This window comes from Cyprinus carpio, chromosome B19 (assembly GCF_018340385.1).
Source record: "Cyprinus carpio isolate SPL01 chromosome B19, ASM1834038v1, whole genome shotgun sequence".
NCBI classification, from domain to species: domain Eukaryota; kingdom Metazoa; phylum Chordata; class Actinopteri; order Cypriniformes; family Cyprinidae; genus Cyprinus; species Cyprinus carpio.
In genome coordinates this window covers 6175234-6247322 of record NC_056615.1, presented here as the reverse complement: position 1 = coordinate 6247322, position 72089 = coordinate 6175234, and the positions used below count along the sequence as shown (strand labels likewise).

The following is a 72089-nucleotide window of genomic DNA, read 5'->3' as shown; positions in this document are numbered from 1 at the left end:
ATATCTCACACTGGCCCCATATACTCATGTTGAAGTTAAAGGTATTAGAAGGTGCATACCTTGCTGGCACAAGTCAGCTTCCTGTGTCTTTTTGAGCCAATCAGATACTTTAGTATTTCCTTGAGATGAAGAGGCTAATGGGGAACCAGGCATCTCTGACTCAACCAGTGATACTGAGCTCTGATAACGTGGCACACTTTCGAGAAGAGGAAACACAATGGGACAACAGCAGATCAAAATACAGATGTGGAAAACTTTAAGGCAGCGAAAATGTAACAAAAACAAACAAAAAAAGTTACATAAAGATGGTCTAAAGCAGGGGTGTCAAACTGAATTCCCGGCCCTCCAGGAATTGAGTTTGACACCCCTGTCTAAAGCAATCACATTTAAGATTGCATTCTGCAAGTGAACAGCACATTATTGTTCATCCCAAAGAGGCACAAAATCACTTTCACATGCTTTTACATCAACTGTTCCCTCTTGGTGCAATGACCTTCCCAACTCAATCCCAGCAGCTCCTTAGCTATCTTCAAGAGTCAGCTAAAAACACATCTCTTCCATCTTTATTTGGCCCTCTAACCTCTCAGCACTTTCTATTCTAATTCTATTCTTATATTCTTTTAGACTGCACACTCTATTTCATTTAACTAAAATGCATGTTGTCTTTAAAAAAGAAACTAACAACTACAGCTTCTCTAGTTTTTGTATTCTATGTGTTTTCATTTAAAAAAAAAAAAACCACTAGTTATGTCTAATCTTTTTCTATTCTAACGTGTTTCTTTTACACATGCATAAACACTACTGGCTACGTTCACGTACTGCGTACTCTGCTAACTGAGACTTATTGGCACTCCTGCGCATTATTGCTCTTTTGTGTGAGTTTGATGCGTCCATTGCCCTTCATTTGTAAGTCTCTTTGGATAAAAGCATCTGCTTAAGACCAAATGTAATTTCATGTAATTGTAAGATGAACACAAATGCCCACCATCATCTGTTTCTCTTGTGCAAGACCTCGCCATGCCAGGCAAAGTGCTGCTGGTTCCTGTCGAGAGGGCTTGAAGGACCCCGTGGTGCAGGTTTATAGCCAAATTCCTATTGAAAGTCACCTATGGGCAATCAATATGGTCAGGCCAGATGTAGAATATATCGTCACTCTTTGCCTGGAAGGAGAAAACAAGTCAACACACCCACAAACAAATCTTTACAATAAGAGTTTTTCACAAGCAAATTTATTGTGCTACGATTTAATTCTATTCATGCATTTAATTCTATTCAATTCTATGCATTGAGCAGTGTTGCCAGTCACAGATATGTCGTTTATCTTTTGAATGCAATGGCCAATCAAAAGTGTTTGTTATTCAGATAGTGGCCCTGTTAGTCTGTTAAAGCCCCTGGTGTTTGATAAATGATGCATGTCCAAGACTTTTTTGCAACATGCCATATTGCTTCCTTTTGAAAAACATTTACCATTAATTTGCTGGTGCAAAATGCATGGGAATTTTATCATCATTATTGGGGTATAATTATGTCATTATGTTGGGAGACAAGATTTTCTTTATTAAACACCTTAACAGTTTGACTTTTTTTAATGCATTACAATGGAGGTGATTATTTGTGGCGTTTGTTAGGAAACAGATGATCCTTGTTAATTGGCAGCCTCCTGTCCACTAATCTATCACTTAAACCAAATAAATTCAAAATCTACTATATTTGGAAATAAGAATCAGATATTTGGAAATAAGAGAAATCAGAGAATTTTGCAACACATTGAATTTATATGCAAACAATGATTCTATTTCATAAAAAAGAAGAGCAGGGTCAAATAATGAATATTTAAATCAAAAACTTAAACTCTGATAAGCTGGTATATTTGTTTTGGCTAGTAAAAGTTCTGAATGGCTGGTAAATTAATTTAGTAGCCAAACCGGCTGATGGAGAAGAAAAAAATCCTGACAAAGAAAATCATACCGAATTTATGTGCAAGCAAATATTACAAAACACTTGTCATTTAAACTGTGATAGTCAAAACAAAAACAGTACATTTTTGTTAAAAGACTGAGGCAGTGTATTTCTTGAAGAACAGAATTAATGTACTGTTTTACTGGTTTGAGAACAGCCTGGCCAGTTGAACACTCTTGATTTATTGCTGAGGTCAGATTTGACTCAGACTCCGCTACTGTACTGATTTACAATATCAAACACTACTACTATAACATTCTCAGTAGGGCCCTATGATTTCCATGATGCGGAAAACGCGGGGACTGAATTGCGAATCCAGTCCATAAAAAACGGAAAATTCAACAGTTTAACGCAGAATGTCACAGAATGTCAAATTTTGAATTAATGAATCAAAAGTAGGTCATTACACATCAAATCACGATATGGACTAATATCTGTAACTATTAAGCCGCACCAACAAGAGTCTATTTTAAAATATGCATCCTGCCATGTTTCTGCGCCTCTACTGTCAATGAATGTTGCAGGACCGCTTCGCGGTTCCATGTAATACACAGATACTGAAAGCAATGGCGTTGACGCTCACGGGATGATTTTAGCGTCTGCTTGTTCTCACTAAACTGAGGAGCGTAAATAAATGAACCTCGCCAGAACTGCTCGGAGGAGTCACTTATGAGAATTTAACCGTGTTGACGTTCAGTAAAAACTAAGCGTCATATCCCATACAAAGAACTGTAACGCTATTCCCGCGCAACCCGTTCAAAAATAAAGTCCCGGTTTGATTTGAAGTCTATTGTTCAGTAGAAATGTTACATCTACTAAGAATATACTTACTACTAAGAATAGGCTATGAAACAAACATTTTTTAAGCAAGATAAACAATCACACCAAACATTTACTTCCATGGTTTCATTTTTATAGTAAATCCCCTGTATGTGGCCCAAAAAAAAAATAAAGTGTGCTTACTTTTCAATAATTAAAAGATAAGTGAAAGTAGTTATGCCTTCATTTGATAACCAGAAAAATTGAAATACACAACACAGAATTTCTGAGAAAAAAAAAGGCCAATTTAAAAAAAAATAAAAAAAATAATAATAATAATAATAATAATAGTAATAATAATAATAATCAACATAATTTGGTTTATGCATGCATATAATTTAGACATGCTAAAACACAGAATCTTCGGTAACAATAAAAAATATGGGGTGAGAAAAAAATAAAACATTCATAGGGCGCGCTCTAAAACGGATTTCTGTTAAACTTATAATTGATGTGAAAATGTCAGATTTCATGGTTTTTTTGATTAATCACCACTTTAATTTAACTTAATTCAAAGGCGTTGAGAGAAATTATCCCTTATGCGCTAGCACTCAGAAAAAGCTGGAACGCACTAAAACAATTGAATTTTTTGCAAAAAAATTAAAAACAATGATTTTCATAGGGCCCTACATTCTCAATTTATAGAGATACACAGACACCCATGTGAGAAAGTGGTAAAGCTGTGGACTCGCCCAGCATAAATGGGACGAACACGCAATGCGGCTTCGAGTTCTCTTGTTCACAGACATGACGCAAGATAAAAATCTAAGATCCGGAACTTGCCTCCTGACAAATCTGGGGGATGATGTGAGAAGTTACACTTACAAGCAAAAGCTGCACTGGAATCAGATATTTTTATTACTCCAAAAAAGTGATGCTAATTTTTACTTTCATCCTGTTGGGTGCTTTTAATATCTGGAGAATCCCTTATCGCAATAAAAAAAAAATCTCTAAGGGACAACATTGCATTTAGGACAGGTCAATAGGTGAGGAGTTCAGGGTGGTCAATTCTTTTCCACAGATCATGTTCTTCATGCAAACTCACCTTTTGTGCAAGCCTGTGGAGAGAGATACTTGCGCTTTTTCAGGAGGCAATCCTCACAAAAATGCCTGGACACAGTGTTATTGGTCATACTCGTTCACTGCAACAGATGGAGAACATTCTTGATCTGATATTACTTCCCAATCCCTGGAGTTCTATATTGGGAGAAGAAGAAGAAGAAGTGTTATGAATCAAATCATTTAATTTGATTTTAAGAGAAATTACAAACAACTCAGATGTTAGGAGCCAGAACAAAAAGAAATACTGAGAGCTGTTCACCGACCTGTCGGGTGTGGGCATTGAAGATCCAGATGCTGCAATTACGAGGTGTGTGGGTTTAACAGCAGAAGCCGAGCGTTGATTTATCCAGAGCACTCCAATGATTGGCTGCTACCCAGAGGATTTCCGAAGTCCGCCATTGTTGTGGTCACGGTATGCGTTTGAGAAGTCAGTTTATTCCAGGTTGGATACTTCCATCAAATAACAACTGCTCAAGGATGCATTACCACAAACATACACATTAGTGGAAATGTGGTGGAAAGCATCTTCGAAAAAAAACCAGAAGCGTCAGAATGAAGAAGAGATCAGAAAAAAATATAAAATAATAATCATAATAATATAATAATAATCAATAATATATATAATAATAAAAATAAAACATGAGAATACAGACGCACCTCTTTTTAAATGATATGTGTATATAAAAATATTGCATATCTTAAGGAAAAAAAATCTCACTTAATAATTTCTTAACTAGTGGTCAAAAAATGCAATGAACAACAAAACATGTAAAGGATGGTAAAAAAAAAGATTTTGAAACTTTATGCTAGAATGCCGGCAAGTTAGAAACAAATCTCAAAAATAAATCACGGTTAGTTTAAATGAAAATGAACTGTGTAACCACTAACTTAGTGTTCGGCTGTCTCCACTCGGTGACCTCTGGACCACCTGAATTTGAGCAGATTGTGTTACCAAAAGGGTTACGGAAGAAGAAAAATAATTCGACGCGTTGTGTTTCATGCTTTATATTCAACCTTTCAGATTATTTGAAAACTCGTTTGGTGCTACAAAGCAACAATGGACACACTTACCTGCTGAGTTTCACCAGTAACTGCTATTATAAAGCTTTCGGTTTGCAACATTCGTATTCACACATGAAACTTGAAATAGCCTTTCTGAAAGCACAACGAGCATTGTGATACGTACGATCAAATACCACTCGAGATTGGATTCTAACATGCTCAATAAATTCATTTAACTGAATATATATTAAAAAATAATATAAAAACAAACAAAACAACAAAAACAAGATGTGACTTGGACTGACTGGTCGTCATGAGTGTGTTGGTTGAATGTGAATCAGACCAGCTCCATGAGTTCAGGTCTTTAAGAGTTTCACTGCACATCACACACACAAAAGTAAAAAAAGTGAAAAAACAAAACGAGTTTTACTGTCCATATGGCCATGTCATTAGGAAACAAACCCCTAATACACGGCAGCAGTATGTTCGTCTAAAATACACCACATAAAATCAACTAAATCATTTGATCAACCCACAGCTAGAGCCGACTTGACAGCGACCAGACTATTATAATCTAGAATTCAGCACATGACTATAAGCATCTATCTGAGTTAAACTGTTGGGGTCGAACTAATTGCTTGTTGATAAAATATAACAGAGGTTAGTTAGCACTCGTTTAACCAGAGTGACACACAGAACTCTTTCAAATGTTACCAAAGCTAAAATTATGAGCGGTGCATTGGGCTTACAGTAATCATTCATTATGAACAAATCAGTCCAATTAATTTATGTAAACGTTTCACAAAATACCTGCCTTGTGTTTGTCGTAATATCAATACATGTATGACAAAATCCGAAGCGAAAACACATATCCCGATGCTCCACGACTCATGAAATATAGAACGACTGAAACATGATTTTGTGCACAGATTAGGTGACTCTTAACCTCACACCAGCCGGACACCGTTTCACGAGCTCATCGCTTCACTGCTCACGCGCTCTTAAACGAATCACGGTCAATGACGTCACAGAGGTGTGTTCACGCCTGCACTCCCGAGATTAGATTGAAGCATTAGTATGAAACATTGTTTTCAACGATTCAAAACTTCCTTATCTTTTAGTTTGAGCTAGTATCTCTGGGTTGTAGGAAAACAGAACAGATCTACTCTACAATTCCCGTATTATTTACTGTTGCGATCTTAAGATTTATATTAGATATATATATATATATATATATCATATATATATATATATCAGAAACTCTTCATCAAAAGCAACTTAAATTAGTGTTCTCATGTAGCTTGATCAGCTGGTTATGGGCGTTTCGTGTTTAGGCCCCCCCCCAAATCTCTTGGTTGTGTTTTTCCAGATTTTTTAAAACAGCAGAGATCGCTGGTAACTCAGTTTGTACTGTTTTGTACTGTACGTCAAACTTACTTTGATTACTTACAAAGAGAGATGCTGCTATCCCACTGCTAATGAACTGCAGCGTAACATAAAAAAGTACACATAGCCTATTACACTTCTCACAAGCAGGATACTATCTGTGATAGTGCATAAGTTTAAATTAAACTCTAAAATACAGTGTTTATTATTACGCAAAGTGCTCTCATCTAACTCCAAATGTAAAAACATCTTTTAAACATTAATAAAAAATAACCTGAACCACATAATCTTTTATATTTATTTTATCTTTATTTATTCTATGTTAATTTTACCTGTCCCGGCTCTCTACACTTACACCATAAAATATATGGCACCATTACTAGCGAAGCTTCATGTCCTTTCGGCATATAAAAGTATACGCTGGTATATGGATTTATTCTGTAGTTCATATTCGGCTAATACTTCCACATTCTATCTGGAATAAATCTGAAACAGCAATTTCCTTTCAAAAAAACTACAATAAGATAAAAATATATAATAATAGTGCTTTAATACTTTTTTTTACACATACTTTTGCTGGTTAACTAACTACAAGCAATATTTATGTGTCTGTGACTTAACTGATAAAGTTGTAAAGGCCCCTCCGTATTGATAATCACCGTATTAGGGCCCTGATACAGGCCCTTCATTCTGTTGATTTATAAGCTAACTTTTCCTCATGGGGCCCAAACCCATCGCCACGTAAGGGACACGGATTTTGGATATTGCCATGTTTGTGTTGGACATGTCTGGGTTATACCTGAACCAACACAAGCACACACACATCACCGTATGTAACTCCTACCAAATGAAACTTAATTTTTTAGATGTAGACCACATCTAGGACCCCTACTTACTAAAAAATGTTACTGGGCAAGCTTAATTACTTAACTTTATCTTTTGCATACGCAGTTTTCTCAGTCCTGTACCAAAAACTCCCATGACGTCTTTCAATTCCGATTGTTTTTCCGTTTCAATAAGTGCATCTTCTGTCAAAAAACACATAAAAGATTGGTTAAATGTGCCAAACTATTGTATATTTGTGACAAACAAAAAAAACATCACTATATGTGCACATTTTTTTCTTTTTGTTGAAATAATAATAATAAAAAAAAAGTCAAAGTTTGTAATTATTTTTTTTTTTTTTTTAGAATGTAAACTGGATAAATGATGGACCAAACATATCTGAAAAACAATTGTGTTTTAAATGTGTGTTTTTTTGTTCTCAGGGAAAAAAAAAAATTATAAACAGGAAAAAACATAGGGGTACAGGATGGGAACATTGAGTCCCAGCGAATGTTATTTGTGTGAGGAAGGAAATGCCTGAAACAAATTCATTAAAAGATTTGTAAAGCATTGTAAGTACAGATTTGTCAGGAGAAGGGAGAAGCACTAAGAATATTCTGAAAATTAGCAGCTCAAATGTCTTCATTTAAGAATGTATTCTCTCAGTTCATCCTTTGCTCAGGGACCATTTCTGGCCCAGGTGCAGTGATTCGTTTATAGAATCATCTTTGCGATGATAAATGCGATTCCATTCATAAACATTTGCACTTTGTTCTCATAAATCACATCAATCCTTATAACGTTGATTTTAACTATTGTAAACTTAAGCTATGAATTTTCAATATACTTGACCCTAAAGGTATAAGAGGAAAAAAATATCTTCCATATGTGTTCTTGTTTTTTTATTGATAACCATGACATGAGCAAGAGCTGTTCTTCCTAATATCAGCACATTTTGCAAATGCAGTCAAAATAAGTTTATATTAAAGGACATTTCAAAAAAACAAGGATTCACTGGACCATATCATATAAACATCACTTGTGTCCATTCCTGAGGGATGAATCAGCAGACATTTTGGGGAGGCCCCTCGCTAAACGAATCCTGGAAAAAATGGCAATTCCAGCCACTTTCCTCATTTAGCCAATGCCTGCTATAACCTCTAGCCCTAGAGACCTGGTGGGGCAACTGAGATAGGATGCTACCTATCTCTTCCAAGGGGAGCCTTTTTCGGCTGATGGTTGCTTTTTATATTTGTATCAAGGAGACAACACTGCGGTACAGCCACCTCAAACAAAAATGCTGATGAGAGGCGTACACATACAACCTGGACATCCCTATTTCCTATTCATGTCTTTAACCCTTTGCAAACCTCCAGCTACTCTTCATTGTCCTAAAGTACTGGATGTTGAAAATATATGAGGAAATATGAGGAAGTGGGCTGCAAATATTGATAGCACCCACATTAACTCTCTATCAGCATGCCCATTCCTTTCCAGTTATAGGGAAGCATATCTCAAATATTCTATATACTGGTATGAGGGCAACAGATGAGGACCGATTGAGTCCTGAGTGCTCTGTCAGCATCCTGAAGCGGGCGTATTCTGGCCCCAACGGGAAGAATTACAATCACTTTGATCTCTAACCAAGAAGGGGCAATCAGATAAGAGAGTGTTTATAACTAATGACCCTGAGCTGCCCTTTAACCCATTCACTGGGTCCATTATTCACTGCAGTAGTAAGACTAATAGAAATCTGTTCCTGTAGAAAAGAGCCAGAAAGGAGTCGGAGCTTCCTCACACTCACAGCAACCAGATGAACACACAAAGCATGTTATGTAATTAACTTGTAATTAACAGCATCATGGTGAAATTGCCTTTCGGAAATGCTTTTAATTGATTGGACTCGCCACAACGACATTTCACAACACATCAACACACACCACACCCACACACACACAAACACCAGTGGATTCCTGAAGATACTCTGATGCTTGCAGATACATTACTCCTTGAAAGGGTAACTTTATGGGAATAAGCACCATACAAATAAAACTGACATCCTGACGTGATGAACATGAAAAATGATGAATTGAAAACACCAGAGTGAAACTTCAAGGTAAATTCAGGCACACTATTATTTGAATTATAATGAATTAATGTACTTACTGAAATAAAGGACATGATTACTTGGTATATTGTACATTAAGCACCTTAATTGCGTCACACTTATAAAAGACATTTCGTTACAAAATGTTCATGTTGTTATTCACGGAGTAAACAATATTTTTAAACTGGTAACAGGTATTTGAATTACACTGTTAAAGATATAGATGTACTGTTGAGTAGAAATTTTCCCAAAAGTGTTCATGTCACTCCTAAGTGGTTACCTGATGAAAATGAGTTGGATCTTATACGTAATGGTACCGTGGTTTGTGCGTTTCATAAGCGGACCTAAACTTCCTGTTCTGTCGCTCCTCTTCCCATTTCTGTATTGAAAACCTCATGGGGAGCAGAACAATAAGGGCCGAATTTCATCTGAGAGCGCTGCTTATTTGTTTTTCTATATACAGATTAAATGTACCCCAAGAAATTACATTTAGTTTGTATTCAACGTGTCAACGCTGTTTTACAATGAAAACAACAACGATGCTAGCGTATTTCATCTACAGCCTATAAGACTGTGTTGTTGGCAGGCGGTGTTCACTGTTGTTACTCATGTAGGATCACCTAAAAAAAATTTCTTGAAAGATTTATTGTTAAAAAAACTCAGAAGGCACAGAATTGTTTGAAATGACATCTCAGGGTTAAGAGTTTTTGCCAAGTTCTTACATAGCTCTTTGAAAGATTAGTTGACCTACAGCAGACCGACATAACATAAGACATACAGCACAGCAAAAGACGAACAGAAAACAGAAAGTATACGCAAGGAGCAAACTTAATGGATGACAGAGAGTAATCACACCAGGGTAGGCGCCCTTTTTTGGGTGACAAAAATGTTTTATGAGGCCACCACTAACTTTCTACAGTTTTATTTCAGTTGTTACAGGAAGATGCTGTATCACAGATACCAGCAAAAATGCCTCATTTTAAAATATAAAAAAAAAAAGAGAAGACCCAACAAAGAATCACCTGACAATAACTTTTGATTTTTTTTTTTTTTCTGTGTGCTCTCTCAGACGAACATGGATTCATTGCTTCCAATTCCGTAACGTACTTTGGAAACACTGCTTAAAACTATGTCTTCTTTGTTTGTGCTGCGTAGCCGAATTGAGCTTGTTTCATCACGTGTAAGGAACTTTACAAAAGGCTATTATAACTGATTCTAAAAGGCAATAAACAACTAAAATAATGGATCCAAATAATGGCACTATTCTTGGTGTTTGTTATGCTGCTTTTACAGCCGAACTGGACTTTTGGTCGATATTGAATCAGGGTTGTACATTTTACACATTTTCTTCTGATATTTAATCTTACTTGACAAGTAAAGGTACAACTTAAAGACAAACCAAAATAGGAAGTGTCCGCAACTTTCGTTATTAAAGCCTGAAATGAAAACCTAATTACCGAGATTGCACATGTGGAAAAAGATGCAGATGGAATTTCATATCATATCCTATCATATATATGGGAGGGAACAAAACACATTAAAAATCAGGCTTTGTTAACGTAAAAATACCATTTCCCCAAAACACTAGACTGGTGATTTTGTTAAGCAGCGGTTTGATTGGACTGAACTTGTCTCCACGTTTCCAATGTTTGCTCGCATCTCTAAACTGCAACGCATACAAGACATTACTGCCATGCCTGAGACGGTCTAGACTGCATATAAAAACCTTATGTGCAATCAAAATTATACAAATGTGTTCCAAATTGTTGTTAGTTAAAAGTAAAAGTTAGACATGCATATCCCAGTAACATCTCCCCATGAAAAAGAAGGGTGGTCGGGCGACGAAAGAAAGGGTCTACCGGGGCCGCTGCAAGGAGAGAGCCGAGTAGAACCTCCCTGTGCAGTAAACTAAGTCCACTTACAGTAGTATATGGTTTGGTTTTGTGTTAATGCAGCGGTTCTCAGCAGTATCTCCTTTAGTTTGGGTTCTATGCCACCATTCAGACCAGGAAAAGACCTCCTCAGTAAGTCCCCCCCGATTTCCATCAAAAGTCTTCTATACAGAAGGACTTGATCTAGAGCTGATTGCTGTGATGTCCTCGGCACGGATGCGTCAGCCTAGTTTAACACAACACACAGTTAAGAACGCACATGTTAAATATAAGTCAGTCCCAATGAAAGCGCGACAATAGGGACACACTTCAGAACACACATTTCTCGCCTACTTGACCAATTGGTTAACATGCTATTAGCCCGGCACCACCGGGTTAAGGAAATAAACAATATTTTGCCAGCCTCGGACATCTCCAGTACAGTTGATCCCACCCATTCAAACGCATTCCGTGGGAGACGTCCACAGCAGTGCTATTGTGGTCATTTCTATTTAATTGTGCAATTAAAAAAAGTCCAAAAAATGAATTAGAAGAAACCTGTTGTTCACGTGGTTGGTCGCTGCTCTCAGGCTCGGAAAACTAACCTGCTTTTAGAAATTCAATGTGTTAACCCCCCAACAAACACCACTATGAAGTCTAGTCAACTTTAGGACTTGTCGTTTCAACACACCCTTTTATCTCTTTTATCCCGTTTAATGAAAATCAGCATTTTGCCCTGTAGCGATTCACTCTGTATTTTCTTTAACGTTCACTGGTTTGAGAAAGGAATCACCACATATAAAGCAACTGAACCCACTAGACTGGGCTCAACTCTGAAAAGGGAGAAGATTTACCTATTACTATAATAGCCCTGGTAGTGAGATTCCTCTGTCAAAATTCAGCGTATTCACAAGCGCTGGAAAGAGTTAGATATGGCATCCACGTGTTCACGCAGAATGTGGTGGACTCTCATGGATATGGAAAAGCACACAGGGGAGTTTCCTCAGATGAGTGGGAAAGAACTTGTTTGCAAACCGCACGTATCACCAAACGCCTCAGTTTGCCCTAAAGCTACCCTGTTCGTCCACCCAATAACACCTGGGACAAAACCAGCTCACACCTGAATATTGTTAAAGATTGCAAAGGTTTCCTCGCTGGTTGGCATCAGTCTAATATTCCCTTTCCAATGAAGTGACAAAAACCAATCACCATAGTCATCTGTGTGATTGATCGCTGAATGTTTTGGAAAAGGAGACGATTGCATTGAAGTAGAAGAGGGTCTGATGTTACTCTAGACCTATTTTGCTGTTGCCTGACAAAAGCAGTGTCCAGCAATATTCTCATACCAGCTTCATCAAACCGTTGGAAAGGTACAGGATCCATGACAGGGAAGTGTTAAACTACTCAACTTCTTCCACATTTCCAAACCTCATGCAAAAAGTTAACTGGTTTGAGGGTAAAGGCCTTCTCTAGCCAGTTTTTCATATGTTCCTATACCCCAAGCTACTGGCTGGGTGCATTTCTGCGGGATTATGATATCCCATGATTTTAAGGATCATGTTATCTTGACTTAGTCTAAGCATCTTCGGCTTTGTTCAAAGTTACTTCACTGATTGGTGTCTGTTCAAAACACCCCCCCCCCCCCCCCCGTTATCTTCCCAGTGATGTTTGGTCTTCCCCCCCCCCCCCCTCACCCCCCCCCCCCCCCCCCCCCCCCCCCCCCCCCCCCCCCCCCCCCCCCCCCCCCCCCCCCCCCCCCCCCCCCCCCCCCCCCCCCCCCCCCCCCCCCCCACCCCCCCCCCCCCCCCCCCCCCCCCCCCCCCCCCCCCCCCCCCCCCCCCCCCCACCCCCCCCCCCCCCCCCCCCCCCCCCCCCCCCCCCCCCCCCCCCCCCCCCCCCCCCCCAAAAAAAAAATCAAGCCAAGACTATATACTGCTGCCCGCAAAGATCAACGAGAACCACCAGCTGTGTTCATCCACTATGCTCTATGCAATATTAACAGGCTAGTGGATGGCAATGAAACAGTGCGCAGAAAGTAATTGGAATCAAATAATACCATACTGTTGGCCATAACCAATTAAGAGATGTAGAAAAGAAAAGTTTTGATTGAGGAAAAGAAGGGTTCGCAATATGGCTTTATGGCAGAGGACGCAGGATACACTGTCGCGTTCAGGTTTGAAGTTTTCAAAGACCAGCGGTTCAAGGTTCAAGTTACCAGCCATACTGGGGACACAAAAAAGTCTGCACAAAACATACCATAAAGACTGGACCTCTATGAGGATTGGAAAAAGCTTAATCTTACTCTTCTATGTTGTCCACAGTTAGTTCAGCTTTGCTCAACACCTGGTCAATCTATGGGTTTTTAGACGGAGACCTGGGAGACGCTTACAAGCCACGGTGTCTCGCACTCACTGTGATATTTTTTGGAGGATTGCTGATGATCTGGGGGAGCTTCAGCAAGGCTGGAATCAGGTATATTCGTCTTTGTGGGGCGGGCACACGCCTGAAACGTCAAGCCTGGAAACGAAAACTTGCTTCCTTTCAGCTGCTGCCAATCTGACAAGGGTGTGTCGCCCAACTCTGAGGATCGTTTTTTTCTCCAGCAGTACAATGCTCCGTGCCACACAGCCAGGTCAATTAAGGTGTAGATGGAGAACCACCAGGTCAAGACCCAGTCATGGCCAGCCCAATCTTCAGACATGAACCCCATTTAAAACCTCTTGAATGTGATATGGAAGATGGATGATCACAAGCCATCAAACAAAGTCGAGCTGCTTGGCTATTTTTGCATCAGACCAAGAGTCAGCGTGTCCATAAAGTTCCGACCAAACAGCAATGTGAAAGACTGGGGGTGGAGAGCATGCCAAGCTACGTTCTATGAAAATCAGGGTTATTCAACCCAAATATTGATGTTTTTCTTTGTCTAGAACTCTTCCCTATAAGTTAAAAACATACCTTCAGTGTTTGTGTTGGTATAAAATAGTTTTTAATATGAAATTGGTGTTACTTTGTCATTATTTGAAGTCGAAAAACTGTCAGGATTAACGGCCTGTCTGTGTGTATGCTCTAGTTTTCCTCTCGTTTGATCATGTCATTGTGTATTCACCTGTGTTTTGTTAAATTGATCCCTAGTTAAAAAAGTTGAGTATCATATAGTGTAATCTGCTCCCATGTTTCCTTGTCGGGGTCTTAAACATTCATTCCCCGTTGTGGCTAACTGCCTCTGTGTTCCTGCCCTGCCTTGTCTCTCCTCGTTTCCTGAATCCATTAAAGACTGTGGTTGTGAAATTCGCCTACGTCTCGCACTCATTCCTCGCTGCCCTCGCAATAGTGCAACCGTGTGTGAAAAATCACACTATCTTTTTTGTTATTTTAAAACCAGTTGTCATTTTCTGCAAATAAGGCTCTAAATAACAAATATGCTTATTTGGAATTTTAGGGAAAAATGTTGTCAGTAGTAAAATGTTAAGTTTTACTCAAACACAACACCTATAAATACTAAGATCATAGAAATTTATACTTTTTCTCAGAGGTCTATTTTTTTTCTCCAGAGCTGTATGTGGGCCGTGGGCTACAATGTCGACTGGCTTAACTCAAGTTAGAACATGCACTATGTGACTTTAACAAATAGATATGTGTTGCAAGCTGACAGAGATAAGGAAAAACACTGCTAATTAGATACGCACAATGTGGAAATTACAACTACTTTATTTTGATCTGCTCTGCCCTTAAAACACAAATCAAGCCATGCATTTGTGTGCTTGTGTATATCTTTGTTTGACTGGCTTGGAATCTCATCTATGTAAAAGTCATCCAAACGTCATCAAGATCAACCCAAAACAAAGTAGGATTGTACTAAACTACATAGGCCACCACTGCATTTACCATTCAAGAAACATAGCTGACTTATTTTAGGGTTATTTTATTTAGCTACTCTACAGAGCTATTGTTACATTATAGTCCTCCACGTCCGCTGCAATGCTACAAAAAACAAAAAACTCAAAACTCTGGCATTTGATAAACCTAGAAACTACCCCCCTGAATATCAAAGTCAACTGCGGGGGGCGGCAGATCCTTTTCCTATTTAGCACCCAAACGTCTGAATAACCTACCTAACATTGTTTCAGTAGGGCAGACACACTCTGTCAGTTTAAATCTAGATTAAAGCCCACCCATCTCTTTTAACCCATGGCTTACACATAACACACTAATACACTTCTAATATCCAAATCCATTAAAGGATTTTTAGGCTGCATTAATTAGGTCAACCGGAACCTTGAGAACACTATGTGTCCCATAACAACCTGATGTACTTGCTACATCATTAGAAGAATGGCATCTACCGCTCATATTAGTCTGTTTCCTCTCTTATTCCGGGTCACTGCAGTTACCCGGATCCAGTACGTATCCAGCCCAGATGGTGGATCAGCACCTAGAAAGGACCAATCTACAAAGCCCTGAACAAGTGGAGGACAGCAGAGGACCAGTACTAGGAGCCCTCAGATACAGATCCCTCTGTAAAGACCCCCTGTCTCAGACGACCACCGGGACAAGACCACAGGAAAACAGATGAGTTCTCTCTGCACAAGCTGACTTTGCTGCAGCAGCCTGGACTTGAACCTGCTGGGTTTCGTCTGGTCAGAGGAGAACTGGCCCCCCAACTGAGCCTGGTTTCTCCCAAGGTTTTTTGTTCTCCATTCTCTCACTGATGGAGTTTTTGGTTCCATTGCCGACTGTCGCCCTCTGGCTTGCTTAGTTGGGGACACTTCATTTACAGTGATACATACGCTGACATAACTTGATTGCACTCGATGATGACTATGCAAGATACCTATTTAAAACTGAACAGTGCTGCAGCCGATGGCTCATTCAATTCCATCACTGTTTGTCCTAATTTCACGTTGTTCAGCGTATAGATTGTGGCTTTGACACAATCTGTTTTGATTGACTTGCTATTAAATACACAACTAAGGGTTTACCCACCCACATCGTACATCTGTCTGTAATTAATTCTGTGCTCGAACTCCAGAAGTTCCCTCAGTTTGGTGGTTTTGATTGAAATATCTAGAGAGCTTCCTGTATGGACAACAAAAGACAGAAATGTTAAAACAGAAGGTGTGAAAACAACGCCTAAGCAAAGCCAGAATCATTTACAAATCTACTGTCCATTATCAGGAGGCCCGCACTTCAGAATGTCTGAGCTATTCTATAAAAACAAAGAAGATATACCTTCTGTTGAGGATGGTATGTGTGGAGCTGTTTGAGTTAAAAAGAGCCAAGCATGGACCCAAAACTCGCTGCAACAAATAACTCAGCCAATAAATAAATACAATACTAAAAGTAAAATCTTATAGCAAGACTAAGCAAATCTGGTTTTTAGGTCATAGAGGATGAGAACGCACTGTTGTACTCAAAGCACTTGGTGGCCAGACGACGAGATACTGTCTGCTACTTTTGAGATTGACATTAATAAAATAGCAGGTGTGAATGTGAGGATGTTTCTCTTTTTGCTGTGTTTTATTGTTGCAAAACAGTAAGTATTTCAAAAGACTAAGGGCTTGATTATAGACGAGTTTGTAAACTACATACTATGCAACATGTAATACTGAATGATGTTTACATTATGTCTTTTTGGGAATAGCCTGTATAACATACAAAAACTAAAAGGGATTTCAACAAGATGGACATATGTTTATTTTCATAGCCATGTGTTTTATAAAGTGCTACCATATCTTCTATTTTCTCTCTGTTAGATATTTCTTAGTTTTTTTACACCATGCTTGCTGTTAATGTACATTTGCTCTAGGTAAATCCCGGGTATAATTATATCTGCTAAAAATCTGAATAAAGAGATCAAAAGTATCAAAGTTCTTAAGCTTCTTTTACAGCAGGTCGGCTGATTTTTGCAGATTATTATAACTTTGTTTATTATCTATTTCTATTTACATTTTTTGTGATTGTCTTTGTTTTTACTGTTTGCGAAAACCTTTTTTTTTTTTTTTTTGGACAATACTTTTTCCATTGCGAAGATTAACAACAACAAAATTCTTCTGTATCCAATACCGTTACAATACTTGAATATATTACTAACATGAATGTTGATTCCATTGCCCTAAGGACACAACTTGTATAATGACATGGGTATGACACACAAATGGAGAGGGTCATTACGAGGACATACTCCCCCAGTTCAAAACTGTTAATCCATACGGGTGAATTTCTTTTGAGCAAATACAGAATGCACAAAGTACCCTTACGGTTTAGGTGTATTGTTGTTTGGGCAATCCATTGTAAAGTATAAAACCAGTATGTTCATGATATCCACAAAAACAACACATGTATGTGGTGTGTGCGTGTGTGTGTGGTTTGTACTAGACTACTGGTCGTGGTTTGAGTAATGCTCGTCCCTGCAGCTCCCCACTGTTATCTGTATAATCTGTAGTAGGCCCGATGTTCTGCCTGCATCACTTGATCGTTTGCATCAAACAGCATACGTAGCTTGCTGCACACAATGCTGCATTTCGCACATCATTTGACTAGAAGGACAAATAAGAAAAGTAACGTTTATAAAGGTGATTGTGTTTTAAATGAAACACCTTTTGGCAATGAAGTCTTAGTCTATTGGGGGCATGTTATTGCTCTGCGTCTATCTCTATGATAATGGATTGTTATCCTGATTGAGTTTGAACATTCCATTTACACATGGCCACATGAATGGGTTTTCAACAAACTGGATTTGAATTTGCAAATGCCACACCTTTTTTTTTACCATTTTAGAAGAAGTAAATTTTAAGAGGTACATGCACATGTCACTTTTACACCAAATTCACATGTGACACCAAGTCGCATCTAAAATGGCTCTCAATTCACCTCCTGAAATGGTTTGGGTGATCGGATTGTGATCCGTTTTGCTACTCAGTCAATGAAATGCATGAAGTGGTCAAGTGCAACAAGTCTACTACACTGTAAATATCTTGTAAACGTTATTCTATCAGTTTTGTCGAATGACACACAGTTCTGCATCAACAGTGCATCATCATGCCAAAACCTCTAGATGTTTACAGGAACTGGAAAGTGTTTATAAAAAGTTTTTTACACAAGAACTAGATACTGAGAGTCTGGCATGTCTCCTGCAAGTAATATTGTTTTACAATACAGATCATTGCCCGTTATAGCAATTTTACTAATTGATATGAAATATGGGCAGATTGTAGTATTTCTTGTGTCCTACTGCTGAATAGAAGACAATTACAATTTTTCGTTGTGTGTGTGTGTGTGTGTTTATGTTACATGTACAACATTTGTAATTATAAGCAAACTGCATGTAGTGGTACATTTGTCTGGCAAACAAATTTCTCCACAAAGAACCGCCAACATTTGGAGTCAATTTTCCTCACACATTTCTTTACACTTCATTACTTCAAAATAGAAATCTGGGGGAGAAAAAAAGAGAGAGGACATTGCATTTATATGTCAGGTAGTTTATGATTTTCTCATGTATACCAAGCCAACTGCTTTTGAACCTGACTTGTTTTAGTTGGGATGGATTCCTAATATTCACAGCAATATTTGAAACAAATCTGAGAATGCATCATGATATCACTGACCAGCTAATGTGGGGTAGAAGTCTTTAAACTCCTGCACATCGTATAGACCCCTCACAGGACATTCAAACACGTGTTTGAATGTTTTTAAAATACTCAGCAGCTGCCCAACTCCATATCACGAGCACTGCTGCTAAAATCCCCCGAATTATACAGCTTTACAGCCTTCAGGAATAAAGCCTAAGAGACAGATTGATAGAATCCATATTTAGTTATTTCACATTATTTATTTAGATTAATATGAATCCATATTTAATTATTGCAGAAGAGTGCTTCTCACAAATAAGGTTAAAAAAAAAAAAAACACAATTAGAGAGAATAAATACCTCGTAGGGCTTCTCCTCAGGGTCTACGAGTACATTTGCCCCCGTGTTCAAACAGGCTTTTATAGTAGCTAAGACTCTTAGATAGTAGGGGTCCTCAGGGTTTCGTTGTAGATACGTGTGTGCTGCCGAAATCCGCTCTCTTCCAACTCATTCATCTAGGCGCCACATAACTAAGATAAATTACAGTGTCTGGATTGTCCACTTGTTTAAAATATTGGTTTTGCAGTTTCTACTCATTTCATTGATATTAGTAAATAAGGGGTACACAGGTGGAGATCTCTCCACTGGCATTCTCAGATTCAAATACATGTTGTCACTTGTTGTTACTGTTAGAACTGCCAAGTCACATGTATTTAATATAGTGCTTATATGAAATATATCGATATAGACCAGGGAACACAAGGAAGCAGGTAGGCCTTGGACCATCAGAAAGTCAGGGAGGAGCAGAAGAGGAGGAAACTAGGGTCATGAAATCAGGGAACTGGGTGACCCTGAGTGGGCTAGAAGAAAGTCTTACAGGCACAAACGGTCTAGCATTTCAGATATTTCTCCTAAAATAACTTAGGAGAAATAAAAGTAGACACAAATGAGAAAGTTGAGAAAGTTCTGAAAGAAAGAGTCCAAATTGAGAATGGGCCGTGAGAAACTTTCAACGACACTGTCGTACAAATGTTTTTATTGCTCAGAGGTTGCTCTTTCTTCTTTTCTGATTACAACTGGAGGTTTTTTTTTTCTTCTTCTACGTTTAATGGTCAGGACAGTAGGAGGAGAGACAGGAATTAATGGCAGAGTGAGAAGGGAACAGGAGCCAGGAAAGTACCTTTATAGCTGGGACAGGTGCAGCTGTGTTTTGACATTGATCTGCTGCCCATAAGACGATGGCTCTAACAGAGGTTACTCTAAACTCAGGATACTAAGGGGTCATTTTAGGAGAAAAGTTTTTTATTATTATTATAAATTCTGAAACTATCATTTAAATAATTTAAATAGCATTATACATTTCAGAATACCAAGGTTTACTGGATTAAATTGTTCTTCAATGCCCAGCATTGTTTATGCAGCACATTTTCTAAATACACTAGAAAGGGGTTATATAAGTGTAAGTTTTCTAGTATAACAGATCAACACTCTCTATGTTAAATGTAACACTGGTGTACCAGTTCTTCTATGGTTGTTGCATGACTTTTTTCCCCTGCTTGAGTCTCCTGGCTTCTCACACTTGTCTCTTGGGGGAAAAAAATCTAACACTTTTAAAAATGGTCCTTCCTAAAAGTTTTAGCAGAAATCTCATTATCATCATTACACACTGTGCTACACAGACTTTTATCCAAAACTAAAGACTCTTCGTGGTCTTACATTTGTCTCCTTTAAAGCTTTTGAAGAGATCTCAATAACATCACACAATGTGCTCAGATTCTTCTACTTTGCTGGATCTTTCACATGTGCATCCCAGGCTCATTGATGAAAATATGTGCTTGAGGTGACATTTCTGCATTACTGAGTTTACATCCACCATGTTTCCACGGCATTTTCAAAGTAAAATGTCCGGTGTGTGACACTAAAATGCACGTTCAATACGTGACCCCTGACATGTGACCCGTCACCCATGACATTATTACACTGATAAAAACTAAACTAAAAACTAAAGACTCTGGGGGTCTCATATTTGTCTCTTTTAAGAAGCGTTAGAGAAGAGAGCTCACACAACTTATTACAAAGTATGCACTTAGTCAAGTACTTGAAAGGCACAAAATAAAGTAAAAAAAGAAACCATAAATTCAGAATTTAAGCCTATATCATGTATTAAAATTATGCAAAAATACAGTTAACATTACTCTTGTTGACACACAATAAGATAATAGAAACGTACAGTTTATATGTGCATTGGGCCATATAATTTGTTTGGAAATAGTAATCTACCTAGTGCCTTTATCTAAACTGACTTACAGGAACAGTAACCCTGGAGATTTCTTTGCTAAAAGACACATTCAATGGCTTATGACTCAATCCAATTCAAAATTAATTTGATTAATAATACATATTATTTGGTAGAAATGTTTGAGCTCATATTGATACAAGTTGTTGAAATCGCTAATGCAATTTATAGAAGACAATTATGAGCGATCCAGAGCCTTTAGCTAAGGAGATACTATGAGCAAAGTGTGTGATGTTGTTGAGATCTAACCATGAGACTTAAGAAAAAGAAATCAATTCCCAAACATAATTGCCAACCAAGAGTTTTTGTCTCAGGAGATAAGGTTGAGAAGCAGGAGACTCAAGCAAAAGTCTCAATGTTAAAGTAACCTAGAAATAGGGTTTTTTTGAGACATTAAAGAGATCTTATTTTTTGGCTTTTCTTTCTGTGATGTTCTGTCAAGTCTTCAGGGCCAGTCAAGAACCTGAAAGTGCTATCTGATAGTATTTGAAGGCCACATTTCTAACATTTGTAAAAAAAATTATGCTTTCTCTCCATCTGATTATCTCTAAATTGCATGTTCTCAATATAAAATGCATAAATGTTAATGCCTTTAATACGTCTTTACAAATTCCTTTATGATACATTTTGTTAGGATTTGCATGTGTGTACTGACACAAAGATTTCTTGCTGAAAGCAATAGAGTCTACCCTTCCTGCATGTACCCCGTGCGTTCCTGACCAAGCGTCCATGTGAGTTGGAAATTAAAACGTGTTGATAACATATCTACACACTATTAGGCACTGCACTATGCTGGTATTTAATAATTATTACTTAATTATAAACCCATATATGTTGTCCCATATGCCATAGGCAACTGTAAAAGTGGGGGAATAATCTATCGCAAATCTGAAAAATTATTTGGAATTATTTTCTGTATTTCCTTATATCATGAATTATTATAGCAGCAATACAAACAAGCAGCAAATGTACCTTTCTATAACCTTAACCAGATTTGCTTCAGATTTCTGTCCCTTTGCTTAGCATTACTTTTCTCTCTGGTTGTCAATCCTCATCATCCATCCTAAATCTTACGAACAGTTAACTACATTCACGACAATGAATTTACTGAAAGAAATCATGTTTTGGAGTTAAGCAGTTTTAAGACATTACACCTTTAAGCGCGGTTGTCTTGCCATTACGAAGCGCATCATGCGTGGACGTGGCATGTGTGCCGCTGACTGGACCAATGAAACGCAACGCACCGACAGATCAAATCTCTTCTAAAAATGTTGATAGGCTGTGGTTGTTACAAGTGATTACGACAATAGGAAAATGATTTACACTAATGTCCATCCATCGTTTATTACCATTTTCAGTGGACAGTTAACGTTGCATGTATAGCCTAGTACTGAAGCAACACTTAAAAGCGTTCTGGCCCATCGCAAATCCATGGACGTGATCTCTTACCTGGTAATAGACGTACTGAAGGTACCGGTAGGGTATCCTCTTTCGAAAGCACCCAAAGTCTCTTGCTTAGGATATGATTTAGAAAACACGGGAAAGTTTTGTTTTTGCACCTTTTCAGGCATGCAGCTTTCGCATTTATGATGTGCCCCATGATCAGGAGGGTAGTTTCCGTGTTGTTCTCCTCATGTTCCCGGCCCACACACCGCATGCAGTTCTGACTGCAGTACGCTTCGCTGTCCCTTCCCCCCCCCCCCCCCCCCCCCCCCCCCCCCCCCCCCCCCCCCCCCCCCCCCCCCCCCCCCCAGCAGCCGATGAAGCCGCAGGCTCAGCTCCAGATATTTAGCGCTCTGCTTCCAGTCCTGAGCAGTTGTACATCTCTAAAACGCGTGTCCGTGCGCGACAGACGTCCAGCGGCATGAGGTCGTTCGCCGGAAAGCTTTTTGAAGCTGTATTTCTCATACTGAGCCTTCACAGTACAGAAAAGATAGACAGTACTGAAAATACACGACTAAGCATTATCTTGTTTGGGCCATGCTTCTGTTCGCGCCTCTGTTCCTCACTGTAAGCGCCGACCCCGTGTAATAACGGAAAGTGGAGATTCAACTGTCAGACTGCACGTAGGAAAGATGCGCTGGTCCTTTGGGGTTGAAAGAGTTTTACGGTGATGGAAAACTCTGTATGCCTCCCAAAATCTGACCCGGACTGCTTCTCTGGGTCTAAACGTCCGTCAATTTTTAAGTTGGCCTAGTCATTGCTCTGAGAATGACTCAAAGTTAGAAAAGTTTGACAGATTATTGTTGCTTTAAATATGAATAAAACGCTTCCTTTTGTCCTTTTCCCCCCACAGGAATGCACTTAGCCTACGTCCAAGTATACACTACTCGTGGTCCAATTGGATCATTATCTTTTAATAGGTAATTTAAAAGTCTGGGTCCGATTTGAGCTTTCATTCAGTGACGTATATTGTAAATCATAAATGTTTAGTATGTCTTGTCAGAAAATGCTGTTGAGATCCCTAAACCGGCCAAACAACATCATATAGCCAGCCTTCTGAATAAACCAAGTTCATTTTTAAAATTATAATTTTTATTTAAACGCAGAATTCTGAAATATTGTATATATATTGTAATACAAATTGTATAAAACCATGCAATTTAGATAGCGTTCCTTATAGTGACAAAAACATTTTGTTAAATATTTATCTTGTGCCTGTTGTATTGTTGAATAGCCCACAGCTTGTTGCTTAATTTAGGAAATGCGTGGCAGAAGGGAGTTTAGGACCGTGCGGCTGATGCTGATGCCCTGCTGCGCCTGAGGAGTTTGACACGCAGTACAGTATTGCTAACATAGCCTACGTGAACAATCAACTTCTTTCAAGTTATTTTTCCGAATGTTTGCACGCAATTTCACAGATTTCAGGATAGCAAATGCATAGTGAAATTTTATAACTAAGTATCGTTTGGCACGGCTTGATTTAGTTTTTTGCTTTTGTTTCTGCTTGCAGAATACATGAGAATTATCATTTTTATTTTCAAATGGCGATAACAGCAGCTCTCACTGTTCTCCTCACTCTCATACAAGTTGCATGTGGTCATTGGAAGATGTTGATTATTGATCGATACTTCATACCAACACACTGTTCGAGAGAGGTTCACAGATTATGTTCGGTATCAATATAACGGCACATTCAAGGACGGACGGAAGTTTGATTCCAGGTGAGTTAACTCATTATAGGACCTTTATATGCAGCGGAGCTCTGGACATGTTATCAGCTTCTTTTTCTGCAAGGCATCAATTTCAATAGTACAAAAGGCAGGATACTGATTGCAAGACACTGGACAGACTTTATGCTTTTACTGGTTGTCTGACTACAAATTGAGAATTACAGTTAAACCCCATAGAGAAAACAACAATATCATCCAAGAACACCAGTAAACACAGTTAAACCCCATAGAGAGACCAATATGATCCGTGAAGACCAGGAGTCAATTTTTCAGCTAGCTGACAGAGAGTTTACTAAAGACAGAGTTATATCCTCCGTAGAAAATGATTAAGAGAAGCCAGCCATCAACTAACTTAACATTATTAGGCTACTTATAGTCCCATATTGACATCATTTCTACAGGTTCTGAATCTGATAGGTTAAACAGTACAGATAATTCTAGCAACATTCAAACATGATGTTTTTTCCCCCTAAAGACAGTATCTTGGAGACACTACGTTTCATTCGTAAGCAACTATGGTAAGGGTGAGTCACAAATCTTGTTAGGGCACTTCTCATCTGATTCTTCCTTTGGCATGATCATATTCCTAAACTACCCCTGCAAATATACCATTTGATAAAACATTCAATAGTTAAATAGTTGAGGACACACAGTTGTTTTACAACATTTATTGCAAAAATAGTTTAAATGAAATGAACACTTGAAGTACGTGAAATAATTACTATAATAAACAGAAATAATTTTTATATTCAAAGTAAGCACATTCATTATTGAAAAAGTCTAGTAACGCGGCCCTCTCCATTCATTTAAAAAGACTTTTTACACACTTTTGTGGAAAGCTGAAACACGCTACTTCAACTCCTGCTGGGGTAAAATGGGATTCAGTGGTGCATTTCTCAGATCACAAGTCAAAACTACTCAATCATCATGTCACCCTAGTCAGTTGTTTGCATCATAAAAGCAGTTTTCATTAATTTCATATAAAATACAAATCATGTGAAACATTTTCTCAGAGCACTGTTAGATTTTGCAGTATTTGGCTGAGCATTGGTTTGGGTGACTGGATTTCTCTAATGCATAAATTAATAAGTTTGACCTGAGTTCTTGTAAAATAAGGCAGAAGAATGTATTGAAGGTAGCAGTGTAGCAGGTCTTCAATAGCAATGCTGGCAGGTTTGTCTTTAAAATATCTTAATCTTTATAAGAATCTTAGCTTCTCCCAAAGTTCTGTCTGTGAGGCAAACCTTTATACCTGAAGACAAAAGGGCTAGAAACACTTGTTAAGATCCTGCAATCTACATCAAGTTCCTGAGAAATGCTATTCTTTTGTTATTCTAATTGAATGGACCATTTGGTTCACACCTTTACAGACACAGTTTCTGTTGATTGCATCTGAGGCACGGCCACAATGTAAATGCATCTCACATTATCTTTCACTGTGCACACAAACCAAAATATTTATATAGCAGGAGAAAAACAACAAGTGTAGATATTTTTATTGGTTTTACACAAATTATATGTATGTACCAATGTCCCATTTGTCCAAACACAACAAACAGAACTCTGTAATTTGTTTTATTATCAAATGAACATGGTATCCCAGATAGCAAGCTTCTATTGAAATAATGTTACAGTAAATCACTGGCATCACTTTTGCATCCGCAATAAACCTGGAAAAAAATGTGAAAATTTAATTTAAAAATCAAGGTTGTGATAAAATGAGGAAATGAGATGAATGCTGTAAAAAAGTATTTACCACAATGTGTCTGAATTAAAGCAGTTCTGGAAGGAAGAGTGGGCCAATACTCCACCACAGCACAGTAAAAGATCGCTAGTTATCATAAGCTTTTGTTTTGCAGTTTTTTGATGCTACTGAGTGGCATAACCAGATTTAAACCAATTTTAAAGGAGCAGTTTGTTTTTCACATGGGTGATCGTGTTATGTGTGTTTACTCAGGTTTTGCTTGTTTTATCTTGTATTTTGTATATACACAAACAACAGCAGAAGAAATCAAGATTGTCAGTGGCAATCAAATGTTTACAGATTCATCTCAGAGCCACCCCCGTGCATGTCCCATGCCCCATATATATAAAATATATGCTTGTAATTTATTTTAAAAATGATTAGAATAAAGTATGCTTCTCTTTTTCTCTCTCCCCCTTTCTCCCTCAGCCTGGATAAGGATTTTCCATTCGTAGGGCAGGTGGGTGTGGAATCTAAAGTCATTCCAGGTTTGGATAAAGGAGTTCAGGGCATGTGTGTAAACGAGCGAAGAAAGATCACCATACCTCCTAAACTGACACTTGGGAGCTGGTAACAATCTTTCTTTTTTTTCCCTAATACATAAGTACATCTTCTAATATGAGACAGATGGCAAGAAAAATGTATATATCTTAATGCATTCACAATTGTCCTATGTGGATTTTTGTTCATTAACATGTACCAAATGTACTGGGAACCCTTTCTAACACATATGTGGGAGAATTCTGATTTGTTTCACATCATGATAAATATGTTGGAGACAGAGTTAAACTGTGGAAAGAAAATTGAAATTGAAATTAATTAACTTATAGAACAAATTCAAAATATGTTTTTATGGTAAATCTTTTAATGTCTTAAAATTCTTTAAAATGTCTTACATTCTTTAAAATAGCTGCACACAGCAATGACAGTCACTTTGGACACAAAGCATTTTTTTCTTTTCTTTTGGAAATTTCTGAAATAAAATCAATAATTTGACCACAAGACTATATATATTGAATATATATATATATATATATATAATATATATATATATATATATATATATATATATATTATATATAATATATATATATATATATCATATATATAATGATTTAAACTGTAAAACATAGACATAAAAAGTGTAAAATAGACATACTCAACTCACACACAAAGAGATATATTGTGGGATCAAAAGCTGACTTTGAAACTGTGTGACAATTAGTGGAGTCAGACAACTTTTTAAATACTTTTCAAAAATGTTTTAAAGAGGCCATGTATTTTCTTTTCTTTTCCTCCTGTGTGTAAAGTGCATCTGTTTATGTATGAAAAAGATCTGCAAGTTTATAAAGCTAACACTGCTCAGTATTACCTCCGCAAACGTCTATATTAGCAACATATTAGAAATATTAGCATAATGCCCATCCAAAGGCATACACAAGAAAGATAATGTTTCAATAAATTGTAGTGTTATCTCCATGTCGTGGAGGAAAGGTGTTTCGATGAGTGAGCAAAATTTCTTTGTTTGGCCTTCCAAAAATGCATGAAAATTAGAAATCAGTGGTTAAGATTAATTTATAACACTAATCATTATGAATAAATACCACCCCTTAAACAGTACACTGCAAACATTCGATTGTGTACAGCACATTGTATCATTATACATTGCATCTGAAAAGTAAAAGAGTTAAACAATGGAAGCTTTCTACTGTAAAAGGTTTCCTGTTAGTTTTGCTCACAAAGTTGGTTCCAATTGTTCTGCTTAAAATAGAACAAACAGCAGAACCGCTGCGTCTCCAAACAAGTGTTTTGTTCCTCAGCGTTACACGGACCAGCAAATGATTCAATCAGGCTTAAAAAGTTAAATGAATCAGCTTTTTAAAACGAATTGGTTGATTCGACTCACTCATTAAGACAGTCACTTGCTGCCACTTCTGGCGGTTGTTGTTTCATATTTAAATAAAAGTAGCTTATTTAATATTTTTAATATTTCCACATTAAAATGTTATATTTAAACTTAACATTTATGCACAATCCATCTATGAATTTTGTTGATAGTGATTTAATTTGATTGTTAATAGCCAGCATGTCTTTTTATTCGATTGAATTTATTGATTAAATAAGAACCTGACATAAGAGGACACAGATATGACAATAACTTTTATAATACTAATAAGCCAACATCTTTTTTTTTATTTTTTTGCTCAAAGTTATTTCAGGGTTTTGATCTCTCAACATCCTGTTTATTATATTATAATGAATATTTAATATTACATTTAAACTTTGACTATAGCCTAGACATGTTGCATATTAATTGTACTGTTTATAAACCTCAAAGCATGTTTGTGCTTTTTGTGTTACGCCATAATGATGTTCTATTTGAGGGCATTTGTAGTGTAGGTATAGGGCCCAAACATAACCTCAAGCCCAGGGGCCCCCGCCCCCCTAAGTACTGCCCTGGTCATCACACTAAAACATTTGCAACTTTGTAATTGTAAGGGTAGTTTACATGGTTATAAAAAATAATAACAACCTAAAAATAACTATTAATGAACAGTTTGTGTCAGTTATTTTCAGATTATTTAAAAATAACTACCCTGCAACATTATGGTAACGTGTGTTTTATGGTTACAAAAAATAAAACCTAAAAAGAATGTCAAGAATAATTTCACTGGCTGACTGTCTACATTCTTAAATGTTTTTTTTTTTTTTGTTTTTTTTTTTTTTATAATAATTAATATAATAAATACAATTTATGGTAGAAACAAATGATGAGTAAAAATCTAAAATGCAGCAGTATTTCATTTATTTAACAAAGAACTCGGTACACTTGCAAATATGAAGAGAATCAAACAAGCAAAACATGACAGTAACGGACAATGCATTGAAAGAAACATCTTAAATTTCATATTCATATGAAATGAATAAACTCAATGAAAAAACATGGAAACACAGTTAGATGGTGATCAGATGGTGAACTGAATGTTTCGATGTTAGATTTTTGAACTTGGCATGATGGTATCATAAACATAAGGTGTGGCCATTCTCTTTAATAATGTTCTAATAATTTTCACTTGAATCACTAATTGATACACTTTCTTGAGATTTTAGGACCTGGATATAGTAAGTTAGTAACTAAAGTTGTGCTAACGTTTTTCACACAAGAAAAGGGCATGTTGTTTTTGATCAAAAGTACACACTTTCTCTAGGTTCAGCTATCCCATCTGACACAGCACTGTTGTTTCTCTCTAGGTTTAGTAATCCCACCTGATGCAACATTGGTGTTTGATGTGCTTTTGCTGGATTTGTGGAATAAAGAAGACAAGGTTCAAATTCGTATACTTCACAAACAGCAGAACTGCAAAAGGACAGTGATGCCCAGTGACTTTGTCCGTTATCATTACAATGGATCTTTGTTAGTGGGAAACCTATTTGATTCCAGGTAGGCCAAAATAAACTTAAATATTTTTTTTATTTTTTTTATTTTTTTTTTTTTATGGGTGAGGGGGGTAAAGTCTTTGTTTTTAATTATATGTGCTGTTCTCATTAAGGGAACACTTTAGCCCTATTCGCAGGGGATTATTATTACCTGGTGACCTCCACTCATTTGTAATAATTGCGGAGGTTGTCTGTGTCTGTGCGAATCGGCCATGTCTGCAATATGTAAAGTAAAAATTCCCCTGCAAATGACCTACCATTTTTCACCGAACACCAAGGTCCTGTGATAATATTAGTCCCGTGTGAATCGGCATCTCTGTGATTTGGCCAGTGTTTGGCAGGTCGTATATCATTTTTCGAGGTTTTTGTTTCCTGTGTGCCTTTTTAGCCATCTTTCGCGAAGAATGGAGCTGTGTTACAGTGTTTGATAGAATTTTGGATGCTGTCATATCACTACGCCATACAATTTGCAGAAAGAGAAAGCTGAAAAGGTTTTGATGTTAATGTGTTACAAATAAATCAAGCAAAAAGCTTGAGATATTATTTTAAGCTGGTGAAATGTAAATGACAGCGCATGAGACTATATTAGTTTCTTTTTTTTAAATCCATCTAACCGGACCATAGAATGGTACTCTCAAAGCGTTGACATCGTGTCTGGGAGATAAGTCAGTAAATTTGAGTAAAATCATAGGCTTCGCTTAACCCATGCGAATGCACCACATGAAATTCAGATGTGTGTGTGTGTGTGGGGGGGGGGGGGGGGTAATTTCAAAATCACACAAGATTCCAAGATAATACTAATCCCATGCAAATAGGGCTTTAATTAATTAAATTTGATCTGTATGAATGAAAGATTCAAGTTGAAAATCTTTACTTAAATACATTGTGTGCAACCCATGCTGGCAAAATGAGTGTGAATGCGCACAGGCTAATTTTGAACTACATGCAAAAAAAAAAAGTGAAAAATGTGCAGCGTGTAACAATGCTCCAAATTATAATCATAACATTAATAAATTATAACATCTAAAATGATCTTTATTTGTATGTTTTTGAGAGGAGCACCTTTTCTCCGCTCGCACAGTGTGCACATAATGGCTCTTCCAGCAGTGCGCGATCCCAACACATAACACATATACATACAGAATTACAGAAAAAACATCTCATGTGTAACATATTAGATCCGTGCAGTACAGTAGGTCTTAATGTAAAACATAAGTCATCTTTCTCATTAATGTTAATCTAACAATAAAAGAAAAGAGGGAATCACTCACTGCTCTTGACTGAACTGCTTTTGGAGGAAAAGATGCAACATTTCTCTGTGATTTTGCTTTTAAACCTTCAGAAAACTTTAACTTGATTTATATCAAAACTGACTTTGCTGACTCTGTTATCTTCAAATGGGTGTAGCTCAGTCATTTTTCACCCGATTCCAAACAATTGTACATAATTTTGAAGGTCATTTTTGAAAATTTGCTCATTGTGACTCATTTTGCCAGCACACGCTACAGAATTCGTTGAGAACAAAATGCAATCATTTGTGCATCCTATCCAGGGCTGGACTAGGACAAAAAAACGGCCCTGGTATTTTTTGGTCCAGGCGGCCCAACACCACTTCGATATATATATATATCCAAAATACAGCAAAAGCAGTAATATTGTGAAATATGTTTACTATTTAAAATAACTGTATTCTATTGGAATATATTTTAAAATGTAATTTATTCCTGCGATTTCAAAGCTGAATTTTTTAGCATGATTACCCCAGTCACATGATCCTTCAGAAATCATTCAAATATTCTGATTTGCTGCTCAATTTTTTTTATAATTATTATTATTAATATTATTATTATTATTTCAAGTTTCTTTGATGAATAGAAAGTTCAGAAAAACAAAAATTATCTGAAATAGATTTTTTGTAACATTATAAGTGTCTTTATCGTCACTTTTGATCAATTTAAAGCATCCTTGCTAAATAAATGTATCAATTTAATTCTAATTCTGACTCCGTTGCGAGACCCTATTAAGCACGGTCCTGACTGGACGAACTGATATCCCTGGCCTGAAGTTGAATTGACTTTGTGTTATACTGTGATGATTAAGTGTTCCCTTCATTTTCTGAGCAGTGTATTTATGATTTCATATTTGTAAAAAATGTGTAAAAGTTAAACAAGTGTAAAGCATGTACTTGCCACTTGCCATTTTTAATTGTGGCTCAAAATGTCCAAATACTTTTGGGACTACTGTATATATGTAATTATTATATGGCAAGGTAAATTACATTTATTTCTAAACACATGCAATTTTATTTTCTATTTAAAAACAGCCAAAGATAACCAAAGTGCAGTACATAAAACAAAGTATGTATTAGCAAATCCAGATTAAAAAGTGTAATGATGAGTTTTTATTTATTTTATTTTATTTTGCCTGTAAATTCTTATCACAGCAATCTTCGAAACTCAACATATGACACATATGTGGGGCAGGGCAGTCTCATCAAAGGCATGGACGAAGGCCTTCTGGGCATGTGTGTTGGGGAGAGGAGATCAATTATCATCCCACCATTTCTGGCTTATGATGACAAAGGATATGGTATAATTATTAATTACTTTCATGATTTATGACATATATTGATTGATATTTGTTCATTTGTTATACATACCTTATTATACATTTGCTTTTATTGTAAATTATTATACATTTACAGCTATAAAACTCATAAAGTGTAAAACATTAAAAAGTGAAGTGTGACCGTATTTTTGAAGTCAAATTTATTTGATATTTTATGAGATCCTGGACTTCAGAAAATGTGATCTGTTTGAAGCATAGTCTAAAGGAACTTCACCCTTAGGTACAAAGGTCCCTCCATATGCAACTCTAATTTTTGACGTGTTATTGGTGGACGTGTTTAACGTGAAGGATGATGTGAAAGTGGAGGTTCAAAAGATCCCACAGCCATGCCGGAGAAGGACAGTGGTGGGAGATTTCATACGTTACCATTATAATGGATCCTTTCAAGACGGCACTGTCTTCGATTCCAGGTCAGTCTGTCATCTGGAAAAGATACGGTTTCATATAACAAAGTGTATTGCAAGTGTTGCCATTATCAAAATGCAGCTCATTTATATTTCACGAGATTGCCAAAACGTCAAATTTTGTATATTTTACTAACTTTAATACAATTTTTTTTTTTCAAAAACATCTTCAGTTATTCTCGAAACAGCACTTACAACACGTTTATTGGCATGGGCTATGTGATTGCTGGCATTGACAAAGCCCTGCAGGGGGTCTGTGTGGGTGAGTGGAGACGAGTCACTGTGCCGCCTCATCTGGCCTATGGAGAGAATGGATCAGGTGACTATCAGAAGGAAATTAGAAGAGAAGAAAAAAAAAGCACTGGAAGCGTTTAATTTACATAATGCAACATAAGTATGCTGAAATGTTACAAAGTGCATTCTTGTGTTTAACTTTTTCAATTATCTGATATAAAAATGCAAAATGATCATTGTAGGCATAAAGTTATTTTACATGGTACATGCAGTAGTTCACTGTGATTAGTTTATTTAACATTATAGATGACTGAATTTGACTGGGGATGTGACTGTGTTTTCTCATCTGCTCTGCATTCTCAGGTGAGCTGATCCCAGGATCTGCCGTGCTCATCTTTGACCTGCATATCATTGACTTTCACAACCCTAAAGACCAAGTGGACATCAAAGTGATCTACAAACCAGCTGAATGCAACCTGATAAGTGCTGCAAATGACCTGATTATGTACCGCTACAACTGTTCTCTGCTGGACGGCACACGTCTCTACTCTTCGTAAGTGCTCTCCATTTGCACTATGTGGTTATTTATTGATTTAACAAGGTGACTATTGACCGACGAACATGGTGTATCTAAGATTCACAAATCTGCTTGACATCTTTTGGTATAAGTAAGATTATCAATGAATAGGTGTGCAGAACACACTTTAATCAAATAAAAATTGCAATGAATTATCTGCAGAGATGACTACCCAGAACCCCCACGTGTCACGTTAGGTCAAGGGAAGTTGATTGCCGGTCTGGATGAAGGTTTGCAGGGCATGTGTGTGTTAGAGAGGAGAGAGATCACTGTGCCGCCACACCTTGCACACGGCACTAATGGAGGTCAGTAAACGCACAATCAAAATAAACTTAATAAACCCAAAATAAAACATAACAAAAAAAAAAAAAAAAAATATTTAAAAATATTTTATAAATTTTATTTTAAATTTTTTATTTTAAATTTTTTATTTGAATTTTATTTTACAAATAAAAAATATAACAAAATAAACCCCCGGGAACACATGATAGGTAAAAATTGATAGCCTGAATGCACTGTAAGTCGCTTTGGATAAAAGCGTCTGCTAAATGCATAAATTTATTTATTTTTATTTTAACTTCAAAAACTTTTTAGAATGTCAATTCAGTTTGTGCAGCGGTGTTTCAAAATAATTGCACTATTCCAAAACCTAGTCTCCTCAATAGGTTTCCAGTTGGCTGCTCAAAAAGATTTGCAGAAAAAGTATGCTTTCATTATGTGCTCTGAAAAATCCAGGGAAGCAACACATTTATATCCTACACTTAGAATTTTAATCCCAGAATGCATTGCGATGATCTCAGTACAACGAGGCAAAAGTAAAGTATAGGCATAAAAATATTCATAGCAAACATTATAAAAAACCTACACAAATTACAGAAACAACATAATTAAAAATATAAAAAAAACTTTTGGGAATATTTCGAATAAAAAGGAAAAAATAAATAAATAAATAAAATAAAAGCCTATATCATATATAGGTTTTACAGTGCTATCGTGGCTGCTGTGTCACATGACAAGCACGACCCCCCACCCCCCAACATCAATGGATGCAATATGGATGCAAATGCAATAACAGTTCACAGCAATCATTTAGATCACCTTTGATGCTCTCAAATTTGCCGACATAAGTGATGAACTTTATTAAAGTTCCTTTCCTAAAATTCACTGCAACAGCATTCAGGCATAAAATTGACAGTTCTTCCAAAACACGTTGTGTTGACCACAACAGAATACTATGCTACTTAACACTCAATCAATACAGTTTAGACTATATTTAATGCCACATTATCTGTTATCATGCTGATAACATACACACTTGCTTTAACCAAAAAAATTAAAAATACACTCTCTTGACTGACATAAGCACAGGCCAATCACAGGTGCCATAACTCACATGAGGTGGAATTAAGTTGTTTTTCAACCAGTAATGTTAAAATAAACTAAACTACTGACATGAACATGTCTGAACATGTACATTTTTCTTTAACAATGGAAATACTTGCAATGCAAAAAACATAAAAGAACAAAAATATAAATTAACAACCATTTTTATAGAAATTCACAAAGGGTTACACCACTGACCCTCACATACTTCTTTAGCCAGAATCTTTTATAAAACACTCGCAGGGCATGGATTTTGACAAGTACAAAAAAATTCAATAACATTACCTTGATTACAGTCCTCATCCAGCAGAACTTTCCTTGAACTGAAAACTTTCCAGGAGTTTAGCTGTTTAAAATTCTGATTGCAAACTGATTGCAAAAACATGCTTCTTTTCACTATTTAAAGTATTATATAATCTAGGTTTTGGTCTATTAGATGTGCCAGTTTTCCCTGATCTCCTCTGTCTGTCTCTCTCTCCATTCCCGCAGCGTCGGGTGTACCCAGTAATGCAGTGTTGCTGTTTGAGCTGGAATTGCTACAACTGCAGAAGGGTGTTCCTGAGGGCTTTTTGTTCATCTGGCTGCAGGACAGTCCTGAGCCGCTGTTTCCTGCCATGGACATGAACCAAGACCAGGAGGTGCCGCTGGAAGAGGTATGCTCTCTGCTGTCTGCTTATTACTGTCAATGAAGCTATTTCCTTCTTAGTATATAAAAAGATGAATTAAGAACTGAGCGGGCCTCATACAAAATGTTATTGTTTTTAAAAGCATTAATCTAAAAATAAATTTGATTAATTATAAAGCACCTGGTTTTCTGAGAATTCTTGTGATATCAACATGCCAGAAAATGTATCACCCAGTCTATTTACAAACAAGTTTAAGGCTATATTTGTGTTCTTATTCTAATACTTTTTTCATGTATTCTGCTGCAAACAGAAATAAAGCATGTCTGAAATAATGTGAACAGATGTGAACTAAGAACAGGTCTTTAAAGGTTTTTTAAGTTATCATTAAAAACTCATTTTCCCTATGGATCAATAGAGTTTTTACTTCTGGAGCCTGACTGTCACTCTCTGTGACTGCATTGATTCAACTGCTGATACTGATATTTCCCTCAGCCATTTCCCTCATTCAGTTGCGATTCTTCGTTATTCTTTTTTGAGATCAAGCAATTTTATGGTCTTCACTTAAACTTAAATGACTAAAACAAGAAATTAGAGAAGTCTGTTTGTGAAACTGGGACTTTAATCTTTTCATTTTTTTTCCGGTTGCTACAACGAAACTTTGGTCACCAGATTACTTTGCAGTTACATAACAGTCAGTTAAATTCTGGGTTATTCCTCTCAGTGTGTCTTCTTCCAGAAACGAAAAGTAGGCGAGCTGAACTGGCTTTGTGTACGGAGGTGATGTGGGTGTTTACATGCTCGTGCATCTCACATGGCTGATTATCATATAAAGAGCATGAGGATGATCACATTAGAGATGTGTAATGAAGACAGACGGGAAAACTGGACATTGCAATGGTTTTATACTGATTACTTTATCACAGAATTTTATTTTTTTTATAAGACTTATTTAAAAATAGACACTCCAAGCATTCTATATATATATTTCTCATCTCTGTGTGTCAAGTATTCGCTGAGTTTTTTTTTTTTTTTTCGTGACGTGTTTCGAACAGATATTCACGGAAACCAAGACGGCTGAAAGTGCACCCTTTATATTATCAGTTAGTTCTGCAGGCTCACTGAACGAGGAAGGCAATCAGCCACAATGGTTTCTAAATGTGACACCCTCCATTCAGACGGAGATGTTCTGAGTTTAGTGTGGCACCAGCTTTACTTGTGCTATGTTCAGGAGAAACGTTGTTGTTGTTATAATACATTTTTGCATTTTATTTATAAAGCTAGGGATTGTTTGTAGCTTTTGTAGCAAATCAGCTTCTCTTGCTTGACTTTCATTTTAAAACTGTATTTTCTCTGATCCACTTTTGGGTTTAAATTTATTTTACTTATTTTTATTTTCTGTATTTAACAGTCCGTATTCTACACATGCTTATATTACACAACGATCTTCATTCACCTCTAGATGTCTCTCACCACAGAACAGCATTGTTAATCTTATTTAAAATTATTTATTTGATTTACCACAAATAATGCTCTACAACCAGTTTTAAATTTCATTGATAAAAAAATTTTCATCATGAATTTCATCAAAGACATCTTTTCACAGACCAAAACGAGATGATAATGAAATAAAAACTCTTTTTGAATGACAAAAACAATGATGAAAATCTATTGGCATTTTCATCAATACATAAAAGAGAGACCAAATATTAGAGAGATACGACTGCAGATCCAGTCAGAACGAATCTCCTGCGTGGGAAGGAGGGTAAATGCATACATTTGAACTGTAACTCTCTAATCACAAGTTTGCATACAATTGCTGCACAGCTCATAAAACATAAAAAATGTCAGTATCTGGGAGAAAGAGAAAGAGTAGACATATTAATAAATTTGGAAAGTGTGACAATGTGAAAGAGCACTTAATTGGTCCATTTTACTGAGTGCACACAGCCCAATTTTGCACAAAAGCACCTCTCAAACAGTGCACAATTACTGAATTCAGTTCTCCTTCGCATCTTAATGAACAAATACACACCAAAATGATCTCAAATGATCCGTTTTGACGAGTATTCATGCAAACACGTCTGGTTACATCTTAAGTGAATGTAAACTGTTGAGAGTATGGCCAGTATATTGAATCCGTGTGCATTCAGTTCTCAGTTTAAGTTTTCAAGACTAATTTAGTTGTTGTCTTTGTCCTTATTATTAATGAATCAACAAAAGAGAGGGAGAGAAGGATTCACTTTAGTAGCCCTAAAAAGGATTAATCTCATTTTAATTTATATAAATATGGCCTCTTGAAAGAATGATGGATGTTGTATGAAAATTATAAAGAATGTATATTTTATAACCGGTATTTCATTTGGTGTTTCAAATCTTCTTGTTTCTTTATGAGAAGTGGATTTATTTAATTTTGAGATAAAGACATGTTATGTGTCAAAGCAGCTGTGTCTATACTGCATGTTCAAATCATTCATATTCCCTGATGTTTTCTCCAGGAATTCATGAGTTTGTAAATTGTAGAGAAATGCCTAATAAATGCATTTCACTGTAACTAAACCCATTAGATTATAGTTTCTAGTAAACTATATATATGTATAAGAATATGCAGCAATGCTCTAGTGACAAAAAAGGTTCACATTTTAATTTAAGAATTAACCACAAATTCAAATTCCTAATTTGCTGCTTATTAATAGTAAGTTAGGTATGTGGTAATATTAAGGGATCTAAAATATGTTCATGCAGAATAAGGCATTAATATATGCTTTCAAAGTATTAATAAACAGCCAAATGCTAGTTATATGCATGCATAGAAGTTAATAAAGGAATAATTGGACCTTAAAATGAAGTGTTACCACATGTAAATATATGTACCTGCAGCTCATGAGGGACCTCTACTTTTCTTGTCGTAAAAGTAACAAAATTCAACAGCAACCATCATTATTTAGCATTTCCATCTGAATCTCCATCCCCTTTCTTTGATATGTGCAAAGAAGTATGTCACTAATCAAATATTCAGACCTACATTATGAGACTAATATGACATGCTTGTACTGTTTGTCACATCTGATCACCAATTGGTTTTTGTTGTTTTCTTCTGCAGTTTTCAGCATTCATTAAGCTGCAGGTGGCTGAAGGCAGGGGCCGCCTCCATCCAGGAATAGACAGTGATGTTATCCTAGGGGACATGTTCAAAAAGCAAGATCGCAATGCAGATGGCAAGATAACTGAAGACGAACTGAACATCAATGTAAACGAGGATAATGACGTGCCTAAACATGAGGAGCTGTGAGGACAACAGGTTTTTGTTTTTTGAGTATGATTTTTGTAATTCAAGTTGTAATTGGCTGACAATGTCAGCTTGATGCTGGGATCCATGGGTTCAGTAATGGGTAATGTTCTGTACAAAAATACATTTCAGAGATTACATTGGAAGATGTGTTACAATATGTGACCTTTCTGTTTCTTTTTTTTTCTGTCCATTAATCAAATAATCAATGTAACTGAACGATGGGTTTGTTTATACATAGCTGTTTTATGCAGCGTCTATGTCCCGATCGGGTTTTTTGTGCCCCTGATCCAGTCCGAGTCATTAAATTGAGTATCTGCTGATACAGAGTCCCAATCTGACACTTGCATTCTCCTAGTGTTTGGTGCTCACTTCAAGTACATTAAAGTTATTTAAAACACATAAAACTCAATGTGTGTGTGCACTGTATGAAGCCATTGGTAGATGTAAACATGTTACACTGGTAGACACTGTAAACCGACTGCTTGGTCACAATTATGAATATAATTTAAATGATGTTTTATTAACAAGGTTCTGTCGTTAAGTTCAAAGCAAGATGCAACCCAAAACAATGCATTATAAGTCTGATAGCAGATAAAAGTAAATAAATGAATGATCATTACAAAATTGTATTATTGTAATAATTTAGTCACTCAATAGCAACACTCTCCCACATATTTAGCTATTCTAACCACGCTTATTTCCGACGTGGTATAACTGGCAGTGGGTGGTAATGGACAAGAAATGCAGTTTTATACCATCGTGCGGATAACGTTTCTTTAGTCATTCGGCAATCCTACAGCCTGAACCACTGTAAGGAAACCACCCTTACACTATGCTCTAAGTTTATGTTTCTATTACTGTTGTTCTATTTGTAGTTCATGCTGGGTGCTAGGGCTGTGCAAAAAATCGAATACGATTTTCATGCGCATCTCATCAGTAAAGACGCTCCTGTAATTAGTAGTACATCTCCAACACGTGCGTAAAGATCAGGGTTGCCAGGTTTTCACAACAAATCCTGCCCAGTTGCTTCTCAAAACTAGTCCAAAACTAGCCCAATCACGTTTCCAGGAGGTTCCCCGATAAAAACTGCATCCCGGGGTTAAAATATACGTTTTTTGGCAGGGTTGCCTTGGTAAATCAGTCATTTTAGGGGCTAAATATCACGTTATTTGTATTGGGGTCGCTTCAACCCGCGGACATGAAAAACAACAACACAGACTTGGCAAACACTGGTTCAGGTGGAGCGGGCATTTACTACACAGAGCCGTAGTCCACCGACAAGCTACACAAAATCGCTTTCAAAATCGACAAAGAATCGCCTGCGATTTTAAAATCGATTTTGTGAGTAGATTGTCAGTGAATTACGGCTCTGTGTAGTAAATGCCAACCAGTGTTGCCAAGTCTGTGGTCGTTTTTCACGTTCACGGGTTTGAAGCGACCCCAATACCAATAACGTGATATATTTAGCGCCTAAAATGTGAATAATATTACCAAGGAAACCCTGCCAAAAAAAAAGTATATTTTAAAGATCCGGGATGCAATTTTTTATCGGGGAACCTCCTGGAAACGCGATTGGGCTAGTTTTGGACTAGTTTGAGAAGCGACTGGGGAGGATTTGTTGTGAAAACCTGGCAACCCTGATCTGAACGCACGTGCTGGAGATATACTACTAATTACAGGAGCGTCTTTACTAAAGAGATGCGCATGAAAATCGTATTCGAGTTTTTGCACAGCCCTACTGGGTGCATAATAGAAAAAAGAAAATTTGAAACAAGCAAAACGTTCTTCTATAGATTCTTGGATTTTCCATCCATTACATCAATACTAGCAGTTCACCCACCAGGACAACCATTACAGTAACCCTATAGCAACTGATCTGGCTCACTTCATGCTCTTTCTCTGAAACCTGTTAAATGCATTTACTGGACCTAACTCTATACAAATCAGTTGGCTGTGACAAATATTGGTTTAACATCTGGTCTAAGAAAACTTTTTTTACTTTATAAATTTTGACAAATATAACTTAGAATCAGTATTTAACTTCTTGTTCTATTCTTTTATTTTTTCCATTTTTTTAAAACAAGACATGCCATTAAATGTTTTTAGGGTAGAGGCAGACAAGTTACCCTTTTGCCACCTTTACATAAATGTACCGACTTGGTAAATACACAATTAACATCATGACACCTCCCTTAAAAAAAACGTATTTATTTTTTGACCTTCAGTGAGAGAAAGATGTGTAAAACCATAATCCCTGATTAACGACGCTATCTAAATTGGAGATAACAAGTTGGTGTCTTTGAGGTCCTTCTCAACTGTGCGCAGATGGAACAATACAGACAATCCAGATCATGTAGAAGAAAAACAACAGAATAATATTCCAACACACAGAAAATAAAATCACTGAGTCCATCCTTATCTTGGAGATCTTAGGTCTATGTTCATTGTCCTGTAATGTATTGTAAGATGGCATTAGGAACATCCATGGTTTCATCTTTCTCCAGAATAATATCATAGGAGTCTAAGTATGACTGTCTCCTCTCATCCACCTAGGGTGAAAACAAATTCATTAGTGTTTCTTTCCTTTTTTTTCCATGTGCTGTCCTGCTTTTACTCTGGATTTACCTTATCATTGAGATATCCGATCTTCAGGATGTTTTGTAAGTCCATGACTCCATCAGCCATGTTGAGATCCCCAAGAGAATCTCCAAGCAGGAGGACATTAGATCGGCTCTGGAGTTCCTTGAAGTGTTCAGTATTGAGTAGAGCTCCTTCCCGTTTGTTGTAGATGTGAATCAGCTCTCCTTTAAATGCCCGCAAAACACCCTGTTAAAAGCACAAAAAGAGGCTCAAGTATACTCAGAATTGGTGCTCTGCATTTAACCCATCCAAAGTGCACACACACACCATGAACACACACCCGGAGCAGTGGGCAGCCATTTATGTTGAGGCACCCAGGGAGCAGTTGGGGGTTCGGTGCCTTGCTTGACAAAATATTGGCGATAGCCACAATATTTAAAATGAACAGGACTCTTAGGATAACACGACATGCAAATACTCCAGCACCAGTACCTGGCTGACCTCCCAGGTGGCAGTATTGTGCATTAACACTGACAAAACAAGATTCAATGTGTGGCCGCGCTACTCTGAGAAGAACCATGTTCAATATTATACAGAGAGTAAATTGCCATTATTTTACTAGCCATGAAATGAGAAATGTTACATTAACCTGTTAACAGTGGTTTTCTGTGTTCATATATGTAAATAAAGGGGCAATTCTTTTAATAAGTACTGCGTATTCTTTAACGTTTTATTGGATTGTATAACTTTATTGTCCACCTGAGTGGAAAATTGTCTTTGGCTCACCAGCACAACAGAATTAGTAAGAGTAAGCATATAAGTGCATCTCAATAAATTAGAATGTTGTGGAAAAGTTCATTTATTTCAGTAATTCAACTCAAATTGTGAAACTCTTGAATTAAATAAATTCAATGCACACAGACTGAAGTAGTTTAAGTCTTTGGTTCTTTTAATTGTGATGATTTTGGCTCACATTTAACAAAAACCCACCAATTCACCATATTCAACAAATTAGAATACTTTATAAGACCAATACAACAAAACATTTTTAGTGAATTGTTGGCCTTCTGGAAAGTATGTTCATTTACTGTACATGTACTCAATAGTTGGTAGGGGTTCCTTTTGCTTTAATTACTGCCTCAATTCAGCGTGGCATGGAGGTGATCAGTTTATGGCACTGCTGAGGTGGTATGGAAGCCCAGGTTTCTTTGAAAGTGGCTTTCAACTCATCTGCATTTTTTGGTCTCTTGTTTCTCATTTTCCTCTTGACAATACCCCACAGATTTCTCTCTGGGGTTCAGGTCTGGTGAGTTTGCTGGCCAGTCAAACACACAAACACCACGGTCATTTATCCAACTTTTGGTGCTTTTGGCAGTGTGGGCAGGTGCCAAATCCTGCTGGAAAATGAAATCAGCATCTTCAAAAAGCTGGTCAGCAGAAAGAAGCATGAAGTGCTCCAAAATTTCTTGGTAAATGGGTGCAGTGACTTTGGTTTTCAAAAAACACAATGGACCAACACCAGCAGATGACATTGCACCCCAAATCATCACAGACTGTGAAAACTTAACACTGGACTTCAAGAAACTTGGGCTATGAGCTTCTCCACCCTTCCTCCAGACTCTAGGACCTTGTTTTCCAAATGAAATACAAAACTTGCTCTCATCTGAAAAGAGGACTTTGGACCACTGGGCAACAGTCCAGTTCTTCTTCTCCTTAGCCCAGGTAAGACGCCTCAGGAGTGGCTTAACAAGAGGAATATGACAGCTGTATCCAAATTCCTTGACACGTCTGTGTGTGGTGCTCTTGATGCCTTGACCCCAGCCTCAGTCCATTCCTTGTGAAGTTCACTCAAATTCTTGAATCGATTTTGCCTGACAATCCTCATAAGGCTGCGGTTCTCTCGGTTGGTTGTGCATCTTTTTCTTCCACACTTTTTCCTTCCACTCAACTTTCTGTTAACATGCTTGGATACAGCACTCTGTGAATAGCCAGCTTCTTTGGCAATGAATGTTTGTGGCTTACCCTCCTTGTGAAGGGTGTCAATGATTGTCTTCTGGACAACTGTCAGATCAGCAGCATCCCCATGATAGTGTAGCCTAGTGAACCAAACTGAGAGACCATTTTGAAGGCTCAGGAAACCTTTGCAGGTGTTTTGAGTTGATTAGCTGATTGGCATGTCACCATATTCTAATTTGTTGAGACTGGTGGTGAATTGGTGGGTTTTTGTTAAATGTGAGCCAAAATCATCACAATTAAAAGAACCAAATACTTAAACTACTTCAGTCTGTGTGCATTGAATTTATTTAATACACGAGTTTCACAATTTGAGTTGATTACTGAAATAAATTAAACTTCACACTAAATTCTAAATAATTGAGATGCACCTGTAATAAAATAGAATCACAATCACTAGTCACGTTACACATATTACATAAAAGAGAATAAAAAGATACAGTTCATGCCTTACGTACTGTTTGACTGAACACTTGTTGAATTAATGATTTTACTTGCATTTGGGATAAAGGACCTCAAACACATTTTTATTTAATAGAGGAACTCTAAAAGTTCTACCTGACTTCAAAGACTCAAACTGGCTGAAAAGAAGATGAGAACTGCAAGAATAACGCTCACCTTCATCTTTGTCCTTTCTACATAAAGTTGTATTAATTAGTTCTGAGGCCTGCCAATTATTTAATTTGCCATGGATACAATTCTGGAAAGTTTGTTCTTGAGTCTGCAATTTAGATGCTCATACCAGGCAGATAGATGAAAGGTCTTTTTCACTCTCGACAATATACACAAGTATCAAAATGTGCTTACTAACACTATGACCACTGAGCTGTCTGAGAAGGAAAAGTTGCTGAGAGCATCTTTTAAAAACTCACTCTGAATTATTAGCAAAACTCAACTGAGAATCCTGAATTGAACCCAAGATGCTAAAAATTTTCCACAATTTCAACTTGACTCTCAAGTGAAATCGGCTCACATCATCACATCTCGTTTTGTACACAATTAATTCTTTAGTCTTGGCAACACTGATTTTAAATTGGCTAGAACAAGTTTCAAGGGAAAACAGATCTAGAAAAACTGAGCAACCACATTGCTACATTAAACTCTGTAAAATGCAGTTTGCAGTGCCATGCACTTAATACCTCATCTAGGCTCACATTAAAACTGAATTAGCAGCACGCTTACTGCATGACTTCACTGGTGCCGGCGCGACTATAGGTGTATATGACTTTCTTCTTTCAGACAAATACAATTGGAGTTACATTAAGAAATTCCATCCGGGTTCTTACTCCACATGGCTCTGGGGAGTGAATAATGACCTTCTGAGGTGAATAGATGCAAGATTCCATCCGTCATATAAAAAAGCCCTCCACATGGCTCATGACCTTCTGATGTGAATAGATGCAAGAAAAATATTAAAAGTTTTATAAACCGTAATCTCTAGCTTCCGGTAACTGTTGTACTTGTGTTCACGAGAGAGTGGTTTCATGCGGATGCACAGTGGAGAGAGCAAAACAAAACACCGGTCACGAATTAGAAGAACTAAACGAGATTTTGTTTAGAAAAGTATACAAGGATTTCGATATAAGCCAAGAGGAAACTGGTTTTCCTTTGCTAAAGACAAAACTTGGTTTTCATGAGACTAGTGTATTCTTACCAGAGCTTACGCTACGCCTTCGTCCTACGTCATCTGCTAGAATGAAACTCCCTCGGAAATGCATGAACAACAGTTAGCGGAAGCTAGATTATGTTAAATAAAGTTTTAAATATGCTCTGTGCATGTAACAAGTTATCAAACCCTCGTGTGTACAAGGTTAATTGTAAAACAATATTTTTGATCTCACAAATTGTTAGGCCTGCGCAACATATAAATGACTATTCAATATCAGAAATTAAACAGCCAAAATAGAAATTAAAACTAAAGAAGAAATGTGCTGAAAATCATTTGATCCATATCAGTGAATTATTTTGACAAAAATGAGACAGATGTTTATAATGAAACTTACAGACTCGTCAAAGTCCATGTAATTGGAGAAGACTTTAACATTAGGATGGAACACTCCAGCTTGTCTGATCACTTCCTCTAACACATCCCCAATTCCAGCAGAGAAGATCAGCAGAGGAACAGACAACTGATGGAGATGATCAAAGAACTGCTGGTAGCCATCCCTGACAAACACATGATCAGACCGTCATTATTAGTGATATCATCATCCACTACAACACAAAATAGTTTTGTAAATGATCCTACCTCAGCTTGGCTTCAGACTCTCTCACAACTAGTGCCAAGCGATCCTTAATGATCTTCTGCTGCACAAGAAGCTCATGAGCTTTAGTCCACCTGCACACACACACACACACACACTTACAATGAATGAATGACAACTTGCAATTGGTGAAAAAACAAACAGGCTAAAGATAAAGATAAAACTGCAGTTTTACTGAAAAAGTACAACAACAAACAAAAACAAAATGTTTCAGGTAAAAGTGTAAAGGAGAATTTTTGCTTCATTCAGCATTATAGTGTATGGGCCTTATTTGGCTTTTTTGGATTACTACACACCTAACCTGTTTGGGCTTTTTTTTTTGGCTATTCAAACTGTCAGTGTTTGAGACTGACAACCACGTTTACTCACACATTCAAGTCTCAAAATGTTTAAAAGTAATGTAAATAAAACGGAAAGATCTTATCACATTTGACGTGAAAAATTCTAACTGAGGTGTCAAACGTGGCTGATGTGTCCGTTTCGCTCTCTCGATACCAAGAGCAATTTTTTATATGTATTAGTGTTATGTGTCTTAAATGCACAATTTACACAGGCGACAGGAAGACAATGTAGGGAAGAACTTTTGGACATCGGCAAAGTACATCACAAACATAAAAATCACCTTTTGGACTGTGACTTTCTACTACGACTGGACCCAACCAACACCAGCCAGCAAGACATGGCAGCACCGGCCTCCCATGAGTGGCGCAGCCAACAAACAGTGTGTCCAAGGCAATGACAAGGTAGAAAAGGTGGAATACATGCCAGGCTAAAGGCTAGAGGTGCACGACCACTGCTTCCTATGCTGCTATCTAATGTCCACTCACTCAAAAATAAGATGGACGTGCTGAGAACCAGAATTACAATCCAGAGTGAGGGTAAGGGAATGGCGCCCTCCAATTATCATGGAAACCTGGCTCGTGAAAAAAGTGCAGATTCAGCTCTCCTGCTCCACACACACACCATTTAATGTGGGGAAGACCAGAGGTGGTGTCTGCATGTACGTCAATGATAGATGATGTGGGGATGTGTACGTTGTTTCTTTAGACATTGAATTTTTGATGGAGAAGTGCAGATCTGTTTATTTACCAAGACAGTTCAGCACTGTGTTCCTGCTGGCTGAGAGCGATCATGTGACTGCGCTGGGGATTCTGCACAGAGTCATCAGCATACAGATGCTGTACTTGTCATGGCTGGTAGGGCTGGGACAGGGCCCCTGCCTAAAGATTTTTCTGGTCAAAAAATTAGTTGACTAATCACACATTTAATTAATAAACCATTTAAATAATAATAAGCCTTTAAGTGCCTAATAAGCACTCAAGCACCCAAATAACTTGCCACAGCACACCGGCAGAAGTAATGATTATGAATGTGTCAGAGAAAAACAGTAAGAAAAGTAACATTCAAATAAATTGATAAACTAGTGCTCGCCATCTCCGCAGTACTGCTGCACCTGTATGCATTTTTCATACGGACTACATAATCTGAGAATATGTTTCCATTAGAATTTTTTTTTTCACTCTCCATAGATATATTTTTTCATGTCTGTAAGCCATGTATATACAGTGTATCCAAGTTTTGCACTCTTTCATTATTTTACAAAAGTTATATTTTGTTGTTATTGTGAGTGCACACAAATAAACGTAGAGTCTTTACAGATTCAAAAGATGCATAATTCTTATCTGTATGACCAAAATTGTCATTAAGAGCAAGTGACCACACTGTCGCGTCAATCTGTCCTGCAGTGAGCACACTACTCATCTTAGAGCCCTGCATTTCAGGGCCCCGACTTTTTACGCCCCTAGGACTGGGCTTCAGACCAATTTTCACGTCATAGTTAAAGTCAAGGCAAGGCAACACAATTCATACACAACATTAATTCAAAGTGCTTTACATAAAAGAAAGTAAAATAATCATGAAGAAAAAAAATAAAAAAAATAAAACAACAACAACAAAAAATTAAAGCTGCAAGCAGCGATGAAAGGGCCCACCTGGTTCGGGCTCACCACCAGCGGGTGGCTTTAGTAAAAACAGCAAACGGTGAGAAATATGCCTTTTAGATGTCTTTCAGGCCCAGTGGTGGACAGTAACGGAGTTAGCTTTACTTCGTTACTGTACTTAAGTACATTTTTCAAGTATCTGGTACTTTACTTGGAGTAGTTTTATTTTAATTAACTTTTACTTTTACTTCACTACATCCAAAGCATAAGATCGTACTTTTTACTTAACTACATTTCATAAAACATATCGTTACTCCCTTATAATATTCACGTGCTCTGAGACGCAGAAAGTGGTGTCTGATTCAAAGAAACGAACTGATTCTTTTTAATGAACCTTTTAAATCGGTTCGCAAATCGCACCAAACGATTCATTTACGAATTAGAATGATCTGATTGCAGCTGTTCTCGAGTCGACAACTCACTGATTCAAATGAACCGTTTAGTGCGAGTCTCTAGTGAACTCAATTCACAACCGGGAGATCTGGAGCTGCGCGGAATTTTGAGATTAATTTTTGAACTGAAAAATCATATTTTAGGTCAAAATTGTCAGTTGTTTGTGAAACTAAATCTTCTGTAAAGGGTGATCTATTTAAGCCCACTGAAATGCTTGATGCAAACACATCAGCATCTGTGCCTTTTAGTTCAAAAAACAAAACATTAACATTACACCGATTAATAAAATAACTAATGCCCGTTCAAATTCCCGCTGCCATAACATTAACAGTTGTATTTAAAATGTTACGCATTTATTCCCTACGTGATGTCTTTTTTATATTGTTTATCAACAGTATAAACTTTATATTGTTTGAATTAACCACCCAAGTAACAGATATGAATGTTCTATTTCATAACCATACTGAAAATAAGTAAATATTGGTAGCTGATGCTAACTGTCTAGCTTACAAGCTTGCTGGTGCTAAGTTGAGGTTATTTTTAAAAATAAAGTCCAAATATTTTTATTCAACCACCTAGATATATTATGTCTGGGGGAAAAAGAAAGGCTGTGAAGTTCAGAACATGGTAACTACTGTAATTATCAAAGTGGGAAGTGATGCCCTCTGGGAGTATTTGGCCAGGAGTGTTTTTACACCACAGACAAGGTTTGAGAAAATGTTCTTCCTAACTTCAGGCTTTATTCTCATGTCACATATACTGTGATGTTCTGCAAAACAACAAATTTTAAAACCACTTTTTTTCTTACTGGTGAAAATCTGATGATCAAAATGTGACCCTGGAGCACAAAAGCAGTCTGAAGGCGCTGGGGTATATTTGTAGCAATAGCCAAAAATACAATTGTATGGTCAAAATGATTAATTTTTAGTCTTTTATGGCAAAAAATCATTAGGTATTAAGTAAAGATCATGTTCCATGAAGATATTTTTCTAAATTTCCTACTGTAAAATATATCAAAACTTAATTTTTGATTAGTAATACGCATTGCTAAGAAAGTCATTTAGACAAGTTTAAAGGTGATGTTTCTCAGTGTTTTGAATTTTTTTGCACCACTCAGATTCCCAGATTTTCCAATATTGTTGTATCTCAGACAGAATATCATCCTTTCCTAACAAACAAAACACATCAATGGAAAGCGTTATTTAATCAGCTTTCGGATGATGCCTAAATCTCAATTATCAAAAATTGACCCTTATGGTTTTGGGTCCAGGGTCACAAATCTGTTTTCTCCCAATCAGTACATCGCGAGTGTAAGCTTCACAGTGAACATTACTACATCACTCTCATCAACATAGAGTCCATATATCAACAACCAAAAATATATCTTGACTCCAGTAGTGGTTATTTTGAGAAAATTCCAGGTATTTTTGAGCAGTGGAATTTTATTATAAAAAAAAAATTTGTGCTCATAAAAATTAGTAGCCAGCCTATATAAAACTGCAAAATAATCTATTCTATCAGTACTTTTTTACTTATAAACTAAAAAAAAAATCGAGTACTTTTGTACTTTCACTCGAGTAAAATTGAAAAAGTACTTTTACTCCTACTGGAGTATTATTTTATTATACTTATCTGTACTTTTACTCAAGTACTTGATTTGTGTACTTCGTCACCACTGTTCAGGGCCATGACTCTTTCCAAATAATTTGAAGTTTGGTGCAGATTGGACAGTTACATGTTAGTCTAAAAACAAACCATTCCTGTTGCAAGCAGTGTGGCGCTATCGATTGACTATAGTGGAATATTGACCTTCAGATGTGTTCAGGCCAAGACTCTTTTCGAACATGTGAAGTTTGGAAAAGATAGATCATAATTTATGCCTACATAACAACAACAACAAGTTACAACAACTCTCTATTCCCGTGGCGAGACATTGAACTTTGTCACGGTGCCATACACACAAACTAAAACTAAAAACTCAAAAAATTCAAAAATCAACATCGCAAAGGCCTTTAGATTAGACTGACCAAAAAAAAAAGGCATAAATTATAAAGTGTCATAAAATCTCTAGGAGTAGCTCGTTACAGCGCGTAAAAAAATGGTCACTTCCTGTTGACAGCAGGTGGCGCTATAGCGAGACTATTGAATAATTGGCATGTAGATTATGTTCAGGGTAAGGAGTCTTATCAAACATGTGAAGGTTGAGGCAGATTGGACATTGTATGTCTGAGTTATAGCAACTTCCTTGTCTCATGGCGAAACATCGAAATTTGTAAGGCTGCCACAGACACGCCCTTCAACGAAACCTCAAGATCTTCGCAATTTAACATTGCAAAGGCCTTAAGATTACACTGACCAAGTTTGGTGTTGATCTGAATAAATCTCTAGGAGGAGTTCGTAAAAGTACAACCCCTGAAAATGGCAAAAACAACAAAAATTTTGCAGAGAAAATTCAAAATAACCGACTTCCTGTTGGGATTCAAATTTCGTACCAAGACACTTTTTTGTAGGTATTTTTGTGTACAATTACATGTACAATTTTTGTACATGTAAATGAAACGTAGCTCGAGGCGCACAAAGAGCCATTTTGCCACACCAGATGGACCGTGCTGTCAAGTGCGACTGTCAAGTGCGGCTCGACGGTGTTTAGTGTCCAGCAGCAGAGAGCGTGCCGTCAGCACAGCTGAAGAGTTCTTCATTCAAATGCACGCAATAGACAATAGCTTGCCGCAAAGCACTAGCAAAAGAAATGACCAAGGATGATGCTGTTGATCCTGACTCGCCATCTCATCATTAGTCACGCTTTTACAGAAAAGAGGATCTCTACGGATTATGATCATGATGAAAGAGTTTTTGATTTGATTTTGTTAAGTAGTAGTTTAAAGCTTTCTATAGATATATTTGTCATATCTGTGAGGCATGTATTCGCCGAGTTTCGGTTCATTTTTGTGAAGCGCTCCTGTTGAAGACCGAGATGGCAGAAAGCGCATCATGTTTTGTTGACATTATGAGTGCACACAAATAAAAGTAGACCCTTTACAGTCCCAAATGATGCATTATTCTTACCTTTATGAGCAAAAATGATGGCGTATTTTAAGTTGTTTTCACTGAAAAAAAAAATTGCAAGTGATCACGCTGGCACCTCCATGTCCTGGAAAGCGTGCTTTAGCTTCCACTCTCCACACAAACTATTGGATATAGTGCACATTTATCTAGGTTTAATGTTTAACCCTCAGGTTGTGTTCAAATCCCTATAACATTTCTGGTGTTCCCGGTCAAAAATAACTGCTTACAATAACCGGAAAAAATAAACAGCTTATAAATCTTGTTATGCAATATTATCACCTAATATTGGTATCAATCTTTTTGGTCAGGCTTGTTTTCTTTCAATTGGGACTATTTTTGAAACTGACTGATAGTAGGCCTCACTGATCTGAGCCTAGGGTATAGGGTTCGGGCTGAATAGTAATTCTGATTAGAAACGTCAGAAACGGGTGTAGCTTTCACTGTTGATGCTGATTATACTCAGCTCTATATTTCATCGCGGCCTGGCGAAACATACCAATTTTGGAACTAACGGAAATGCATAGTCGATATAAAAAACTGGATGACGAGTAATTTCTTTACTGCTAAATTCTGAAAAAAAAAAACAGAGGTGGTTAATTATAGGGCCTAAAAAGCTCTGCATGTGATGACCTAGAAACGCTGTCTTAGCCTTGATGGCTGCTCTGTCAATTCTCGTCACAGTTAGGAACCTAGGTGTGCTATTTTGATAACAAAACTTTTCCTTAGAAAGCCACGTTTTCTAGCATTTGTAAAACTGCATTTTTCCATCTCAAAAAATATATCTAAATTACGGCCTGATGCTCTCAATTGGTCAAATGCAGAAATGTTTTAATCCATGGCGTTTATGACCTCAAGGTTAGACTATTTGGTAATGTCTCTATTGCGGGTGGTTGTTTCCTGCACGCTTAGGTAAACAAATCTCCAGTTAGTCCAAAATGCAGCAGCTAGAGTTCTTACTAGCAACCAGGAAAAGTATGATCATATTAGCCCGGTCCTGTCAACACTAACTTGCACTGGCTCCCTATCAAACACGTATAGATTTTAAAAGATCTTGCTTATTACTTATAAGCCCTGAGACTGGTTTAGCACCCTCCAGTATTTGCCACGAGCTTCTTGTTCCATTATAGTCCTCCACTTCCCGCTCTACAAGTTCTCAAAACTCTGGGCAATTTGATAATACCTAGAATATCAAAGTCAACTGCGGCGGCAGATCCTTCTCCTATTTAGCGCCCAAACTCTGGAATAACCTACCTAACATTTGTTCGGGAGGCAGACACACTCTTGCAGTTTTAAATCTAGATTAAAGACCCATCTCTTTAACCTGGCTTACACAGAACATACTAATACACTTCTAATATCCAAAATCCGTTAGGATTTTTAGGCTGCATTAATTAGGTAAACCGGAACCGGAACACTTCCCATATAACACCCGATGTACTTGCTACATCGTTAGAAGAATGGCATCTACGCTCATATTAGTCTTGTTTCTCTCTTATTCCGAGGTCACCGTAAGGCCACCAGATCCAGTCTGTATCCCAAGTCAGAGGGTCCCTGCAGTCACCCGGATCCAGTACGTATCCCAGCCCAGATGGTGGAATCAGCACCTAGAATGGACCCTCTACAGCCCGGAAAGACAGCGAGACCAGGACTAGAGGCCCCAGAGACAGATCCCCTGTAAGAACCTTGTCTCAGACGACGCACCGGACAAGACCACAGGAAACAGATGATTCTTCTGCACAAAAACCTGACTTTGCTGCAGCCTGGAATTGAACTGCTGGTTTCGTCTGGTGTCAGAGGAGAAGAACTGGCCCCACCGAACTGAGCCTGTGTTTCTCCCAAGGTTTTTTTCCTCCATTCTCTGCACTGATGGAGTTTTGTTTTCCTTGGCCGCTGTCGCCTCTGGCTTGCTTAGTTGGGGACACTTCATTTACAGTGATATCGGTTGACTTTGATTGCAAATTATTGCACAGATAACTATTTAATAAACTGAACGAGCTGCATGATGACATCACTGAATTCAATGATGAACTGCTTTCAACTGTCATTTGCATTATTGACACTGTTTTTTCCAATCTAATTAATGTTTGTTCAGGTAGTTGCTTTGACGCATCTTTTTTGTTTTAAAGCGCTATATAAATAAAGATGACTATTAGCTGTCGGACATGGGCTAGGAGTGTCTCGGGCCAGGGCCAGGCTAGGAACTAAATTTGAGGCCCATGCAGGGCTCTGCTTTCAAACTCCACACAGAAACTTGAACAGCACACATTTCTCTAAGTTAACATTAGATTGAGCAGCCATGTAAAGTTGTTGTTATAAACATATTTCAAAAGATAATCCATATTTGAGATCCTGGCTGAATGATTATAGCCCGATTGCACCCTAACTGTTATGAAGTGGTTTTGAAGGATTAGTCATCGGAACATTGAAAAGGACCATTCCAGCCACCTTGGACCCATTTCAATTTCAGCAAAGTTTTAGATAAACTTTTAGATAAACAAGTCAACATCATAATTAATGTGGAGCGTAGACAAATCAAAGCTCTATAAGACCCGCGGGATTGCTTGTAATAACGATGTAAATGCAAAAGAAAACGCATGAGAGCAAACTGTTTCTGTCAGTGGTTTTAATTTAAATTGTTTGTGATAGCCTACTTTTAATGTAAGAAAAGTAGGCTATATGCTGTGTTTAAATGTGTTTGTGTTTAAATTGCATCGGCCCGCGTAAACATAAAACAATGTCTGCATTTGTGATCGGAGAAACGACAAACAACAAGCTCTACTCTACACCAGCAGTTCTGAATTCCAGTCCTTGCGCCCCCCAGCTCTGTATATTTTGCACGTCTCTCTCTTTGTTCAACACACCAGATTTAGAGTAATCAGCTTGTTAGAAGTGACCTCTATGCATGAACTGTGTTCCCATTGACCTTGGTCCCCTACACAGGGTCATTGCTTCCTTCTCCCTGAGCAGGGGAAATCTGTTGAAGTTTTACCTCACTTCGGAACATTCATTCATGGATTTGCGCTGCGCAATGTCTTCACACATGGACAAGTGTGACATCATATACCTCTGTTAATAATTAGAATTTAAATTCACGTCTCGCACACTTCAATGCACTTTGAATGGAACATAAACGTTTGCTTTAAACTGGAATCATGGCGGAATATCCTGTGATGTCCACTTCGCAGGGCACTTTACGTTTGAATAGAACAAACGTCTGAAGCAATAAGAGAGAGACATCAAATTGTACAGAGCAGGGGGCGCGAGAACTGGAATTGAGAACCGCTGCTCTACACTGCTCAAAACTCACGTTTGAATCATTAGTGGCAAATCCTTTACGTATGTAAACGTTCTTACAGACTGTGAGTCAGAAGCATTGTAGTCTTCTCTCCCAGGACCAGGAAAATGTGCTGCACACATCTGAATATTTGGGTTGATCTGTTCTGGAACAGTGTTGTAAATGCTACTTAACCACCGATTTCTAGTCTTGTATTTTTTCAGAAGGCCAAACAAAGGATTTTCACTTTCACAACGAAACAGCGTCTCCACCACATGTTGCTGGTGGCAACAGCGAGAATCAAAGGTAACGCCTTCTTTCTTTGCGTGAACATTTGGCCGGCATTATTCAAATCTTCCCACATCGTGACGTAGACATGTGAAGGCGTGTTTAAACGAGGTGTTTTAGGAGGGCATGGACGAGTCTTCACTTTTATAAAGAATATCTTTTTGGGTTTGAGACTTCAGTCTTTGCAACTGTACAGATCTTCTTTATGCACCAAGAGCTTGTAACACTCCAAAGAGAAAGGAAAAATTAAAATCGCATCATATGACCCCTTTAAGTAGGTTAAGGAAATTTGGCATGACAACTAAAATCCTCAGCAACTTTTACAGATGTACAATTGAATGTGTGATCACTAGTTGAATCACTGAGTGGTATGAAGCTGCACTTGTTCAAGACAGGAAAGCTCTCCAGCATGTAATAAAAAAACGGCACAGTTAATTTGTAGAGAAGCTTTCCCATCCCTTCAGGATATTTACTGCACCAGGGTCATCAGGAGGGCCCAACAACATCATCAGGACAATATACAAAAGTCTCTTCACACTTCTGCCAACTGAGAAATGGTGTACAGTAGGAGTATGAAATCAGGGACACAAAGACTTACAAATCATGACTCCTAAACACCCTTCAAATATTATCTCACCTCCCATTAAAAAAAACTGTTACCTTGTTCATTGCACAGTGTATATTTGTATTTGCATATTTTTTTGTACACGTGTATTTTTGTATATTTTATGAAAGGGAGCCTTGCAAGAATTTCATTGTGTGGTTTTAACCATGGTGTGTTTGGTTCCCTCTAGTGTTTTTTATTGGTACTAGCGTTATATATTTTTTTATAGCTAACATTATACATTTCAGTAAGTGGTCTGTATCTTTCAACACCCCTTCTGATGTTCATTCATGTTGATTTCAGCTCTGATCATCGGCTGTTTTTAAACAATCGGTTGATGGTGCAAAATAACTGCTTTTATCAGCTGAAAGCGATTATTGTCCGATATTTTGGGCACATTCCTACATACACCTTTAAACCCGTATAACAAATAATGGTCAAACTTGGACCCTCATAGGCTCACCTTCTGTTCGCTGTTGAGAGAGAATGTTGTGCAATGAGTAGATGTAACTGTATCTCACCATTCAACCATGAGTGGTAACTTCTCTTCCACTGAGCGGTGGAATCGATCTCTATAGGGTAGTAGTGTCCAGAAGATTCTTTAGCTGCATAAAACATCCTCACAATTTTCAAGACTGTCCTGGTCATCAAAAAGAAATTTATGCAGTGCTAAATTAAGGTAAGATATGTCTGTAAAACCTGCACACAGAATAAATGATCAGTGTTTGAGATAAAACATGCATTTAAGACAATTAGGGATTGCATGAAACTTCTGCTTCAGAAAAGAAATGAACAGAAATAAAACAGACAGGTAACAGAAGTATGATCTGTAATTTTCCACAAAAGCCCCTGGAACTGACAAATAAACAGGGATATTTTGGTACAGGTAACAAAATATAACACACTTTGTTTTATTTACTCAAGTGGTTGGAAATCTGTGAATTTTCACATCAAACACATAACAGTGCAACATCTAAAGTTGCACAGAGAGTTGTGAGTGAAAACTAATGTAAGCTTAAAATATTCATTAGGTAAAACATTTGCTTTCTCACCTTGGCTTTGCAGTCTTCACTGATCAGTTTGCTGTTGTCCAGAATATCTGAAAGCATACAATTTATTAACTAATTTTTAACAACACAAGAGAAATCCACAGAAGATAACAACTCTTTTAACACAGATTAATTTTCTGTAGGTTATTTACCAGCTTTCAGTCGTTTCAACAGCATTCATTTAGGTTAGATTTACATATTTATGTTAAAAGAGAAAGCTCGTTAAATTCTTACAACCTTAAAATCTAGCATTCTGTGCTTAATTTTAGTCATAGGGACCTGCAAAAGTACACGTTTGTTGCAAAAATCAACTAAACAAAAAAACCTCTGACCAAAGACAACTCTCTGAATGTCTATGGATGTAAAGATTTCAAATGAATGAATTTTAAAAGATGCAGCATTACACAGATAGTTGTACTGCATGTGCAAACAGTCGAACAGCTAAACACTCAGCATGCTGTCAAAACACACACACACAAAAAAACCTTAAACCTCACTAACTGGCTAATTGATTGGTGGACAACTAGCTCAGCAAAACTAAAGGCAATATTAGTAATTGTTGTACTTACTATGGGATGTAGGGCAGCGTTTGCCATTGCCAGGCGCGAACCTGGTGAGAGTCATATCAAAATCTGAGATTACCTACAACATAAACAACAAAAATCCTCAAATACCCAACTCATTACATGAGAACATCCAAGCCTTATATTCAAAAGAAAATCACACAAAACTTCGTAGTTTGAATTAAATTCATATTCATAAATAAGAAAAACAAAAAACATTATTATACATTAGAGTGATAGTTTGATTTGCATAGATTAAAAAGCTTAATCTAGCTCACGACAGTTTATTATAACACTATAAGGTGTTTTAAGAGAGCTAAAGTTTTGAATAAAATGTCTTCTCTTACAATTATCTTGTTCCACATGACTTACAACAGAAGTTGTAAGGCAGAATGATGTTAATTAAACAGTTAATTAAATGGTGAATGAGAATGTCTCACTTTGTGTGCCAAATATATTAATTTGTGTTATAAAAAATTATTGTATACCAACTGAAATAGTACAATTGATTTTATTTATCAGTTAGAATATGTGTAACTCAATATTGAGTTGTGAGTGTGGACCGATAACAGTGAACTTACAAGTTGTGGCCAAAAATTGGCCCCCTTGGAAAACATGATCAAAAAAGGCTGTGAAAATTAATCTGCATTGTTAATCCTTTTGGTCTTTTATTTAAAAAATGCACAAAAAATGTATCCTTTCATTGGATAATAGGAATTTAAAATGGGGGGAAATATCATTATGAAATAAATGTTTTTTCTCCAATACACACTGGCCAAAATTAATGGCCCCCTTTATTCAATACTTTTTTGAAACCTTCATTTGCCCGTTTAACAGCTCTAAATGTTCTCCTATAATGCCTGATGAGGTTAGAGAACACCTGACAAAGAGATCAGAGACCATTCCTTCATCCAGAATCACTCCAGACCCTTCATATTCCCAGCTTCTCCTCTTCAGTTCACTCCTCTCAGTAGCCATAGGGTTCAGGTCAGAGGACGGGAATGGCTATAGCAGAAGCGTGGTTCTGAGCTCATGACCCATTTTCTGTGTTGTTTTTGAGGTTTGTGTTTGGGGTTTATTGTTGTAGGGTTTGGAAGATCCCAAACCTGGCCCATTTATAAAATTTCTAACAGAGTCAGTCACTTACTGATTTTTTATCTGTTGATATTTGATAGAATCAAAGATGCATGTGTCTAAACAAAATGTCCAGGACCTCCAGCAGAAATATAGACACACAACATCAAAAATACAGCAGTATATTTCATTGTACACATGGGGCACTTTTTTTCTCTGTGTTCATCAAACCCATCTTGAGTGTTTGCTGCTAAAAAGCTCATTCTTTAGTTTCATCTGATCATAGAAGCCATTCCCCTGTGAAGTTCCAGTCAGTGTCTGATAACTGAATATGCTGGAGTTTGTTTTTTGAATGAGCTAGGGAGAATTTTAAATTGTACACCCTCCCAATAAACATGCTGTCTGACATTTTTTTAAAGGTTTTCTGAACCAGAGACTCAACTATTTTCTGCAATTCTCCAGCTGTGACCCCTGGAGAGTCTTTAGCTACTCAACTCTCCTTATCACCTCCACATTAGGACGATATAGACACACATCCTCTTCCAGGCAGTTTCGTAACAGTTTTCTGTTGTTTGGAAACTCTTAATTATTGCCCTGATGTTGGAAATGGGCAATCTTCAACTGCTCTAGCTCTTTTCTTAAGCCACTTCACCAATTTTGTGAAGCTCAATTATCTTTTGCTGCACACATCAAAATATATTCTTTGGTTTTTTTCATTGTGATGGATGATTAAAGGAGAATTTGGGCTTTGTTTTCCCCCTTTTATATTTCTGTTGAAACAGGAAGCCAGAGCTGGATGACTTCATGTTTATAATCATGCTGGAAAGTGCACAAAACTTGTGAATATGAATGGGAATATACTTCCTCGTTGGTCACAATTATTGGCACAATAGTGGTGCCAATAATTGTTGACCAACGAGTATTTGAGAAAAACATTCATTTCATAATGATATTTCCCCTCCGTTTTCAATTCTTATTATCCAATGAACGGATACATTTTTGTGAATTTTTTTAAATAAAAAGACCAAAAGGGACTAACAATGCAGATGAATTTTCACAGCCTTTTTTGATCATATTTACCAAGGGGGCCAAATAATTTTGGCCACGACTGTAGGTGTACAATATCAATCCAATTGCAGTTGATAGTGAAACCTGCGCTAAAATGTTTCAATGCCAAACATATTGCACTCACCTTAAAACTTCAAATGTTACAAATAGTTACAATACTTATGTTGTAATACTGGTAGCACTAATATAAAAATTTGATGATATATATGTTACATAAAAGTAAAAATTTTGAAATACGTTGATGAGTATAATTTTTCTGTCTTTTATCTCAGTATTTCTGTCAGTGTTGTATAAGTTTTTTGATGGCATAATCAGTACCCCTAGAATGTGATCAAACAGTTTTAAAATAGCTGAGCTAAGATATATAACCAATTTTTAATGACCGTCCGATGTTAAGTCATACCCACATTACCCGCACCCATAAAACAACACAGTTTTTCACAAACTTTTCCAAAAAAAATAAATAAAAAATTGGGATTAAACGGGTTTATCGATTATCAAATAATCATTTGTTGGCAGACTTAGTCCATGGCCACTCACCACAGATTCTGACTTGAACTTCAGCAATTCTGCAAGAAAGAATCAGCCAAATATTCCCCCAATCTAGAAAAGCTTAAAGCTAGTACAGCTAGTAAGGGACTTTGAGAAACAGCCAGAACAGCTTGAATTTCATTGAAGGAACACAAATGTCTCAGTCAGGGCTGCACGATTATGACAAAATCATAAATTGTCGAGTATTCCCTTGAAATTGTACGATTATCACAATATACATTGATTGATGTTTATTAACCATTTTGTTTGATGCGACACTGCATGCTGTATTTTTTATATGTAAAAACAGCTGAAACACATTTTATACTAAATGCATTTTAGGATGCTGTTTTTTCATACAATTACCATTAGAAACCAATAAAGTTACAACTTTTGCCATGTGTATGAGGGCTATATGTGGTTTTTTCCTTTGGTTTATCATGATCTAATTGTGTGATATCCATAGGATCATTTTTAACTCAATGTACAGTCAAAAACACAGCCAATATTAAAATTTATACCAATTTTTGTTGCCCAATTTTTACAGATGTAACTGTTTTTTGTTAATGAACATAAAATGTACATTTGCATCGTGCCATCAGGGTCAAGCAACACAAACCTGTTTTATGCATTTAAACAATATCACTCACTGGAGCATATCAGAAACATAGTAAAATTCATTTCTTTTATTATTATATTTGTTAGGCAACAGGACTGAGAAAAGAAGTTTCTTAAATTTATAGAGGCATAGTTTGAATGTAGAAAAATATTTTAGTATCTGTAACATCATGTTCAACCTGTTTGCAAGTGTTTACCTGTTATCATGTTTTTGACCCACCACAAAATTATTTTAAAGTATTTTAAAACCACACTTAATGTCGGTTCCACACTTTCAAAAAAATCTGCTTTATCGTGAAAGAGCTGACATTTTACATGATTTATCTATATCAACTGAATTCTTTAGCCATATCCTATGCACTTTACTATCATATTTGCATTTATATGTGCAAAAAAATCATTAGCATAATTTCAATAATATCTATCATTATTTGTTTCTGTTCTTTTTTATTACTGATTCATATTTTGATGAATACTGATGAATATTTGAAAATTAATATTTCCTTTGTCATACTGTCATCTAGTGGTTATTTAATTCATGCAGTGTGCAGTCCCAGAGGACATGGGTTCATAATTTTTTTATTTTTCTGAGACACTGTTCGCCTGTAAGCAATATAGTGCTCTTAGTTTTCACTTCAAGTACACTTTTATTCAACAAAGCTTGGAAATTAATGTAGAAAGATTTTATAAAGAGAAATGCCTTCAAATTATATCTCATTTGTGATCACTGTTGTGTAAACTGTGTTTATGTATGCTTTTAAGTATTTATGCAAAAGGAAGGAAAATGGAAAAAAAATAACTTCCTTTAAATTAAAAGAAAGAACAGCTATGCCTTGATGCATTTATTGGAGACCCATTTCCAAAAGTTATCTTTGCAAAAAAAAAAAAAAAAAAACACCCATTCCTTGAGGCTTTTTTCAAATCTGAGGTGTGAATGACAAGTGCTCAAACAGGCTTGACAGAAATAATTACCTGAAGTGTGCTAGCTCCAGCATTTCTCATGGATGTTAATATCTGCTCCACCCTCTTGGGGTCCCTCATGCTCACTGAACTGTTTGATAACACAGGAATCTGAGAGAAAAACAAAACAAACAAAAAAAACACATCAAGCCATCTATGAATGTTTTACTGTGTTCTACCAGTATACAGTACAGAGTCGAGACGTTTTATTGTTGTTAATGGACAAAAGAAATTTGCAGGTTTTGCTTTCTACAACGGATTTTAGGTAAATATCATTTTGTTTTCAGTCAAAATGATAAAATATCCTGTTGCTATTTCAGTGTGATGTCACCCAGCTCAGTTCAGTTTTCTTCAAATAGTGTCTGAACGATCAAGTCAGCAAATCTGGCAGAAATGAAGTGTACCCAAACAGACCTTTTTGCAAACCTTTTTGTCAAATTAGATCAAGAGCATGATTTATTTTCAAATTTGGCATAATTAGTTGTGATTTTAAACGGGAAAAAAATAAATAAAAAAATAACCCCTGACATCTGATTGGCCACCCACCCTAATAATTGATATGCTACTATTTGATGTACTTTGTTTAATTGTAATGAAAGAAGCATTTATTTTAGCCTTGAACTCAAGGAAGCGACACGTCTGCTGTTCCGCATCACGCCACACATTCATTTTCTTACGGAGTAAAAAACACTGCAGAGCACAGAGGACACATACAGTGAATTAAGAGAATTTCAACAATTTCAAACGATAAACAAACAAGGATTTCAAACGATAAATACAGTTCTGGACCTCTTTATTGGTGTGACGGTTCACATGCGCTCCCGCATTGCCTCAGTTCAAGCAAAGCAGGAGTGCATTATATAATTAGCATGAAATAAACATCGAGTGCACATTTTAAAAGATACACTACAAATTAATGCATGGCAGCATCTCATGTAATCGCTCAATGAGTGCTTCAATCGCAGCTATAAAACAGTCATAGGATTTCTTCACACACTGGTTTTCTGTCATGCTCTCTATCGTCAGACACAGATCACTCAGTAATATTTCACTGGGATCGTGCACTAAACTAGTGAAACGGGTCTAGCGACGCCCCTGTTTGCTGGCATAATGCTACATTAGTAACAGATTCAGTGAAACACTTCAGGTGGTTACATCCTCGCAACTTTTGATATTCTCTTGAGAAGAAGGCTTTCGTTAACACAGGCAAGCAGGCAAGCAGCACGACTGCTTTAAATGAAGTCCAGTGGTGGTAATTAAGACTGAGCGGTTCTGTTTATAAAGTGTCAAATAGTCGTTGGTGTATAAAAACTGCAAACGTAAGTGGTCAGTAATGCTGTGATAACTTACCATGTTAATACCCGCAGTGCTTTTGATTATAATTAAAAAGACCTATAAAACGTAATCTCCTTAAATTACTAAAACAACCTATTTTACGTTTCATCTCTCTCAAAAAAAAACGTACAGCGGCGGGGGGGGGGGGGGGGGGGGGAGGGGGGGGGGGGGGACACACGAAAGAGGGGGCAAGGGGGGGGGGCAAAGGAAAAGGAAAAAAAAGAAGAAAAAAACGAAGGAGGACACCGGGCGAGACTGTGTCCCCTCGTAATATGTTAGTAGTCTTACTGCCCTTTCGGGCTGAGCTATCGGCTACAATGAGTTGCTTAATCGCAGCTATCAAACAGTCCGGGAGTGAGTTTCATTCTCACCCCTGGGTTTTCTGTCTGGGCTCTCTAGGTGCGGTCGAACACAGATCTACGGTCAGTAGTGTGATTTCACACTGGTATCGATGGCACGTAGAGACTAGTGAAACTGGTCTAAAAGCGGTGACCGCCCAACTGTTGTTCTAAATGGCATACATTGTAACCTTCAGGTGATTAGGTAATTACTGCCCCGCACTTTCCTCTTGAGCAAGCTAATAAATCGTGTAACACAAAAGGCAAAGCAAGCAATCTGTAAATGATGTGTGTAGTAGGTGATAATTCGGTGAGGACTATAATTAAACAATCATCGGTGGAACTAAAATAAAATGCAAACGTATTAATACGTTTCCTGGTGGATAACTGGGGACCGTTAATACCCGGAAGTGCTTAAAATTAAGGAAAAGATCATAATAAACGTAATCTCCTTAAATTACTAACAACAACACTATTTTACGTTTCCGCGCTGCTCTTTCTTCTTCTTCTCGTCTTCTTCTCTTCTTGGCTGCTTAACGGCGGGAAGCGGGCTAACTTAGCGCACTACCGCCACCCTCCATATAAATTGTGCCTAATCATCACTATTGCTTACATCTTTGGAATAATGTAGCCTGCAAGCTACCAAAAAAATAAATAATAATAATAATAATAATTAAAAAAAAAAGAAAGAAAGAAGGGAAAAAAAATCCTATATTCTATCGGCGTGCTTTAAAAAATCAAACATATATTTTATTACTCTATGATCGGAAGCCTTTGACAAAATATCTCTAACGATAAAACTTTCCCCACTGTCCCCTATTTTCCCTAAAACCCTTTTCTCTATTAAATTTCCTACACATCATAAAGACATGTTCCACTGTTTCTGGCACATTACAAATTTCTTCTTCTTCGACGTTTTAATGGCGGTTGACAAACCAGGCTTTGATTTATATTCCGCCACCTTCTGGGATGGAGTGTGAGGCGTTGATATCAGAAGTCAAACAGAAAAAAAAAAAAATTATTAATACCACCTACCCTACCTTTCTATATTTTCTTATATAACTTTGTTGCTTTCAAAAAAAAAAAAACAAGAGCTTCATATCCTTTGAAAGAACTGTTAAGTATATTCGGCAAAGTTAAAGAATTTATGCCAACAGAAATTAAATCGTTTTTTAATTGAATTCATATTAATTAATTCATAATTTATGTGTACTATTAATTCCAGGTGTAGATTTTTTTGGTGTGGTTGGTGAGGAATAGCAAACTGACAGATGAGATAAATAAGCTTGCCATGATCCATGATTTGACTAGAGAGACAAGTAAATTTGTGGGGACTGAGATACCGATAGCATGAAGTATACTGGAATCTGGAGGGGGCAAAAACAAAAAAAAAAAAAAACCATCTCAGAGTGTAGAACAATCGCCGTTTACAAGTATGTCCAATGAAGTTCTTAGTCAAGGGTATTACTAAAAGAATATAAATATAATTGTAACAAAAATTTACTAAAAATATCGTTCGTTGAGGACAGGATCTTTACTTAATATCGCTGATGATTTATATGGCGAGTCAAAGAAAAATGGAATAATTTTGGTGGACCCCTATAGAGGGGTATTATGGAGCTATTGCTAGCAAAATATCCCTTGGGCTGCTTATGACGAGTTTATGTGCTGCTTATTATTGTGGTTTTTAAATCCATAAAGGGAGATGAGCAATCTGGTGGTCTCTAGAACTGAAATGCTTTTTATCTGCTTTCTTGTTCGACGCAGATGCACGTGCCCATAAGACACACTTACATCAGGGGTGACAAGTGATTATGACTTAAAGATGTATGTTACCGCCCGCCCCCCCGCCACACATCCCACCGCTTAAGTATAAACAGTTATCTAAACATTCAATAATGGATGTAACCAACATAAGCATTATTCCTTAACCATATAACAACAAACGGTTTACCTCTGAAGGAGAATATTTTAGTTAGTACTATTCGAGTACATGCTTTTTAAATCTCAGAGGAACTTTATCCTCTCCTTCCTGATCTTGTGATGATGTTTGGCTTGCTCTATTTGTCAGTCAGTTCTTCTCGACATGCCTTGCTTTATCACAGAAGGTAAGTCTAGACTCATTTTTCTCTCTGCAGTGCTTGCAGTTGTGTCAGGCTCAGTGTCGAGAAGTCATCTTGATCACTTGCTGATGGAACATTTTTTCCTCTTGTTTTTGAACCAGGTGCTTTCTGTTTCTTCTGTAGATCTTTTCCATCTGAGGTGTGTGAAGAATGTATGATCTTAGTGAATTCATGTTTCTTCAGAACCGTTGCAGAACTCCAGATTTGTCCTTGCTGTACACTCTTGTGATATTTATCGGGCAACTCTCTGGTGTTTTCATCATAATACATTTTTTGCTTTGAATGTCTCGGTTTAATTTTTTTTTTTCTTGAATTCTTCCACTTTCTTTGGGAGTCAGCAATTTAGTAGAAATTGGCAGTTTGGTTTTCAACCTTCTTCCCATGAGAAGTTGTGGCGAGGGACATTCCGATTGCCATCTAGTGGAGTATTGAGATATTCCAGCAACTCAACATGTTGATCTCCATTCTCACTAGCGAGACTTCTTAAGCATTCTCTTGATGGCATGAATTGTTCTTTCTGCATGTCTGTTTGACTGAGGATATCCTGGAATAGTGTCCTCCAAGTCTGCTGCATTCTCAAAACTCTGGCACTTTGGATAATACCTAGAATATCAAAATCAACTGGTGAGGCGGCAGATCCTTATTCTATTAGAACAGCGCCTAAACTCTGGAATAACCTACCTAACATTGTTCGGGAGGCAGACACACTCTTGCAGTTTAAATCTAGATTAAAGACCCATTTCTTTAACCTTTCTCACACATAACACACTAATACGATTCTAATATCCAAATCCGTTAAATTAATTAAGTTAGGACTTGCATTAATTAGGTCAACGCAGAACTGGGAACACTTCCCATAACACCCGATGTACTTGCTACATCATTAGAAGAATGGCATCTACGGCTAATATTAGTCTGCTTTCTCTCTTATTCCGAGGTCACCATAGCCACCAGATCCAGTCCTGTATCCAAGTCAGAGGGTGGACCAGCACCTAGAGAGGACCTCTACAGCCCTGAAAGACAGGCGGAGACCAGGACAACTAGATGGGCCCCTCGATTCCCTGTAAAGATCACACCTGGGTCTCTAGCCACCAGGGACAAGACCTGAGAACCAGCTGAGTCCTCTGCAAAATCTTCCCCGCGGATTGTGTAGCCTAGTGAACCAAACTGAGAGAGCCATTTTGAAGGCTCAGGAAACCTTTGCAGGTGTTTTGAGTTGATTCGCTGATTGGCATGTCACCATATTCTAATTTTTGTTGAGACTGGTGGGTTTTTGTCAAATGCTGAGCCAAAATAATCACAATTAAAAAGAACCAAAGACTTAAACGACCACGTCATGGTCTGTGTGCATTCAATTTATTTAATACACAAGTTTTACAATTTGAGTTGAATTACTGAAATAAATTAACTTTTCCCACGACATTCTAATTTATTGAGATGCACCTGAATATTAATTTACACAGTGGCTGTTATAATGTGTTTCATAACAGATTTATTTAAACATACATTAAATATAATTAGAACAAGGTAAGACGCAGTAAAATATAATGGAGTATACATGCGTTCTAATATATAGTCTAACATTTCGCAGAAAATGCTCTTCTCTAGTAACTTTCTCTAGCTGAAATAAGGATCTGAACAGGTAAACAGGTAAATGAAATGCCATGTGACATTTTTGATGAAGTTGACGTCTTTCTGGCTAGTTGAAACACTGATTGAGAGATTACATGAGGCATGAGATGTTCATTCATGTTTATTTCACTTGTAGATCTCAGGCTTCTAGAGGGGGATGTAGATTTGTAGTAGTGAGTGGAAGTAGGCAGGTGCTGAGCCTGCGGCTGTTTTATACGCAAGTCCATCAATGGCTTGAACTTGATGTGAGCTACAACTACTTAGCCAGTGCAGGGAGATAAAGACATGATGGTGTGACATAGGCCCCTTTGGGCTTGTTGAAGACCAGTCGTGCCACTGCATTGTGTGTATGATGTTCTGGAGTCCAGCCAAAAGAGCATTGCAGTAGTCCAGACTAGAAATAACAAGGGCCTGGACAAGAAGTTGTGCAGCATAAGCTCCGTTAGGAAGGGGCTTTGACTCTAATCTTACTGATGTTGTGTCGCACTGAGCAAACCTTCATGAATGAGTGTTTTTTGCTATTATTAAACATTAAATTTGGTGATGAACATTAAAATGCAGCATCATGGTAAAAGTATAGAAGTCTTGGTTTAAAAAAATAAAACAGGTAATTACTTTTTTTTTATGTATTATTATTCTTTGGTAAAAAATGGGCTTCCATAGTGCTCAAAAGCAGCAGCACATCAATTTTCTATATCCCTGTATAATATTGTAATTTGTAATTAATAATAATGTAATTTCTGCAGTTAACCTCAAGTTCTTTAGAGTGGTGTGTTTAACCTAAAACATTTACACAATAATAAAGAGGTTCTGTTTCGTTAGCTCCCTATTCCGCCAGATAAAATGTGCGTTGTAAGCACATATTGCGGAGAGTGTGCAGTTCGTTGTGAACGTCAAAATGCTGTGCATATTCATTACTCCTTGGGGAAGGAAGGGGGGGGAAGGAGGGAAAGACCCTGTGGAGGACAATAAGGACAGCGACAGAAGCTAGTAAAGAATGCCTGTTCTCGGTAACTTGCATGTTGCTAAAATTATTGAATGATCAGGGTCTGATGAGTAATCTGTGCGCTACCAACAAGAAGTTGCTGGCTAAAGGAGTAATTTTCAGAGTGAAGGGGTTCCCCTTATAACATTGTGGCGCGAAACGTTACGTTTTTGTAGTGATAAAAGAACATTTATATCATAGGTGAGATTCCCGCCTAGTTAAATTCGTCTAATGAAACGTACGTTTTGTGGTACATAATACAAAGAAAATAAATATCAAAAGAATGAAAATGATGCAGAGTTTATTTATCACCAGCTTCATTTAGCTGTCATAGCATATCCGAAAGGAAGGGTCGGCGTATGAATACTTCTTGATCACCACTCTATATTAAATCGAGATTTGTGTGTGGGGGATATGTGTGATTTGTTTTTTCAATTGAAGCGAACGAAGGATACGAAATACGAACAATTTGTGGCCTTATCAATCGAATACAAATCTATTATCGGATAGCCAGATTAATGTGTCTTTTAAAGTCCAGCACGGTGGTTCTGCATTCCGTTGAAATAATCTACAAAAGTGTTATGCTTATTACCAAACACAGTCTGTAGGCGCAACCATCGTAGCAAGGGAATGGGCCGGAGTACGAGATGGTAAAAATATCTCACAAAGCCGAGAAAATCTATGTCTTAATGTGAAAATGGGACGAAGCAAAGTACCCAGATAATCACATTGAAACGGCACTGGATATAGCTTCAAAACAGTTGAAAATGTGAGGGAAACGCACGAGTGAGGTTAAGAAATGAGACGCTGTGCCACGCGGACTTTGTGCATGCTGTTGTAATTGCGCTGAACACTGATTGTTGGAGCGAATTTAACTCTTCAGTGGCGGATCACTGCTAATGTGAAGAACGAGACGCTGCATACCTTGGTCGGTGGTGAGGGTCCTAGATCGTCGTGTTGATTTTGTTTTTTTCTGTTGTCTGTGTATTTTGTCTTTTTTTTCTAAATAAAAAGGGCCAGGCGTTATCAAAGATTTCTGCCTTTTTCGGTGTTGATGCAGACTTTCTTTTTTTCCTTTCTCCCGTTTCCTTTAGGCGAAACCTCAACCGTGTGCTGTAGCAGAGTGTGGACGCAGGTTCCACCCGATTAATTCGCACCTTAGTACGACATGCTTTAATACACACGCGGGGTGAAAGACTAGGACCTTGAAAGTAAAGTAATGGGTTAAAAACGTCCGGCTTAAGATACATACAGAGGCATACAGTTGCATACGACCGGTTATTGGGGGCGGGTACTTGGAGACATGTTGGATGACCTACCTGGGCTAAAACACTATACGTTTTAAATTTAGTTGTGGCATAGTGTTTATTGAGCTGCGGTGGATATAAAGTGCCCAGTTTAAACAATAAATTCTACATCTGTCTCAATAACCATTTATTCCTCTTTGTACATCTGAGAATGGTTGTGGGTACCGGGAGCAGTGCAGTGCCGCTGCGTGTGGCAAGAGCTTCTGCACCGCTGATAAACTTAAGATGAGCACGTTGCGCTACGCACAAAGCGAGAAACGCGAAAGTTTCAAGTTCGGACCTTACATTTTCCCTCAATCCAACCACAAATTTACTGGTCAAATTTTGCGGTTCGCTGAATCACCCTTTAATGCTTGTAATCAACACGGAGTCTGTTTTCCTCAGTGTGAACATCCACAGTGCGCAAAGACGTTTAGGACGACGACGAGCGTTAAAATTGCAACCTTGCGACACACGGTACAATCCAGCTTCAGGTGAGTCTGCACAATCTGTTTTTAATAACAATGCTCTTAACTCTGACCACTAAAAGTAAAAATGAAGTGAAAAATCAAATTTTTTTCCTGTTTAAAGATGCTCGAAGAAGCGGCTGTGGAATGAGGTTTGAGTCTCAGTTGCGCGGGAAAACGTTTTGCGAGGAAAGCACATGATCGAAGACCTTCAGGTGAGGATTGCATCAATTTCCGAAAGGGTCATTAACTGGGCATTAACTCTTTAACCCCATGTAATTGATCACCATATGGTTAAGTATCATTAGCTATTATCTGTTAACATGTTTCCCAGTAGTTAATCCAGAGTCTCTTTACTGGTTCACATTTTGGCAAGTATGAATGCTGCCTTGTGTAGGCTATTGAACTTTTTAATAAAAATTAAAACTATGTAAAATGCAGGGAAGTGGAGTGCATATTCCTCAACTTGAGGTACAAAAAACTTCTAGATGCTTGGAGTTAAGATTGATGGCAAAAGCCATACTGGATCTTAAACATATAAATTGGCGTGGTGTGAAATCTGTTTTCGGTGAACCAGAGTATAGTGGGCCAAAAACCATAGTCAAATACATGAGTTTCAGTAGGTTACTCTAATGTAGTAATGACTGACATTTGTGTATATATGGTAGGTGGGTAGTATCAGAAGTGTTTAAAGGGGTCTTATTAGGCTCTCATACTAGGTTTTTTGAAAAACTTTTCACATTTTACATTACAACACTTCTCTCCCCAGAGTCTGGGATGAAGGGGGCTCGTTCCTGCTTCAAATGAAGGCCCGCCTTCTGACATATGAAATGTGCTGTGTGATTGGCTAGCCCAGCCAGTTTTTATTGACAGCAATCACTCATGCGCCTGCTCAGGAAAATGTCATGCCCCTTACCATCGACCTGTGAGCTTCAGTGTAAATTGCATCAATCAAATCAATTTGGGTACGATTTAAACCCAGATGATTGTAACCACTCTAAGTTTGCTGCCTTGGGAAAGCTAGCGTGTCTTTGACATGGTAACACACATTATCATTAGTGCAGCTCAACCAGGTCTCGTCCCATTCATCGGTATTTGTGATCACAAATCCTGGAAAATGCGTTGTAGTCCAAACGAGTGTTTTGTGATTTGTTAAAACCTCCTTTTTGAATTGGACTGAGCTTTGTAACTTTGCAGATCGTTTTTATGCTCAAACAGCAACATTACAGACTAACTAAAGTTGAAAAAGCATAATAGCACCCCTTTAAGTGAGACCACTTCAAGTTCACAACGCCCAACCAGTATCTGTTTGTTCAGGTTATCGCTGTCCTCATGCTGAATGCCCCATCAGTGTGCACACCTGGAGGAACTTACAAAAACACATGGCAAGTCACCCAGGTAAAACGGTAAAACTGTTTGTTTGCTTATTGGATGTAAACTGCTGTTTTCCGTGAGGCGAGCTTTTTGTGCCTGTAATGGTTTGCACAGTCACTTGAAAGACATCTACTTTTGTCAACAGCATCATTCCCCTGTATGGTATGTAAAAAAGCCAAGGCCTCAAGAAGCGTGATGCTTTTGAGGAGACACAACGCGGACACATGCGTTGCAGAAGCCGGTTTTGCTCTGTCTAGTCATGGGCTGCCAGGCTTTACTTTTCCACCACCTTCAAAGGCCTGCAGCATCATATTCGAAAGATCCATCTACAGCTGCTCTCACACTGCTGTTCCTTCACTGGATGCAGCAAGAAGTTGGTTGCCATGCGTGTGAGTACATCTGTGGAACATAGATCGGATGGTTAGAATGGTCTTGTTGGAGTAATATTACTCGTATTACCATTTTCTCAAAGCCAAGTAGGACATGAAGGTTAAGAAACTAGGGGTGGAATTTCTGCAAGTCACAACTACAGTTTTGACTTAATGTTCAAGTTTGTGTATTTGTAGGTCTGTAGTGTTTATGGTGTTTGTGAGATTGTGCTAGTTACCCCTCACCTGTGCCTTTTCAACAGGAAAGGCCTCGTGCCGACACCTGTTACGTCATGAAACACTGATTGTGGCCAAAAAATCAAGGTAGTTTTCTGTATCCTTGAAGTACACTAGTCCACATTTGAAGTGGATGAAGACCTTTCATCAAAGGTGGCCTAAAGCCAAAATGTGTTTTCATAGAAATCCATTTTTTTTTTTATCCACTTCAAATGTTGACTAGTATTTAAAAGCTGCATATACCACATTTTTATTAAATCCATATTACAAATCCATCAGTGTTTGTATTTAAACTGACTTTTAAGTTTCACTTTAACTTGCACTGGTTGGTTTGTTTGTATTAAGCACCCACATAAGCGGAGCAGCAAGAGTTGGCAGAAACGTTTGGAAAGGACGAATCGGCGTCCTCTGGTTGAAAGACCTTCGCTCTCGATCTCGTTACGCATGAAGATCTCTCCGAGGGCCAAACTGGAAGCTGATCTGAAAGGCGGCTCTTTAATGAGCGTAAAATGTCCTCACCATGTTGATCCTGAAAGTAACCTGCAGAGATCTGTTCAGTATCCGTCCGACTTAAGGTGGCTGCTAAATCGAATTAGATTTTTTTTTTTTTTTTTTCGTGGAAGAATAAAATACTGTGCTGACATGGATTCAGGTCCAAGAGTGTTTTGGTTTCAGGTGTGTGTATGTAGTACTTGAGGTACAGAAATTTGTTTGATTACCATTTGAGAAACAAAGAGAAATTAAGTTGGTGGTATGAATAAAAATAAGGATTTAGTTTTGTCCAGTCTGGCTTCTGGGTATTTTTTATATAGGCTGGGGCTGTGTGTTCTTAAGTACTGTTTGTTTTTTGCATTTGGAAAGCAGACTTGTACTCCGCGCTCAGTGAAGAGCTGAATGTTTTGGTTCAAAATGTTTACATTTGTGTTAGGGTTTTTGCTGTACAACACTACTCATGTTAACACGAGCTGCAACTTCAGATATTAGTGCTGCTTTAACTTTTCTGCTTTCTGTCATTGTTGCAATTGAATGGCTATGGTGTACAGAAAATTACTGTCGGTGATTGGAAAAAATTAAGCATTTTGCCAAAACTGACTCCACTGAAACCCAGTTGCTCTGCAACTTTGGTCAATTTTTCGATTTGCTCAACACCACACTGCCGATAATGGCTGTGCATGATACTGTAAATTCAACAAAATGCACCCCAAA

General features: G+C 37.4%; 2 protein-coding genes and 2 pseudogenes across 2 annotated transcripts; 2 read left to right on the top strand and 2 right to left on the bottom strand.

The window, feature by feature from the left end:
• Positions 1–17407: 17407 nt before the first annotated feature.
• On the bottom strand, positions 17408–23415 carry LOC122140725 (annotated as a pseudogene).
• A 466-nt stretch (positions 23416–23881) lies between these two features.
• On the top strand, positions 23882–38788 carry LOC109108492 (peptidyl-prolyl cis-trans isomerase FKBP10-like). The gene is given in 11 exon segments (XM_042745055.1): positions 23882–24000; positions 24002–24061; positions 26244–26380; positions 29067–29256; positions 31696–31841; positions 32101–32290; positions 32458–32603; positions 32882–33071; positions 33258–33400; positions 34968–35131; positions 38205–38788. Coding segments are annotated over 11 exon segments (1674 nt in total). The 3' UTR covers positions 38394–38788.
• A 1797-nt stretch (positions 38789–40585) lies between these two features.
• On the bottom strand, positions 40586–62099 carry LOC109047933 (cytosolic 5'-nucleotidase 3-like). The gene is given in 11 exon segments (XM_042745054.1): positions 40586–40942; positions 41019–41219; positions 44990–45152; positions 45235–45324; positions 55397–55436; positions 55439–55462; positions 55465–55480; positions 55928–55974; positions 56494–56566; positions 60751–60849; positions 62089–62099. Coding segments are annotated over 11 exon segments (864 nt in total). The 5' UTR covers positions 62092–62099; the 3' UTR covers positions 40586–40834.
• Positions 62100–70172: 8073 nt separating this feature from the next.
• The window catches only part of LOC122140724, a 21166-nt pseudogene continuing 19249 nt past the window's right edge, over positions 70173–72089 (top strand).